We start from the raw sequence: 72,089 nt of genomic DNA on the forward strand, positions 1-72,089 counted from the left end.
TAGTTATGCATTAGGAAAAAAGAAAACTCATTTTGGGACCATGTAAGCTAGTTTCTCATTTTTCTTTGCTCCAAAATCTACAAAAATAAACTGGCATTAAATACTCTTATCATATTCTCTTTAAAGTGAGTGTCGTGTCATCCTCACTCATACTAATAGTAGATTTTCGTGTTAGAATCCCATAATTAACGATTTAAAATCTTTGTTTTTTGAAATTTTAAACCTTCGCATGAAAGATAAACATGAACTTATCGCAATAAATATGGACTTATCGTTGTTGACTTATATAGGTCACAAGATTTTGTGGTCAAAAACTCATAACTAATCTTCAAGAATCTTTGTTTTTAAAATTTTTAAATATCCCCACGAAAGATTAATCACGGTAAGTCCATTGCTAACACTTTGTTTTATAAAAGTTGACAAGGGAAGCAATGGGACAACGTTGCTCAAAAAAATGACAACATGTGACCACGCCATTGAAGAACAATCTAGCAAGAAGAGCCTTTACCACCTTCACATTGATTTAGAAGAAGAGTATGCGGGAAAGTAAAAGAGAGAAGCAAAACAATTGGAAGGGAGAGTGAGAGGAGAGGAGGGAGAAAGGAAGAAAATTAGAAGAGCAAGTGGAGCATGAGTGATTGAAGTTCCTAGGGAAGAGGAAATTTGGAGTATTTCACATAATTAAGATAGCAATACAATTGTATGAGAGCAACATATGTTAGCAACCACATCCCCAAATGCCCTCTATCCGAGACAAGTTCTTAGCCTCCACACTCTTTATACATCTTTGATTTCTTCCACTACTGCACTTGCTTGGCCCAGAATTAGCTACTATATCCCATGTTAGCCGAGCGTATAATACATAAGGCCACCCATCAAGTACAACAAGATTCTGAAAGCATAAAAGAACAGATGCATGTTTGCTCATCGCTGAACTTCAAAGCAAAAGCTACCCTTATTTAGAATTTACACACAAGCATAATTGTGTTCACACAGGTGGTCTCCAGATACGTTTTGCAAAAGAAAACATCCAAACCATACAAGAGGGTAGCATGTGAAGTTCTAACATGTGTATATTGTGACACCAATAATTGCAACAAGAAAACGAAATTGAAGCAAACTAATATCATTGCAAGAGGAGAATTAGTAAGATAAAGATTACTAAGCTTGTCGAATGGATAGAAGACTTGGAAAGACCACGCACAGCTCCATTGGCTTGTGATACACAATTGTCTAATATCGATTAAATCTAGCATATTCAACATTATTCCTCAAAGTCGAGAGCACAAAAAGACCATCCATTCATATGATTGCTCAACTTGCTTGCCTCCTGTGATTGTGCAAAGATTTTGAAACTGGTGACAAAACGCACCATTCCAAGCTGCAAATTGTACAGACTTGTACTAGATTTTTAAATCAGTATTCCACTCTAATATTCAAACAGCACAATCATCTGTCCACGTCACAATATCCAATCTCTGTATATAACCCAGCCATCCTATTTTGTTTCACCCCCCCCGCGACAAATACCTGAAATAGGGTACACAAGAAACATTAGTATACAAGAAAAAAACACAACTCGACAACCTTCATCTCCAAATGAGCATTCTTCACTTCTTGGCAGATCGCAGCCACATGGCGCCAAGCGAAACCGGAATATAGAAACCTTAAAAGAAAAAAAAATTACAACGAGCTCTTCAATCTCCAAAGCTAGCATCCTTCTAGAGATTAGGCTGTTCTGCCAAAGAAAGAGCTCAGCAGACTACTTATAACCTCTCCATCCCCAAAAAATAGCACCTGCTGATTTTATATACCCCATAAATCTTCCCACCTTTGGTTCTCTCCTTCATTACTACAATCTGCTCTACTGCCCTCTTCTTTGCCCTCCTTTTTGTAGGAATTCTCCCCTTGCAAAATGTCTGACCTAGCCTTGATGGATGATCCAATTAGCTTTGTGATTGCTGATATGCTAATCGTTTTATAAAACATATCCAGTCCTTCCCCTAACATGCCAAGTGCTTTTGCCAATCTCTTCATATACGATGCACTGATATTCTGGTGTATTTAGAAAGTGAACCCATTGCAACTACCTCAAAACAATCTATCCCCCACTATCACCCTCCATCTTTTTTTCTTATTTATTTTCATGGCTACTTTCAAGTTTCACTTTCCAACTAAGCTGACCCCTTTTTTATAATTCCCTCAATATACAAAAACAGCCAATGCTAATTCTTCGATAGTCATCATGTTCATCTAACCTTTTACAACCCTCCCTTCACGTATAGGAACTGGGTCTGCATGGGAACTACCTATGCAGAGGCAACACCTAGCCCATCTGAAAAGACCACAGTTTTGTTAAATTGTATTGCAAACCCCTCCCCAACCCTTAAAATCGTGTGCCTTGGTAGCAAACTAGTTTCCCTATAATGAAAAATATCTTTTGGGATAGTCATAATTTTTATAATTAATGGATAAGAATGTCACCTGGACGTGTGAAAACCAGCAAGAAACCAGGCAACTGCAACATCTGACAATCCGGTATTTCGATTTGGATTGGAATTTTCCGTATGAGGTTGGGATTCTGTTGATGAAGAAGGTCCAAAATCAAACACAACATAAGGTTTCCTCCCCTCAAGATCAATAGCAAGATTTAAACAAAAAATGGCACAAGAGTTGAAGGTACCAGACCAGCATGTCAGAGGAGTTAAGATGGATACCTGTTGCTTTCAGAGCCTCTGCAATTGCATCCCTTACCATTTCAGGCAAAGTAGATGTATCTGGCAGATTCTGAGAGCCAGAGGAGAACCACGATGTCCCAGAAGGTTTGCCAGTAGTTTCTTGACAACTGTTTGGGCATGATTCACACGAAGAAGTGCAATGTTGACATTGAGGACCATTTTCCCGAGTTGTTCCATAGTAAGCATTCCAATAATATGGAAGACAATTGTAGCAATAGTCAGACATTGCTGGATATGTCTGATTCAGCACACCAGAACAACTAGGGTATGTAGAATTTGTCGTAGCATCTCCAAAGTTGGTGTATCCTAGACATGTGAGCTCCTGGCTTAATTTTTGTTGCTGCTCTGCTAGTTGCTGTAATTGTGACAGTATACGGTAGTGCTCTTGCTCCTTCCATTCTGCAGAGTATCCAACAGAAGCTGGATCTGTCGAAGACGGATTCCCGTCATCCGCACAAGCCTTGTCGACAGCGCTTTCAAACAAAGGGGCCTCCTGCTTCCCTTGGAAAGCTTCCAGGCTTTCCATCCCAGAAGGTTCAGCCTCTTGCGACACTTGACTCTTTAATTCCCCACTGAAATTCTCACGTCTCAAAAGTTATGCAAATCCAGTAAAAACAAGGGAGGATTTCAAGCTTCTCACAGAATTGTAGCAGGACTCCCTAACTTGACTATCTTCCCACTACAAACAAAATCACTTGAGTAACTTCCTTAATCAGAAGTAAACAATAGAAGCTTTAAGAATTGTAAATTACTGATGTTCATCTATCCATAGAAAGACAGCTCAAATGAATAACTCTCCTAATGAAAGAAACAATATGTTGCTTTAGGAAAGCTACACATGCCACATGTACCACTAAGCCATTAGGTAAGTTACAGATATAGAGGCCAAGACTACCAAACCCTCAGTTTACAAACAGGCAAAGTGTTGCAATAAAAATTTTAAAAGAAAAAACCATTAATAAAAGCAATACAACAACATCAAAAGATAAATTTGGAGTGCGAGAGGTGAACAAGAAAGGAGACTTCGTACAAAATTTTCAAGTGTTGTGATACACAAATCAGAGGATCCTTCATGACCATACGACTTAAGGCCCTCTGCTATATAGTATTGTATAAAAAGAGCGACATATTATACACTAAGGCACTTCCTCGTCCTTTTTCTCCAAACCAAACTCAGCTGGCACTTCCTATCACTCTCTGCACACCAAAGTATGTAGTTGCAGTTACAAGAGGCTGCTATGTTAATCCTGAGCCTAATTAGACAGTGGGACCCCACGCACCTTACCATACTTTTGCAGTGACAACCTTGATTGGATGTGTAGGATAGATGGGAGGTGACACACAATGTCAACACCAATCTTGAAATACCATTCTCTTGTCATTGGATGCCTAACTCATGCTGCCAGAGGTAGAACATTGCAAGGCGGATAGTTTATCAAGGGCGCATGCCTCCCAAAGAGTCCTTCAATCCATCATACTCAAGCATCCTAGAAGAACAATTTAGGTCATATTTGATCCTTTCCGCGATGCTCAGAGACGAATCAACAACAGTATTTCCTTTGCCTCTTCCTCATCTCTTTTAGCATTTGCATCTTGTAGTTGTCTCAGAATAGATTTGAAATGCTTCATATGCTTCCCTAGATCATCATCTGGTTTCATGCAAAGACTATGCATTCTTGTTCTAGATGCAACTTGAAATTTTTTGTGTTGCTCCCAAATAGCAAATCAAGATTTTCCCATAGTTTGTGCACTTTTTAAAGAGTCAACTCGATGCATGTAGCTTCCAAGCCCTTTTCCAATAACTCCCAATGCTTTCTCATTTCTCTCGTCCCACTGTGCCATTTTCTTTGCACCAACCGTTGGCCACTTTCACCATTCACCATGGACAAACAGGAGCGTTCCATTAGACTGAATTGCATTGTCAAGTTAAAAGTTTGAGATTGACATGCAGAATGCAATGTCCCAATGCGAAGAGAATTCTTCGTTGTTGTGGTAGATCACTGACGCTAGTCTATCGACTTTGATTTCTAGACTTCTAAGCTCTCACTTTGCTTTCTCACACCATGCTAGAATATCTATGCATGCAGTTCTGATACCACGCTAGTGGCTCAATGTTCCTAGACGTACCAACACTCAATATCTCACTATTGAAAAAGTTAACTCTATGCGTTTTGCCCTGCTCTATCTTCTAAGGCTCCTTGGCGGTATTTGATGGCACTCAAACTGTAGGCAACACGCCACAGGCTGTAGATGCCAGTGACATCCCCTTCTGCTGAAATTAAAACTGGGTATGAAAAAGGCCTCTCAATATGCTGAAAGAATGGTGGTATTCTCAGCTCGTGAATCCTGATCTGATGAAATTGAATACCTGGTTCATGAATCCTAATCTGACGGAACTGAATCCCGAGCCCCTCCAATGACTTCTCGTAAGGATAGGTGATGGCTCGGAAAGATGCTCAATGTGATGCCCCTCCGGTCATATTGGTGATGGGACAGAGAGAGGCTCATCTTGAGGGAGACATCCTAGTCCTGTTGTAGTACTACTTCCTGTTGGGGGGTCCTGACTCGTGCCCTCAGAACTGCTGAAATCAAAGGTCGAGGCGGAATATCTCTAAACCAAGAGATGAACTTGGACCTACAGCCTCGGATCTTGATATCCAAGCCCTGGTTCGAATGATCAAGTTGAACTTCTTAGTAGTACCACCAGCATGTCCTCAAGATGATATATGCTACCTAAGTTGGTGCGACCCTAAGTGGCCAACTATCTACCCACCCTCAGATCTTCGTAGTGGCTGAGTGACTTCGTAGTCGATCACTTGAGGGCATTTTGGCATATTGCAGAGGATCTTCTCTGTACATACACTCCATAGAGTGCAGAGTACAACAAAAAACTGTGAATGTTTTCATGCAGATGTGGGCACATGCAATGGAGTATGCGGGCCCGTTGACATGTCCCCAGCACTCCTTAAACCTCTGATCTGCAAGCAACACAAGAACACACCAAACGTGAGGAATCTGAGCAGGCCGCTCACCACCTAACCATGACATCTACGGGATGCCATCCCGAATCAGCAGATCTCTCCTCCGAGCCACGAGCTGAACTATTGGCACGAACTCCCAACCAGATCCTAACCATCGTGGTGTCCCATACCACCAAATGGTGCCTGGAGGCCTGTGGCTGCTGGGCCTTGGGCTACACTATGATGCAGACGCACGTCCGCGACTCAATCTAGGATCAGACCTAGCACTTGGGAACGAGACTTGCTCCCATCGGCTCTCTGAGAACTGAACCTCTGGAACCCTTTTATAGACTCGGGCCCAATGCGCCAAAAATAGCGAAGACCTCTAGCTAGTTCGTACCCTTGCCACTTAACCCGAGAATCAAGCTTGCCTAGCCCTCAACCTCCCTAGGCTACCTGAGCTAGTCTTGTGTACCCCAGTACACGTCAGATACCAATCCGTGCACATGACATACTCCCCTCCTCTAAGAACTCACTCCTGAGTTCGCTAAAAAACCCGGGAATGTCCTTTGGAGGTTCGGTAATGTCTCCCATGTTGCATCCTCCTCAACATGATCCTTCCACTTGATCTTGAATTCGGTGATAGTTCGATTACAAATCTGTCTTTCACGAAATTCAAGAATACTCTCAGGTTCGTGTGGAATAAAAGTCAAATCTGTAACTTCAACTATTTCTTGAGGAGAAACAAGTGAATCATCCGCACCTAGTAACTCTTTCAGTCTACTGACATGAAATACTGGATGTACTTTAACATCATGAGGCAATTCTAGTTTGTATACAACTAGTCCAATTCTTTTAATAATCTTGAACGGACCACGGTATCTAGAGATAATTTCGGAACCAAACCAGTACTTAGGCTCTTGGATTCCTTGGGAATACGTAAATATACCATCGTCCCTTCAGAGAACTCTCTGTGTGAGCGATGTCTATTAGCATAAAATCTGTCCCACTTGGGTACTTCTAATAGACTCCTTGGCAAACTGCAACATTTCTTGCATGTCTTGCAAGAATGTCTTTGCAGCATCATTTTGAATTCCCTTAAACCCAACCATAACTGGTGACTTAGGTTAAAACCCGTACATAAGCATAAAAGGATTGTAACCAGTACTTGAATGCTTTGCACTATTATAAGCAAATTCTATCATGGGAAGATAATCTTTCCATGAAGACTATCTCTTAGAAACATATGCCCGAAGCATATCTTCAACCAATTGGTTGACCTTCTCTGTACTGCCATCGGATTGTGCATGATTTGAGGAACTCATACTTAAAGTAGTTTCCAACTTCTCCAAAACAAGTGTCCAAAAGTTACTTGTAAACTTCGAGTCCATGTCGTCGTTGACTATGTCAAAAGAAAAACCATATAGCTTAAACAAGTGGTCCACAAACTTGTGAGCCATCTAAACAACTGATATGGTCATTCTAATAGTTAAGAATCTAGCCATTTTTGTCAAACGATCCACTGTGACTCAAATGGAGTCATGACCCTTGCGCGTTCTAGGCAACTAATAAAATCCATGGAAATACTTTTCCATTTATTATCCGAGATTTGCGATGGTTGTAATAAACCCGCGCTTCTAAGGCATTTTGCCTTAGTAACTTGACAAACCCGGCAACCTACCACATAGTTTTTAATAAATGCACACATTTTAGGCCAAAAAAAGATATGTTTCACAAGAGACAGAGTCCGACGTATACATGGATGTCCAGCACTAGGAGCATCATGACACTCCCAGAGAATCTTGCATCGAAGATCCGAAACATCTGGCACACATATCTTTCCATTCCGGAACAACAAGCCGTTCCTAATCATCCACTGACCTCACGCCCCCTGTACCATAGGTGGCACAATCTCTGAGTCCTGGTCAACCATGGAGCTTCCATCTTGGACTTTCTGCCAATAAGAACTGAAATAACTATCAATTGCACAAAGCCCTCTCGAGGATTGAAATAGATCTAAGGATATTTCTGTAAATGACATTGCATTTACAAACTTGACTCGACTTAAGGCATCCGCCACACTATTCATTGAACCCTTTCGATAACGTATTTTAAAATCAAAATCTTGCATTAACTCTGTCCATCTAGCCTTTCTTTCCCTCAATTCAAACACATCACACATACTTGATTGACTAATGATCTGTCAATACAAGAAACTTCGAATCATACAAGTAGTGTCTCCAAACCTTTAGAGCATACACAACTGCATAAAGTTCTTTTTCTAGTGTGGGCCAACGATATTGGGTGTCGTCTAGCTTTTTACTCTCAAAAGCTCCTCTTGGAATAAAGCTGCCCCAATCGCAAAATCACTCGCATCAACCTCTAGAACATAAGGCCGGGTAAGATCTGGTAATGCAACAGGAGCTTCCTTGATAGTTAGCTTCAAGGTTTCAAAAGCCTTCTTCAATGCATCATTCCAAGAGATCAGCTAGGTAGACCTGCGTCCATGACCTTTCAATATGTTGGTCAAAGGTGCCGTGATGTTGAAATAATCACGATCAGAATTCTATAGAAAAACCATGAATCCTGGGAAAGAACGAAGTTGTTTCACTCACAAAAAGGAATGGGCCATTCCAAAACCTTCTGGATATGATCTACATTCCAAAACCTTCTGGATACAATCTAGATCAATGCTCATACCTTCAAAAGAAATCTCGTGTCCTAAGTAAATGATCTCCCTCATAAAGAAGTCACATTTACTCATCTTGGTATAGAGCTTATGCTGTCTTAAGATAATCTCGAGGTGTCGAATGTGATTCTCTAGCGTTCGGCTATATACCAAGATGTCATCTAAGAACACGACAACTAATTTGCCCAAAAAATCTTGAAACAAATCATTCATCATTTGCTGGAAGGTAGCAGGAGCATTGGTCAAACCAAAAGGTAATACGAGAAACTTGTAGTAGCCATATCTAGTTCGGAATGCAGTTCTATCTATGTGTTTAGCATAGATAGAAATTTGGTGATCAATCTTAGTGAAGTACTTTGCTCCGGGCAAACAATCTATCAAATCATCAGAACGAGGAAGAGGGTATCGATTCTTAATTGTCACTTTATTCAATCGTTTATAATCTACACACGCTTCATTCTTAAGAGAAAAGGTGCTCCCCAAGGTGATTTACTTCGGCGAATATAGCCCATATTCAGATAATCTTGTAGCTGTGAAGCTAACTCATCCTCCTCAAGCTGGCTCATCCTATAAGGTGGAATACTAATAGGTTAAGCCATAGCTACTAAATCTATGCGATGATCTACTACCCGTTCTAGAGGTAAACCTTCCGACAGTTGAGCAAGGAATACATCCATGAAATCATCCAACAAGGTTCTCAATTCATGGTGTTCAAACACGCTTAAATCATTTTTATTATTAACAGGGACAACAAATGAAGAAAGCGGAATCAAAACACACTGATACACATCATAATGAGAAGTGTTTATTATAGTCCGAAGTTGCATCGCAGATACAATAGGTCCCTGAGAAGAGGTAATATTATCACATTGAATACAAAACTGAGTGTCTTTATCCAAAAAAGAGAGTGTATGCTCTTTCCATCCAATCCGAATATCATGGGTTTTAAACCACTTTATTCCGATTAACAAGTCCACATGTTCCAAGTGCATGATATAGCACGTAAGAGCAACTGTGTAGTCGAATCCATATCAACCTTGCGATCCCAAAATTGCTTCCCAGCTAGAAGATGCACCTCATAGGTGTGATCGCTAGGTATCGTGGACAGTCCCATCCTCTGCACAAGTTTGTAATTAACAAAATTGTGAGAGCAGCCCAGCAACCCCATCCTCTGCATAAGTTTGTAATTAACAAAATTGTGAGAGCTACCCTAGTCAAAGAGAATGTGAATTCTTTGATCCCTTACTTCTCCATAAACTCAGAAAATGTCAATGGGACCAAATAACGAATTATTAAAAGTGCAATTACAAGAAAGTGGGCAAGTAACGACATTTACAGAAATACCTGTCATCGAAACTTAGTTAGCTCCCTTAGCTTTGGTACCTTGTCCCACATGCCGACACTTGCTTCTAGTTCTTGTGCTTAGGACAATCATTCCGGGTGTGGCCCCACTCCTCGCATATGAAGCAACGTCCTTCTTTCTTTAACCTCAGGGTGCGTAGAAAATGGGCACGATCATTCTTCGTTTGAGTCGAGTTCTTCTTGGAGGCGTTGTCAATTGACTTCAATTCCCCCGTACCAGTTGTAGACTTGAAGAACTTCCTCTTGTTCTTCCCACTTGTGTCGGCAATGGTGATTCCCTTTGCGCTGGCCATGGTATCATCATAGATGCGCGCATAGTTCATGGCCTCTTGCAAAGTGATACACTTGTTATTCTTGATCTGTAGCTTGTATGAGTCAGGCAAACCATCCACAAAGAAACCTAACAAGGTAACTGGATACATCTTTGTAGCTCTGGTCTGCAAATCACGAAACCTCTAAAGATAGACCTCAAAAGTCAAATTCAGCTTGGACATATCAAGGGCCGGAGGTGGTGCTTTTCTTAGCCTCCACGCCCCCCCCCGAATAGCACCTCGTCCAGATTGCGATCTGGCTCCAGCCTGTTGCGCACCTCCTTGCACTCCTCTTCCGCTTGCCAATGCGTTCCTTGAGCAGCTAGCCCGTTTGCGGGATCCTCTCAGTTCGCCTCAACACTATGCTTGCCTCACGACTTCCTTCGCACTTCTCTACCCGAACCTCATTGCTCCCTCCTAACTACACTTCTCTCTCTCTCTCAGCCCTTCAAATCTTGCAACGAATTCACCCTTCATTCACTCTCTCTCCTTCCTTCTTTCTCAATCCAAAACCACAACCCTTAACGATGAACCAACAAGCACTTGCACAGCATGAACATGAATTTCGAAATAGAGGAGAGAAAATCACGTCCAAAATTTCTCGTAACAGAGATTCCTACCTTAGGAGTTGGCTCTGATACCAATTGACACATCCCCAGCAGTCCTGAAACCTCTGATCTACAAGCAACACAAAAAACATACCAAATGTGTGGAATCTGAGCAGGCTACTCACCATCCAACCATGACATCTACGGGATGCGATCCCGAATCAAAAGATGTCCCCTCCGAGCCACGAGCTGAACTATTGGCACGAACTCCCAACCAGATCCTCACCAGCCTGAAGTCCCATACCACCAGGTGGCACCTAGAGGCCTAGGATTTGTTGTTGGGCCTTGGGCTACGCTATGATGCAAGCGTGCATCCGCAACTCAATCTAGAATCAGACCTAGCACCTGGGAACGAGACTTGCTCCCATTGGCTCTCTGAGAACTAAACCTTTGGGCCCCTTTTATAGACTCGGGCACAATGCGCCAAAAATAACGAAGACCTCTAACTAGTTCGTACCCTTGCCACTCAACCCGAGAATCAAGCCTGCCTAGCCCTAAGCCTCACCAGGCTACCTGAGCTAGTCTTGTGTACCCCAATACACGTCAGATACCAATCCGTGCACATGATACCCATCTAATGTTGTGCAGTTGGTTTCAGATGGCGAAAATACCAATAAGGCTGCAGGTGCATTATTGGAACAAAGGTACCCCCATATTCAATGGAGTTCTTGTGTTGCCTATTGTTTGAATAATTTGTTGAAAGACATTGGCAAATTACCTTGGGTAGAAACTGTAATTGATAATGGAAGAGAGATAGTTGGCTTCATCACATGCCATCATTTTTCTCTCTCTTTGTATCGCACCTATGCAAGCAAGGAGCTTTTGAAGTATGCAAAGACAAGGTTGGCATACAACTATCTGATGCTTCACAAGCTCATCGAAATGAGACCTGCTCTTAAGCAGGTTGTGGCAAGCCCACAGTGGGATGCATGGCCCACTTCAACGCAGGCTCTTGGATATTAGTCTACAATTTGTGCATAGGCAGCAATGACTTTTGGGCTAATGCATCACACTTGTATGACTTGTGTAAGCCGACTGTCTTGCTACTGAAAAAGCTTGATGGAGACAAGCCTTTTATTGGCAAGGTATATGAAGGACCAGCTCGCCAATTACTGCAATAAGGAGGGCATATTTGGATGGCCATATGCACAGCATGACAGGTAATCTTAACTCATTTAAACTCTTAAACTTTACTATTTTTTCAGATTTTATGAGCTTTGCCATATATCTGAATTTTACGAGCTTTAAAATTTCAATTTGGATTCTCAGCTAGGGTTGTAGCTTCTCCTCTTGTAAGCGCATGTGGAGCAGCTTTGCCCACATCCATACAAAGAAGAGGAACAGTCTCAAAGCACAAGGCGAACGATCTTGTCTTTGTTAATGCAAACTTGCGTTTGCTTAACAAGATGAGATAGGAGTACACTCATGAAAAGTTCATTGGTTGTCATAAGCTTGATGACACCCTCACTGATGATGAGGAGGGGGAGGACGACGACGACGATCAAGAGATGGCAGTGGAGGAGGAGGAGGAGGAGGTTGACTCTTGAGCAGCTGAGCTTTCTAGATTTTGATCATATCATCAGTGATGTAGCGGCTGGCCTTAAGGCTTAGAGCCTAGGCTTTTGGGAATCTGAATTTTGTACTTTTGACTCTTGAGTCTTGAGTCTTGACTCTTGACAATGAGACATATATGAATCATATATTATATTGCCTTTAACATTTTGTAACTTGTCAATCTTCAGCTTTTCTCATCGATTTCAGATTTGTCATTTATATTTGTATTGCTCACTGCTAAGTTAACTTCTAAGTTCTAATTTGTAACTTGTTTCAAGTTCTAACTTCTAAGTGCCATTGTGGTAAGTATTATGCACTACATTTTAAGTTACATGTAGGCTGTAGCATTCTAAATGTGTGTGTTCTCATCCCAAAACGTCCTTTTCTAAAACCCCCCCCCCCTTGCTGACGTGGCGTTTTCCCGTTTCAGCCGTCCCAGAAATCCCAAAACGTTTCCGTTTCCCCTAACTATGGTAGATATGCTACTGCATGTGGTTGCAAACTGCAACCCTAAAGACTTTTGTAGTGCGCTTGCGCAAGATGTGCAGAGAGAGAGGTATCAACTTTTATGTAAGGGAGACAATCCAAAAGTGATGGAAAGAAAGTTTCTATTTCTTAAATTTTTGTTGTACTGGGTCAAATTCAAGTAGAGACTTGAATCCCACTAATTTAGAAGAGACAAGAACCCCAAGAGAATAATCATTCCGCTTTTACTTAGGGAAGTAAAAAGCTGATGACACGTGGTGGCTGACATCATCTGTACAGCACATGTGGCAGCCATGCCATAATGGAACATTGAGGATAGGTCCCTAGCCAATGGCTCTCCAAAGTAGCCCCAACCAACTACTGTTCCTGGCCTTTAACGAGGCCCTAAATAGGCCGAAACTCTTCAGCCTACTTGCTTTGGCATTGCCCCCAACTATTGCATATGTTACAGGAGGATTCTACCACATCTTTGGCAGGCACACCCACCTCACTCACTATAATACAGATAGGAGATACCCAGAACTCTAACATCCCCTCTCAGTTCTTGGATGTCTAACCAATCCCAGGGAGCTGGAGTATATATGGAGCACCTGAAGAAGCTTCATGTCCTTCATCAAACACGCCTGCTTGCCAGGTACCCTTAATGGCCATACCATCTCGTACGCACATTCACAAGCAACCTGGTTCTCAGCCTCACTTGGTGACAAGGCTAGCCGCGTCTCACTACTCCATGAGATAGATCCGGTTCAAGGGTACAACTGTCGGCTGACCGAGTCACTCCAAATTTCAGGCTTCAATCCTGCCCACCATCTTGGGAATGGCACAGTTGACTAGGATGAGTACCTGTAAGAGCGAGAGAACAGAGTTTGTAGATCCTATCTTCAACTACTCTTTCCCAAGCTACCCGACCTGTCACTTTGTCCCTGATAGCCACTCAAATTCCATGTGCTTGCTAGTCTTGCGCAATTCATGCACTAAGAACAGGTAGGTATGCTTCCCCCTTGTGCCATTGGGAATGATGGCCTCACTTGAACTGGTATAGTGTACCTATCACCAATGTGGATATCAGCTAACTGCAACCAAAGGCCCTAGAACTGCTCTTGAGAATGTGTCATGTACTTGGAAGCATCACTATCCACGATCCACTCTCGAGACTCCCAACAGTGTGACCTGCCGCTCACTACTTTAAGAACATGGAACTCTTGTGTCCATGATCTCCCTCGTTTACAAAGTTTGGGGTTTTGTGGGTGCAGCTGAAAAATCAGTACCCTTCTTGTGGCTGCACCAAGGGTACCTCCTCCAATAGCGACCCTTCTCGCCATATTGGTGGTTATAGCTCCAATTTGCTTTCAAGGCGTCCGAAGCGGATTGGGACTTCTTTTCTGAAGACTTTCCTTTGCCTTTGTTGTTGTTGCTCTTCTTGGTCGACTGCGGGGCAGCCAAGGCTTCCGATCCTTTGCCCTGTGGAGGGGTTGTCGAACCGCTCCTCTTGGTCCAGATTCATAGGGACCAAGCCCTCCCACGTGAGAGAGTTGATGTAAGAAAAGTGGTACTTTGGTAGCTTTTTAACTGGCTTTATACTTTGTACTTTGTGCCTTAGTCTTTTAAATGATGCCATGTTGCGGCAGTTTGGGGTACAATCCCATGGTAAATCAGCCTGTAGTTTCTGTAAGAAGCATGGCCCCACCATTTGTACTCAGCTTACGATATATGCACTGCTACTCTGCCAAATTGGATTCTCACAGCATGAGCTCTTAGCTCTAGCTCTGTCCTTGTGCAGCCCCTCACAAGTCCTGTTGTAAGTCCAGCCCATGACTTACTCGTCCTCTCCCTCTCTTCCCCAATTCTAAAAGGTATTTTCCTGCTCATTACTGCATTGTACTTTCTGCCTACTTCAGCAAGTGAATTTAAATGGATTGAATCTAGCCTAGGCATGTGAAAAGCGATCATTTCTATCCTTGGTCTTTGAAAGGGTTAGTCTAGGGCTGTCTAACTAGGCTATTCTAGGGGGGAGTTAGTCAAAGTTAGAGGCAGTCCTGTTGCCTTGGTATCAAAATTCAAGCATTCTATCTTGAGCCCAAGGGCTACCTCTGTCCAAAATTTCACCTTATCACAAGCCCTAAGCTACTGAAATGTAATTCTAAGTTTGGGGACAGAATTGCATCCATTTGTTTGATGCAGGTAGAACTGCAAATCTGCATCTATCTGGAAAATTACAGCTTTGATTCTGGATTTTCCATTCTATTCCATTTATACTTAATCTTAACATTTGATCTAAGACGTGGACAGTGTATCTGCTGATTCTAGTCTTCTTTGATGATATATTCATCTACATCAAATCTAAAGAGGAGCACCTAATGCGAGCAAAGCAGGCCTCGAAGTCTTGAGAAACCACGAAAGGCAAGCAAGTGCACATTCATGGCAATGAGGTGGAGCAACGAGGTGGAGCAACTTGGTCATATAGTCAGCAGCAAGGGCAGGTCAAGTGTGTGAAAGAATGGCCACATCCTCAGAACACCACTCAATTAAGGGGATATCTTGGATTAGCATCCTTCTATAGAAGATTCATTAAACACTTTGCAAAAATAGCAGCACCCCTTACTGACCAGATTAAGAAGGCAGCTTTTTCTGGACAGCTACAAAGTTTCTGGGAACCGAAGGATGTTTTGACCTCAGCTCCCATGCTTGTGTGTCCAGATTTCTCTCAACCATTCACCATTGAAGGTGATGCTAGTGGTAGGGGCCTTGGGGCAGTGCTCAAGCAAAGCAATGGGGTTATAGCTTATGGGAGCTGAAAATTGGATGACAAAGAGCTGACCTACCATATTTATGACCAGGAAATGCTAGCTATATTGCATGCTATTAAGAAATGGCATCACTACATATATGGGAATCATTTTAAGGTAAGGACTGATCATAGGACTCTCAGATATTTCATCTCCGTCCAACTTATCTCTCAAACAGAAAATGTGACTTTCCATTGTACAAAATTATGATTTTGACATTGAATACAAGATGGGGAAGGAGAATGTGGTGGCTGATTCTCTCTCTAGGATGTGGGCATGCACTCTATCCTCTATTACAGAAGTTTACAAGGATAGGATCCATGGACTTTAGGAGGAATACCTTTCCGACCCAACCGCTGCAACTCCATTTCATGACCTGCAGGACCCCAACTACCTTGATCATCACATTACAAGCTAAATAATGGGCTGATTTGGTTCCATGATAGGATTTACCTCATTGGAAACTCAGTGTACAAGCTCCTGGTGCTTCAGGAGATGCATTCATCTCCAATGGCTGGTCACACAAGGTTATTCAAAACCTATGTGAGAGTGAAACAGAGTTTGTATTGGAAGGAGCTTTGGAAAGATGTGTACAATTTATGTACAGTGGTGTAAGCCTTGCCAGCAAAAAAGAGAATTAAATCTCAGCTTAGCTGGTCTGCTCCAACCTCTGCCTATTCTTGGAGGTAAGTTGACACATATCTCCACGGACTTTATCACAGATCTACCTTTGACTCCTAGAGGTTGGAAAATCATTTTTGTTGTGGTTGATAGGCTCCCAAAGGCTGCACATTTCATTCCTACCAAATTTCAATATCCAACTTTCATGATTGCTTCCCAATTTATGGAGAATGTCTTCAAGTTACATGGGTTGCCACAGGAGATTGGGAGTGACCGTGATGCCAAATTCCTGTGGCATTTTTGGCAAGAGTTGTTTTAGTCTATGGGCACTCTTCTAACCCCTAGCAACACTTATCATCCTCAAACTGATGGCTAAACCAAGAGGATAAACAGGTGGCTGGAAGAATACCTCAGACATTTTTGCTTTGACACTCAAACAACATGGGACTGCTATAATAACACTAAGCACACCTCCATCGGTATGAGTCCATTCAAAGCTATGTTTGGCTGTAAAGTCCATGTGCCTTCCACAGTTGTTGATAATGCTATGGCCAACCAACAAGCTAGGGATGATCTAGCCCGCATGACTGCTTTACTACAGCAATGCAAGGACAACATGACTAAGGCCCAAGCTCGTATGAAATAGTATGCAGATCAGCATAGAAGAGAACTTCGCTATGAGGAGGGGGGGACTATGTGTTTCTCAGGCTCCACAAGACCAGATATACTTCCCTTAAGGGAAACTCTAATACCAAGCTTGCACGTAAATGTTATGGCCCATACAAAGTGCTAAAGAGTGTTGGTGAAGTGGCTTACCAACTGGTATTGCCTCCATCTTCAAGGATTCATGATGTATTCCATGTCTCACTCTTGAAGAAGTACTTGGGCCATCTGAACAAGCACCCGAGGAGTTACCTCCTATGCAGCCTCCTATGGAGGAGGGACAGATTCAGTACATTCTAGAGAGAATCATTGGTTTTAGAGACAATATCTATAGGGGAACAGTATCAAATCTACTCAGTTGAGACTCAGGATTTGGGGAGCCTTTGAGTAGCAATATTGCTACATGGATATGATCCCATACCATCAACCCTTTTCACTTGTTATCTTTTCCTGTAACAGTGACTCTTCAGAATTTGAAGACAAATCGTTTCTTGGGTTGGGAGGACTGTAACAAAAGTGGTACTTTAGTGGCCTTTTTAACTAGCTTCATACTTTGTACTTTGTACCTTAGTCTTTTAAATTGATGCCATGTGGCAGTTTGGGGATACAATCCCATAACTAAAGTGGTAAATCAGCCTGCCTTAGTTTCTATAAGAGGCATACCCCCCCCCATTTGTACTCAGCTTATGCCCTCTCTGCTCTTGGATGTCAAACCAAACCGGGGGAGCTGGAGTAATTATGGAGCATCTAACGAAGCTTCATTCCTTCGTTGAACTCGCTAGAAGGGACTTATTCATTCATTCCAACTGTTGCGCCTCACAATAGGCTGTCCAGGAGTTCAGCAAGGAGGTCAACATCCATAGTTGGTGAGCCAAAGAATGCGCAGCAGTCTGCCGCAGCAAGAAAGGATACGGAAGGATCACGAATTCAGACTGGAAGCAGTCCTTACCTTTAGGAGCAGTTCTTGGCACATACCTCTAGCCAGTAGGATAGCACAAGTTTGTGGGAGGGCACTGTCTAAGGAACCAGCACTGCACCAGGTCACTGAAGCTCACTAAGGAGCACACAACCGAAAGAGTGCCAGGACAGAAGTACGAGCAAAGTTTGTGCTCACCACAGAGCATCTAGGGCAGCAGATTGCTGCAGTTTTTTGGGATCTTTGGCAAAGCATGTTTGACTCAAATTTCTGCAATAGCTCTGCCATTGTCTCTCTCTTGAGTTTGGTGTTTTGAGAGTTCTATAATGTGGACACATAAAGTCAAAAATTTTGAATTACAACATTCCTATTCCCTTCTCCTCTGTAGATTCTTCTGTTGCAAATACCATAATTGTCACGGACAGGAGGTTTAGTGATATACCTAGATGAATCCAGGAACATTCCCAAACTCATCCTCTAAAAACACAACATAGTGCAGTTTCAATCTCACGATAGTCACTCATAAGATTGAAAACCATAAACTCCATCAGCATAGCAGGGACTAGCTACTATGACATCCCCACTGACGTCATCAGCACCCAACAATGGGTGTAGACCATAGTATAAAAGTATGCTCTCACACATACAAATCCACACACCCACACATACTTGAGCGTCCGTTTATACAAAGTCTTCGTACTGAGTTTTTGTCGGCACTCCGAAGGTGAAGGGCAAACTCAGCCATGATGAAGGCTAGCACTAAAGGAGAAGACTAATCAAAAAGTAGTCCAAATCTCTTCATTCAAGCTACAACTGCTTGTGAAGTCTAAACGATTTCATTTTAGTCTCTCCCAAATGAGTATCTAAATCTAAATCTAGCTGATAGGGCAACGCACCATTAAGATAGAAAGAATTATCGCAATACCAACAGGCCGCAACTTGGACGAAAACTTCACAAGGTGAAATTTGCATGTCCACTAATACGGCAGAAGCATATACCTAGATGAATCCAGGAACATTCCCAAACTCACCCTCTAAAAACACAACATAGTGCAGTTTCAATTTCACGATAATCACTCATAAGATTAAAAACCATAAACTCCATCACGAATAGCAGGGACTAACTACTATGACATCCCCACTAACGTCATCAGCACCCAACAATGGGTGTAGACCATAGTATAAAAGTATGCTCTCACACATACAAATCCACAAACCTGCACATACTTCAGCATCCATTTATACAAAGTCTTCGTACTGAGTTGCTGTCGGTCTCCGAACGTTTAGTGATCTTTGGATTGGGTGTAGGGTTGGGAAGATAGACTTTTTGCTGTGGAAAATTCTGCATCATTGGCTTCTAGTTAGGGCCAAGCTAGCTAAAAGATTTCAGGTTTCCCCCTTGTGCTCCTTCTATGAGAGTTCGCTGGAAACTGTATTGCATCTGTTCTGGCGATGCCCGGTCACAAAGGGGCTATGGTTGTTTGTTGAGAAAGCAGTTCGTGCTCCAGGTATGATGTCCAGTTTCCCCGTGGGTTCCAATTGGAGACTGACTTTGTTGGGCGACTCTGCAGGACTGCCCTCTACTCTAAAAGCCTGCTGGCCATACATCAGGGGTGCCATCTGTTGTTGTATTTGGTTGATCATAAACCAGCTTGTGTTCAAGGATAGGCAAGCAATTGGATCGTATGATAAATGGTTGTATAACTATGCCAAAGTCTGTATCTCCAATCTCGCGTGTCTAGTTGGTAAGTCAGAGAGTCTAGTCGGAAGTTCCCTTCGAGGTCTTTGTGCTCTCATGCCTTCAGCCTGCATGCAGGTGGTTTTGGTTTGCTTTATAGCGTAGGCCTATGAGTCACTAGGTCTGTTTGGGTCTGAAAGCCCCCCCCCCTTTTTATAAATAAAAGCCGGCTAGTTTTTTTTTTAATAACCAGTAAAGGAAAACAGTGAGAAGAGTAGATGATATTGGATCATATCCCTGCAGCAATGATGATGCCCAAACCCTCCCCAATTAATGCATCAGCTGAGTAGATATGGGTACTTCTCCACAATAGATGAGAGCTGCCAAGAGGATTTGTCATCCAGAAGGCCTCTTCATTTGAGGTAGTATTCCACTATAGGATTTATTCATAAGTACATGGTCCTTCAAAAAAATGATTCTCTTTAAGAAGTATTGAACCTTTCCCTCCTAAGGTAATTCCTCGAGTGCTTGTTCAAAAGGACTCAAGTACTTCTTCAAAAGTGAAACATGCGAACTCTAGAAAATGGGGGCAGTTCCAATTGTAGGCCACTTCACCAACTCTCTTTAGCACTTTGTATGGGCCACAATATCTAGGCAAGCTTAGTACTAGTGTTTCCCTTCACAGAGGCATATCTAGTCTTGTGGAGCCTAAAAAACACATAATTCCCCTCCTCAAAGCAGAGTTCTCTTCGATGTTGTTTTGCATACAATTTCATATGGGCTTAGGCCTTCATCATATTATCCTTGCATTGCTGTAGTAATGCAATCATGTGGGCCACATCATCCTTTGCTTGTTGGTTGGCCAATTGCACTATCAACAACTGTGGAAGGCACATGAACTTTGCAACCATACATAGCTTCAAAAGGGCTCATCCCAATGAAGGTAACTATTACAGCAGAATTGAGCCAGATGAAGCCACGTATCCCACATTGTCTGAGGGTCAAAACAAAAATGTATGAGGTATTCTTCTAGCCATCTATTTAGCTTTCTCTTTGACAGATAATCGGTAGTACTAGGGTGAGAAGTGTGCCCATAGAAGTTAACAACTCCTATCAAATATGCCCATGAATTTGGCACCACAGTCACTCACAATCTCCTGTGGCAATCCATGTAATTTGAAGAAATTTTCCATAAATTAAGAAGCAATCATGGAGGCTAAGTATTGAGTTTTGGTGGGTATGAAGTGTGCAGCATTTGCGAGCCCATCAACCACAATACGAATGTTGTTCGAGCCTTTAGGTGTCACACGTAGACCTATGATAAAGTCCATGTTTGTGTGTGTCCATTTACCTTATGGAATAGGTAGAGGTTGGAGCAAACCAGCTAGGCTAAGGTTTCATTCTCTACTCTACTGGCATGGCTTACACACTGTACATAATTGTACACATCTTTCCAAAGACCCTTTCAATAAAAACTCTGCTTCACTGTCTCATAGTGTCACATGCACCCCTGCACTTGGGTGCAAGGTGACACACTGGCTACATCGACAAGTGCATTATAGTTCCCAGATAGGAGATTTTGTCGTATGCTGTGACCCCTTTGTGAGCCCTTGTCCAGGGACAGAGTCAAGCTACGTAGGTCAGTCTCTCAGCCTTGGGTCAAGTCAGTAGTTAGTTCTTGTTCACTAGCACCCACTAGAGAATAGTAGGTTAAGTGTTTCCATCTTACAGTTTAGGTCTTAGCCTAGGTTAGGAGTCCCTTTAGGGTCCCCAAAGGCTGGATAGGTAAGCAGGGAAGGCAGCCTGCAAAGGCTGCCCAAAAACTCCCCTGGCAAATGAGCCAAGGAGGGCTTTTTATAGGCTGGTTGTAGGCCAGCCAGTCTGTAAAACAGACTGAGTCTGTAATACAAACTGAGTCTATAAAACAGACTAGTTCCCAGATAGGAGATTTTGTCGTATGCTGTGACCCCTTTGTGAGCCCTTGTCCAGGGACAGTCAGGCACAAGCTACGTAGGTCAGTCTCTCAGCCTTGGGTCAAGTCAGTAGTTAGTTCTTGTTCACTAGCACCCACTAGAGAATAGTAGGTTAAGTGTTTCCATCTTATAGTTTAGGTCTTAGCCTAGGTTAGGAGTCCCTTTAGGGTCCCCAAAGGCTGGACAGGTAAGCAAGGAAGGCAGCCTGCAAAGGCTGCCCAAAAACTCCCCTGGCAAATGAGCCAAGGAGGGCTTTTTATAGGCTGGTTGTAGGCCAGCCAGTCTGTAAAACAGACTGAGTCTATAAAACAGAGAGTCAGTCTGTTTACAGACTGAAATGGCTCAGTCCAGCGCTAAAAAGGGCCCCTTGGCTGCCCTGTTTTCTCATTCAGTTTGCTCCTGCCTTCAGTCCTCCTACAGCTCCACTTCAGCCTCCTGTGCAGCCCCTGAGATCCTCAGATCTGGCCCTGCTCTAGCCTCACTCCCTTGGCCATCAGTTCAGCCTGATTTGAAGGTGACCACGCAGCACAATAGTTGGAGGTTTGGACCAGCAAACGGAGAGAGGTTTGGACACTGTTTCCTCAGCTTTCTCAGCTCTCTTTTACAGTTTACACAGCTCACTCTCAGCTCTATATTTCCGTCATCTCTCAGTTCTCTCGTAAGATCTATCACTTCTAGCTTTTCACTCTCTCACTCACGCAGTAACCCTGCATTCCGCTAGACAACACAAGCCTCTTCCTTGCCTTGCAGAAGCGTCCTACATCCTAAGTGTGGACAGCATCAAGGTCTCGGTATTGGTCGGCGTTGCCTCTCAAGTCTTTGGGTCTGCTATACGTGTGCACAGTGAGCTCTTCAGAAGCGTGTTCCGTGCTCTCTTGAAGAGTGTTCTTTGTATTTCTCAGTTCTCCAAGTATAAAGCAAATTCTCCCCTGATTGGGGGAGGGGGCCCTCAGTGGATACAGGGACCCAATCGGTTGTCGACTCTACTCTCTCTGTACCCTCATCTCCTTCCTCTCTCTATGGTAAACAACGCTCATTCCTCGCTAAAGGTTTAAAGAAGGTCTTGCTGTGAATTACACGATCAGATAACCGTTGCATGTTACATTGGTATCAGAGCTTCGATCTGTATCCAGCTTGACTACCGCGAGTGTATGGTTGTGCTGAGATCCGGAAAGGACACACAATCAAGCACCATGGAAGGGTCAGGAAAAGATTTCAACCGTGAAGACTTTGAAGAGGAGAAAGACTACCAACAAGATACGCTTCCGCCAAATGCTCAAGAAGTGATGGCGAACCTTCTAGAGCAGAATCGGGTCCTGCTGCAGCAACTCGAAGAACATTCATCCAAGCTGAAAGAAAGCAGAGACAGCTGGACCAGACAAAACAACGTCTGAAGGAAAAAGAAGCAGAAAAGCTGCTGGAAGAAAGAAGAACCACAGATTTTGAAAAACTGCTCTTGTTGATGCGTGAGGAACGCAAAAATGAGGAGGCACTGCGACGCGCAGAGCTCGCCCAGGCAAAGAGGCAACAAAAGCTAGACCGAGAGGCGATGCTTCTCCAACACAAACAGATGTTAGCCACTATGCAGGCAAGTTTGAGCGCAGCGGCCGTCTCCGCCACAGCTTTGCCATCGACAAAGGTAACACCACTCACTCAGTCCACTCCAAATTTTGTTAAGTATGATGGTAAGTGTGATCATTCATCAATTTTGCAATTTATTCATCAGTTTGTAGCTCATTTTCCGTTAGTGCGGATTCAAGATGAGCAAGATAAAGTCCACCTTGCAGCCCCTCATCTTACAGGTGAGGCGGTGACTTGGTGGTAGCATTGGGCTAGTAAGCATACTAACCCAAAAACGTTTAAGACGAATTTCATTTGGGCAACGTTTGTGGCCGACCTCAAAGCCCGTTTTCTCCCACCCCAATATATGCTTAACCTGGAGGATGAGTTCGCTCGTCTCTCCCAGAATGGTTTGCCTGTGTTGACATACAGTAATAAGGTCATCACACTGGCGCAACAGTTGGGCGTGACGGAGAGCGCCAAGATGAAGCAATTCATTCAAGGTTTGGACACGAACATACGTTTTACCATTCGGAACTTCGACCCGCCGGATTACGAGCGGGCGCTGACTCTCGCACAAAATCAGGAGATGATGCTGAACGGGGGAAAGCCCAAGCAAGTCCAGAAAGATTCCAAAGCCCCGCAGCAATCAAACAACACAGCGGGTAAGGATCATCAGAAGGACAACCAGTTCCAAAAGAAAGACGGCCAGGCATCTGGTCAAAAGAGGGAATCCAAGCCAAAGATGACTCCGGATGAGAAGGCTAAAGCGGGTATTACAAGAGGCTATCTACAACCCGACGAGCAGAAGCGGTACCGGCTTGCCGAAAAGGATGCGAAAGCACCTACTTCGCCCGTCGGTAATGTATTGGCTCTTCTAGCTCCGCCTCCATCCTCAGCTACGAATGCCGTCTTCCCTACTTTAAACGCCGTTCCCACGGTGGTCTTTCAAGGTAAGAAGGAGAGCGACTTCTCAGATCAAAAGAAGGCACTCATTTGAGCATATGGCACAACTAACGGGCATCAGTTTATTGTCCTGTTCAATATGGGGAGTTCAGAAGATGCCATCTCCCCTCAGCTTGCCAAGACAGTGGGGTGCACCTTGGTGCCTCACGAGCTTGCAGTGGACGGGTTCACGCCCGGCTTGCGCACACACATCACGCATAAGGCCATCCAGTTCACTTTTTCAGTTCAGAAGACCATGTTTACACGAGATTTTATATTGACTCCTTTGATGGGGTGCGACATGATCATCGGGATTCAATGGTTCCGTGAGCATGTTCCGACGCCTGATTGGCGGCAGGACACCTTCACAATTGTGGAAGGTTTACTTGAGCCCGCCGCGATATGCGGTGATCAGAGCATACTAGGGATTCCATTAATCTCTCATATTCAAGCAGGTCGCGCCGTCCGCAAGGGTGCCATGTGTGCACTTGTCTATGTCTAGTGCCAGATCACTGCAGTTCAAGCCGCTCCTCTGATGGGGCACGCAATGGAAAAGTATAATGGTATGGCATTTGATATTTTGAAATCATATTGTCATGATGCTCTGGGAAAGTGGGAGCAGTTTCTTCCGCTTGTGCAGGCCATTTTGAACGATACCTATTCTTCGAATATTGGTCGCACACCTTATGAAGCAACGTTTGGACGGTGATTTACCTCACTCCTCAATGGGATGGTGGATCCTTCTTCATAAATTCAAGCATGGGTCAGGACGCAAGATCCAGGAGTTTTACACCAAGTTCCGTGATCGAGGTACCCATGAAGCAGTGTGATTGGACAAAGATTTTTTCCAGGAGTTTCCCCAGATATTGGCGGACTACTTGGAAGCAATGAACCTACCGCCAAGTTAAGGAGGGAATGTCACATGCACCCCTGCACTTGGGTGCAAGGTGACACACTGGCTACATCGACAAGTGCATTATAGTCCCCAGATAGGAGATTTTGTCGTATGCTGTGACCCCTTTGTGAGCCCTTGTCCAGGGACAGTCAGGCACAAGCTATGTAGGTCAGTCTCTCAGCCTTAGGTCAAGTCAGTAGTCAGTTCTTGTTCACTAGTACCCACTGGAGAATAGTAGGTTAAGTGTTTCCATCTTATAGTTTAGGTCTTAGCCTAGGTTAGGAGTCCCTTCAGGGTCCCCAAAGGCTGGACAGGTAAGCAGGGAAGGCAGCCTGCAAAGGCTGCCCAAAAACTCCCCTGGCAAATGAGCCAGGGAGGGCTTTTTATAGGCTGGTTGTAGGCCAGCCAGTCTGTAAAACAGACTGAGTCTGTAATACATAGGTCTTGAATAACCTTGTGTGACCAGCCATTGGTAATGAATGCAGCTCCTCGGTACCAGTAGCTTATACCATAGGTTTTCAATAAGGAAAATCCTGTCATAGAACCAAAGCAGCCCATTATGTAGCTTGTAATCTGGATGATCAAGGCTGTTAGGGTCCTGCAGGTCCTAAAATAGAGTTGTAGCCACTCGATCTTATAGGTATTCCTCTTGAATTTCATAAAAACAATCCTTGTAGATTTTTGTAATAGAGGATAAAGTGCATGCCCACATCCTAGAGAGTGAATCAGGCACTATATTCTCCCTCCCCACCTTGTATTCAAAAATGGAAAGCCACCTTCTCTCTTTGGGAGCTAAGTTGGATTGAGATAAGAAATATGACAGCTCTATGATCAATCTTTATCTTAAAATGACTACCATATATGTAGTGATGCCATTTCTTGATAGCTGGGTGTCTTACATGTCTAACACCTAAGACTACCCTTAGTGTAGCAAGGGTACCACGTGTCCTAATTATCCCAAGGTTAAAACAAGAGACCATACGTTAACCTGACCTCCGAACACTAGCCATGTCATGTCATGTCCATACGTTAACCTGATCTTCACGTGGATGCATGTAACAAATGTTATCTAACAGATACAATTGGCCTCTGATTTTTGGAGGTTTTTGTATAGTGGTATTCATTTGCATTGAAAGCTAAACTTGTCTGACTTATATTCGTCAGTAGTGCCTGGCTGTTCCTTGCACAAGCTTTAATATGCTTTCCTTAACAAACACTGTCGCATGACAGAAAAAGATATAAAATTTTTCATTGCTTTTAATCCCCCCAGTCGTTTTTTACTGGCAGCTAGGCGTCAACGTTTGAACATACCAATCCGCTGAGTGAAGCGTAGGATTTTTTGATTCCAAGCTCACAACTTCGGTCTCTCCATCAATAACTTCTTTGCTGGGACGTTTATTCTTGCCTGGTAAACCATGCATATCCTGTAAAAGCAATTAGAAATTTCAATACCTTATATATAGTACCGATATATTTCCTTCTTTAGCTTCAATTATTTCCCTTCACATAGGACAAAGCTATCCAAAACGGCAAAGCCCACAAGTTTACATAGCTATACTGCACACCCAAAGGTTTTTCTTCATAATGTTTTAATCCCACATTATACACTCGATAAGACCATGTATGCTTGACACGTATTACACCATCACAAATTTGATTCCTTTATCTTGCAAGTTGCTGGTGTAAGCGCAGACAAGCAAGGAAACTGGCCTCTGAATGAAACAGACACCAAATGCCCTTGCTGCACAAGCAAAATATTTCAGACTGTCTTTAAGCTTTCATGTCTCCTGCCAGTAAAATAGAGCTTTTGTAAGCCTGGCTCGCTTTGCAACCCTTGATACTTATGTCTCGTAAGAGACAGTTAAAGGATGATGAGCTGCCTGGTTAGGTATATCCTGTCTTATGTATCCATGGATAAGTTTCTTTCTCAACCAAGTCTGCATTGCAAAGGGATTTCAAGACAATAAATCGAGTAGACAAGCAATCTAGGTGATCTTTTTCTATCTTTCAGAGACACTGTTTTTGCCTAACAAAGGACAAGCAGATATGACAGCACCCAACTCCACCCAATAAGTACAATGAATTTGGACTTCTGTCCAGAAAGTTTACTCCAAATAGTATGTGATGCAGCTGCAAGAGGCCCAATTTTACCTTATATTTAGTCATCGCTGAGTTGAAAGCGGTGATGAGAACAGAATCATCCCACAGGTCCGACATTGTGTAGGGCGAAAGCTTCAACCGCGAACCGTTGAACTTTGGCACTTGTGTATGGGGTTTTTCTAATTTAAGGTTAGCACGGCCTCCTTAGAGCCTGTTCACACGGACGGGCGGGTTGCAATTGCAATTTGCAAACACGTCAGATTTCAAATTGGGTTCACGCATCGAGGTTTTGGAGGGAAATGCTGGATGCCGCTTGGGCCCGTACTCTAGAGTAGGGCCTAGTTTAGTTAGCCTTGATAGGGACAGGAGTGGTTTGCAAACCACCCCTCCCAAGAGGAGTGTTATAGTGAAGAATTGGATTCTCCTTTGAGAATTTCTACTTGAACAATGTTTTTTGCCTTGCCCCATGTGGGTAGCCTTAGCAATGGTGGTAATTTTGGAAAGCAAAAATTAGATGTTTTTTAACTTTGGGGGCCTATTAATATGTGTCTTCTTCTTATTGGTTTTCGAATTCCTCCTTCATGCACTTAAGTGCTCGCATTCTTTGTTCGTTGTCATTTTCTGTAGGAAATTCTGCTGTGGCGGTGGTGATCCTCCTCTGGCTGCGCTGTGGACAGTGATGATTCTCCTTCGCGACACTGTGGATTAATGAGAGTCGAAGGAGAGGTCCATCCTCATGCACAAGGAGATTAGCATCTCCTAAGCCCATTAATTGATGCATGCATTTGTCGGCGTTTGCAAGGTAAGCTCTCTGAAACTAATATTTGCAAAGATTTCACTTTAATTGCTCGAGGCTTTCAACATGCAATTTGTTCACCAGGTCGAGGCTTTCAGCGTGCAATTCGTTCACCTATAAAATCTAACGTGGAGAGGCTTGAGAGCAACTTTGATTCTGATTTGAGCAGGAGACTAGGTAGCCATGGACACTTCCAATGACTTCATGGACACGGACAGTGGGGCTTTCATGAAGGGTGCAAACTTGTTCTTCACTCTGTCTTTGCTTCGTCCAAATTCATCCTTCCTTATTTGATTTCATTTTTTGTACATCGTCGTTCATTTTCTTTACATGTTAATATGTTTCTTAGTATAGTTGTCTTGTATGTGCAGGACTTTCCAAGGTTTGCCCATAGATATTGCGGTCTCCTGTCACCCCAAGTTCAGAGAACGAAGTTGGTTTAAAGCATTGTGACAACGAATTCAAGAAAAACAGTGATGGCATCGGGCGGTAATAATAAATCCTTCATTATTGTGTTTCGTACCTTACCGTTGGTAGTGTGGACACATTTGCTTGCATGCAACAATTCGACACCCAAATACAGTCCGCCTTTTCTCTATGAAATCCTTTTTATCTCTGCCGCTGGCTTCACTGGCCTCTACATCCTCATAGGACAATGGTACTACCACTTACAGCTACTTTTACATTCCAAAATATTGTGTGCACACAGATTGAACTGTATTGCAGGCGGCCATTGAGTCTTGGTACTGCACTGAGGTTGCTCTAATCGAGAGTTGCATGCATAATTTGTTTGCATTGGGTTGTCGTGTTTTCGATACAAAGTACCCTGAAGTCTGCTTTTGGCTGACTCTCAAGCAAACTCGATTGTGGACACCCAATAGTTCCTCTGTCTTTTCTATGCAAAGTTCTTCAGAGAGAATAGAGGCATCACTCTATTCTTCCTCCTTTCCTTCTTGGTTCACACAAGCGTTGTTTTCTCATAGCTTCTATAATCCATAAACACGATCGACTTTGTGGCGTGACCTTTTCTTTGTAAGTATATGGTACGTTGTCTTAAAAATTCACTTTCTTTGTGAGCGACAGTAGGAGACTCTCGTCTGTGGGACTTTGCTGTTTTCTTTTCCAGAAGACTGCACAGGCTCTATAAGCATTTCAGAATTCCAATAGATTGTTTGACAATAACGAAGAATACGTCTCCTTATTAGACAGTTAACTTCTTTTGAAGCGAACTAACTGCAGTTGTAGAATTGTGCATGCAACTTTGTTTTAATTCGCCTCTCGTCTTACAAACTTCTTCTTTTGTCCATTGAATTATAGTATGTCTATGTTGTGTACTATGGCATCAAAGACTTTGTAAAAGGTTTATATGCAACTCTCCAATATTGTGTGAAGGTTGTGCAGCAATTGATGATGGCTAGAGGCAAGCTTAAAGCAACTAAACCTAGTGGAAGCTTTACTATTAACAGCACTAGCTCTGTAATTATATTTGAGGCTAATGCATGATAGCCTTCCTTTTTGTAATAAAATATTGTTTATTTAAGCTTTTCATTCTAAGAGTGAACAAGTGATTTTTCCCTTCTTCAATACATTTGCAAACATTAAGAAATTCCCCTCTTCTTGAATAATTTGCAAACATTGGCATATTGAGCAACTTCTACTTTCTAAAACCCATATAAGAAAATGAGTATAAACACATTGTTGAGAGAGAAACAACTAACGGAGGACCCAACCTTCCTTGTGGCAAATCCATCGAACTCAAATGTTCTCATTTGTTTGCAACATTTTTTCCCAAGTATTACGTACCAACTAATTCTCCAAACTATTTTCCAAAACATTATTTCCACATCGAGCACCACAAACACTCCGTGGCATATATTTTGTTTAATCAACAAGGAATACACACTAACAATAGAGAAGGTTCAAACATTTGCTCTAAACTCTGCATCTTTTTGCACTAATTGTGGATGTCCTTCAATGCTTCAACTCAATATTTGGACCTTCGCTCGCTCTGCTTTATTACGACAGTTTCAAACTTCTAAAGAAAATCACTATAGGCAAAAACAATAAGGTTCCCGCATACAATTTGAGGTTAGATGAATCAAACAATGTTTACACAATCAACCCATTAATTCATTCAGATGGAAAATGTTCGTACAAGGTTTGGTCAAAAGAAAATGATTTGCTTCTACGTGAACTGGTAGCACAAAATCCCAAACTTGCAGTAAAAGACATTGCAACTTTATACAAAAATATTTATTTGGAAGATCACCGCACAATAGCAGCTGTTATAAACAAAGTCTACAAAGTACGTAGAATAGTTCTTCAACCACTCCTTTCCATAGCAACACCAACTCCACAAATGGAAAGTTTTACACTTCACAACAAAAAACATCATCAAAAGAGAAAAAGAAACAGTATGCTTTTCAAGAAACAATACTTAAAAAAATTTCTCGACACTCCAAGTTATCCATGCGCATGCTGTGGCTCCTTGAAATTTCAATATAAGATGAAAAAACTTAACATTGACATGGCTATATTTTTGCAATCTAATGAAATCAACCTTGCAACAACCCAATCATCGAATAAGGTAATATGTATGCTTTGTTATAAAGATGTCATAAAATTAAAAATACCTTTATTCTCCTCAAAGAACATGTGTATGGCTAACAAATTAAACTTTACAAGTGCACTCAATGACATTGAGGCTCGGTTGGGTTTCAATTAGAATACCATTTGCTCAAATCCGTACAACAAGTACTACCCAGATTCTTGGATGAACATGACACTATCCTTGTAGCATTAAAATGAAAATTCTCATATAAGCATAAATACATGAGCGGAGTTGTGAGACCAACATCTATGATGCTTGCATTGAAAGAATTTTTGTCGTCACCCTTATATGAAGACAACAATGTTCTTATAAACCATCTTTGGGAAGAACACATTAAAATTATAGAAGCAAAAAATAAAACATATGATAACAATGAACAACACTTGCAAGAAACACAAGAAGAAGAACTTCTCACAATTACTTTAGTTCATGGAATTTATATAAGCCAGCAAGTGTTAGACTTCGAAGGTCAAACTATTGTAGCTGCACCCTTCAAAGGATTTTTCCCTTTAAGCATCTTCAAAGACAAATTTTGCAAGGAACTATCTTTTCCTAAGCTTTTCTTTGGAAGCCCACATAAATCTGACATTCCAAAACACACCTCCTACCAAGACATAGCAAAGTGGGAACTAACGAGGAACTAACAAATGTGGACCGTCGATTTGCACTTTCCATAGAAAATCTATTCCTCAAAACAATGAAAATTTTAGTGAGACAAGTTCTTTCACCTTCTTGTGTTCACATGTGGAAAGCTCAAACCAAAGGAACAAGACTTCAAGCCAAAGATGCTCTTTTAGACACAAATATCGAAAAACTTCTACATTCAAACATAGGCTATCGAGACTTCTCTCACCTACGAACGTCTACTAACTATAAGCACTACCTTAAGAAAAACCTCTTCTCAATGTTGAGACAGTTGAGACCACTGACGTTCTTCGTAACGCTATCTGTTGTCTGCGGGAAAATTATGGGAGCCTTTGATAGCTGCACTTGAGAAGCTCAACCCAAAAACTAACTTAGAGATTCCTATCGATAAACGAGAGGAGGAAAGATGACTTCTTCATTTAGATCTTGTCGCTATAGCCCAATACTATGTCCACAAATTCCAAGCACTAAAGACCTTCCTAAGGAAAGGTGACAATGTGCTTGGAAGAATTCTTGATTTCTTCTTCATAATAGAATTTCAAAACAGAGGGAGCCAACATGATCATGGGCTTCTATGGGTGGAGAATATGCCCACGTTCGGTATGTCGAGCACTTATGAGATCAAGTCTTTTATAGATCATTACATAACCATGAACATATCAAAATTTGATAATGTGAAAAAAGAAATCCAAACACATAAACATTGCAAAACATGTTTCAAGAGGGAAAAAAACTGCCGCTTTGGCTTCCCTCGACCACCAATGCGACAAACAAAAATTTTGATGAGGTCATGCTAAGTAACAACAATAATGGTTCATCATAACATTATCTACAAGGATAAGGAAAAAAATTACCTCTTACTATATTATAACATTGATGGTTTCACACTCTTTCACCTCAAACATTTCGAGTATGAGTCCTTTCATCCATTTCTCTCAACCTCTCTTAGCTATGTTTGCATGCAAAGAGGAAAGTTTTTAAAAACCCTATGATTCAATACCTCATACAAATATCTACACTTGCAAACCTTATCAAATCATACATTATGAGAGAACCCAATTAAACTATGTAAACTTGGATATTATTCATTGCAGTCATTGCATCCACTGTCTTTACGCCTTACTTTCTTTTTTCCTTTTAATTTGCCCTAATGCATGCCCAACATCCATAGCGAATTTGCCCCAATGCATGCCCAAGCTGCAGCCTCTCGCTCCCCCCGCCTCCGCTTCCACCTCCACCTCCTTGCCTCCATCCGCCTCGCCCCCCTCCCTATGCCTCTACCTCCCTCCCCACTCCCTCCGCCTCCCCCTTCCCTCAACCACCCTCCCTATGCCTCCACCTCCCTCCCTACACCCTCTGCCTCCCCCTTCCCTCAGCCACCCTCCCTATCACCTGCCTCGTCCCCCTCCCTATGCTTCAACCTCCCTCTCCATTTCCTCCGCCTCCCCCTTCCCTCAACCACCCTCCCTATGCCTCCACCTCCCTCCCCACACCCTTCGCCTCCCTTTTCCCTCAGCCACCCTCCCTATGCCATCACCTCCCTCCCCACTTCCTCTGCCTCCCCCTTCCCTTAGCCACCCTGGGTTTCGAAACAAATCGGAAGGGTCTTGCGGCTCTACCCTGCACCCTTCGTCTTGCAGCTCTCTACACTCAACCACCTTCCCTATGCCTCCACCTCGGCCAACATGCTTCCTCTGCCTCGCCCCCCCCAAAACAAAATATTGAAACGCATTATACATGATGCCAACTTGGAATCTTCGGGTGTCCCTCCCCTCATCGTGTTGCCCCTCCCCTCGTCATGCTGCCTTGCATCTAAGATGTACATCCAAGACGTCCATCACTGATTTCCATCAAAAACTTACATTTGCCACCTCGATCCTAGTTTTGGACTAAACTCTAGACACGTGTTAGCATCCTCGTGGTAATGACAATGGCTTATCATAGTCAATTACCTCGATCGTGGTAATTAATAGGGCAAATCAGCATACCATATAATCAATACCTTGATAGTAGATTTGATGTGACATCCATTCATGCAAGGGATGTATGAACATACCGTAATCGAGGTTTCTTTCACACATGTATGCATGTGAGGATGAAGAACCATACCTTGATTGAGGTTTTCATGCAACACCTATGCATGTGAAGGATCCATGAAACGACCACGATCAAGGTTTTTTCCACCAACTCAGCATGCCAACTCACCTCGATCGATGTACTTCTATGACAAATCAATTTTTGAAAAAACCAAGCTTGCATACCACGTAGGATTTGCCTCGCCAAAAGTAGACCATATGCCACGTCAACATACCTTGTTCAAGGTAATTGGAATGCTAACTCACTACCATGGGTGCAAGATGTGTCATCGATGCATACCACGATCGAGATATAAAATACCATGATTGAGGTAGAAGTACCACGATCGAGCTATTTGGCTTGCTAGTTCACTACCATGGGTGCTCAGAGTGTCGTGCCTAAATACCACGATTGAGGTATTTGGCTTGCTAGTTCATTGCCACGGGTGCTCAGAGTGTCATGCCCAAATACCATGATCAAGGTTTTCGGATGCGCACGTAGGCTGCCACACACCTCAAATGAGGTAGGCATGCTGGATGACACATAATCATGTTCGAGGTTTGTTTGCTGAGCTGTGATTTCTGCACAATACCACGATCGAGCTTTTTGCTCCTCCCGAACCTCCACTCGTCAGCTCCTGAACCTCCACGTATTGAAGTTTGATTGCATGTAGTACCACAATTGAGGTAGTGCAATCCTTTGTATTTGCGAGTTGGGGGTGTCACACTTTGCCTAAAATGGTAAAAAAGTGGACACTCTTAGCTAGCTACCACTCGCAAATGATTTTTTTGATGCATTCAGCTATTAAACAGGAGTTTAGCTTGAAAGTAAAAGCTTTGTAGATAAAAATCAATCCCTAAAAAAAGAAGGAGCAATCCAATTCAATTAAAATTGTTAAAAAAATTAGTACAAACAATAGGAAAAAGACCAAGTACAAAAGGAAGGCCAACAATGTGGGCGTGTGACCTTCATGATACACTCATTGGCCAAGGGATCTTTAGCTACTACTACCAACACCCCTAGATCTATCAGGTTTCATTTAGAAGCCAAGGGAGTGTCTTGACCCAAATCGCCAAAGGCAGAGCAACACAAAGAAAGAACCAGCAAGCTGCCACAACTAACGACACCCAGATAGTAACCCAAGTAGAGCCAACTACCAACTTACTGCTTTTTCAGTCCCACTCAAACCTACAGCAAATAACGCACATGCTAGCCTTCTCCATACCGGTCTCACTAGAGAACACTCCCAAAACAGATGACTAACCTTTTCCTGGGATAGACCATAGAGTGCACATAAGGGGTTAACTTGCATCCAATCTTTTCCTAATCGGTAACCAACCCTATTTGTGCATGATTCTCCTCATAGGGTGGCACTAGATCTACTTTTTTGGGATGGTTAGACGACGTCCGAGCAACCTCATTCAAGACAGCCTTTTCATATATTGTAGCATATGCACCCCATGATGGCAGCGCATATCTATCTAAGGTATCTCGCTACCAATGGTGGTTGGTTGCCTCACAACTGCTAGATCCCTCGCTCATTTGCGATGCAGCTATATGCTAAGTTTCATCCTCGAGCATAGGGTGGGCTATCTCAGTGCACGTCTTGGATCAGGAGTCAGATGTGGCAAGATGGGATGCTAGCAGTAGACAACAGGTGTGCGACATCAGCACGAGGCACCAGAGCTTCATACTATCCTACAATAGCATAACAATCCATTAGAGGATGACTACATTTGGACGTTCATTCTGTAGCCATGTCCTTGCACGACATGGTCTCTGCCGTATCGAGATCTGTACAGGTAGAGATCATTGTTCTTGATCTAGAAAATTTGCCACGTTTTTTTTCTTTGCAAAGTCACGTTAGAATGATTTTTGCATGTGCACACTACAGATTCCACCTCTCGTAGATGAGTGTGATGCATATATTGCTGATTTGGAGGCATGGTGGGTAGAGTCTACCAACGAGGTTAGTTGTTCATCATCTTTTACTATATTTTGGTGCCGCATGAGTTACTCATGTGCTATGCCCCTTTCTCACCTCATGATGTGTGTTTGTTTGGAAGATGGAGACTCGAGTACGACAACTATAGGCATATCTGTAGGAGCAGAGGGTCTCGGCACACATTGCATACCATCGACTTGAGCACTATTTGTATCAAGCTGAGGCACATCTCACGTGATGAGAGTTGCCATAGGATAAACCCTAGTGTGGCTCTGTATCTCGCCCCTCCTATAGATGTTCCCACCAGACGTCCCATCCCAACAGTACTCTTTAGGATCCCCATGTCTACATGCATCCTTTGCCAGGAGGATTTCGATAGCATAGGAATTTTTTGGCCTAGGATGCGGCCACCTCGCTCATCTCCACTACCTAACCCACCATATAGTTTCGTGGGCATGCTGCCCAGTTTGTTTTGCTGATATTGTAGTGCCTACCTATCGTGGTCTAGGCATGGATAACCTATTACCTAGATGTGGGTAGGCTATTGACCCCATTGCCTGCACGATCTTGACAGAGCATTATAGGGCAGAGGCATAGAGGGATTTGCTTGAGTAGGAGGGATTTGATGCTGCAGTGATTGTTGCATGTATACCTCGATAGTTCTCATATGCAGACTTCATGGCTGGCGATGAGGCATGAGCAGAGGAGGCACGACGCATCGAGCGAGAGGCACACCTAGAGATATCCTTGTGCAAGATTGGGTGTAGCAGAATATTGGGGAGGATATGGACCAGCAACTCAAATGTGAGTAGCTTACTCGTGCTAGATTTGAGGCACGAATCCATGCAAATCAGTGACTCTAGGAGCTCAGGACGCATGTGTGGAGGATGCGAGGATTATGGAGATAGAGGCAGTGGCTTAGCGTAATGCCGCATCCCATGGAGATGAGGCCGACCTTTCTACATAGTGGATGATCGGGTAGCGTGTCATGCGGGAGCCACATCAGAGGGTGATTAGAAGCACCTATGTCAAGTTTTCTTATTCCTCTGATGATTTAGCTGATGTAGGTGGCACACACTTTTGCAATCATGTATGTGTACTTTGATGTACATGGCATACTTTGATGACCATGCATGTACTATGAGTTATCTACTTTGATGGTGATGATGTACGTACATTGATGATGATGATTAATGACTCTAGCTGACATGCGTGTTGTGCGATATGTGATGATTATGGTGGTTATGTTATTTTCAGCTTAATCGGGCAGCATGTCATGCAAGAGCCACATTAGAGGGTGATTAGTGGCACTTATGTAGAGTTGTCTGATTCCTTCAATGATAGCTGATGTAGGTGGCACATACTTTAGCGAACATGTATGTGTACTTTGATGACCATGCATGTACTATGAGTTATCTACTTTGATGATGATGTACGTACATTGATGATGATGATTGATGGCTATAGATGACATGTGTGTTGTGTGATATGTGATGATTATGGTGGTTATGTTATTTTCAGCATGTGATTCTATTGTATCTTTGTTTATCATGATACTCTCTCTCTCTCTCTCTCTCTCTCTCTCTCTCTCTCTCTCTCTCTCTCTCCCTCTCTCTCTCTCTGCAATCTTATCTTGCAGAAAATGTGAATAATGCAACGGATTTAATTCAAAATGTGAATAATGCAATGGATTTAATTCAAACTAGGTGTATCACAACATGTATACATGCCTTATGAAGTTAAATATTTAAATTTGAAACAAAGGTAATTTATATATATATGTTTGCTCTCAAGTGCCAGAAGATATTTTAGCGTGATTTTAATCTCACATCATTCCATTGCTAAACTTCACCTAAGAAAACATGTCACTCTAAATTTTTAATAAATGAATAAGTTTGCCTTCAACAATCATATGCTGGGTCCTAACATGGTGGCAATTGTATCTACACCATCAACACTTATGGCACAAGGACCACCATGACTAGAACTCTCATTAAAATTAAGTTTTTGACAATAAGCTAGATGATTGGCTTTTGATACACAAACTACTCCAATATATTGATATGTTTATCTTGTGAGACAACTATTAATAAACACCATATCAACTTGAGTTTTGAATCTTATGAATAAAAAGTGAAGTTGTGCTTTTTACTAAGGTATTTATCATTCATATACATGGTATTTACAATGATCCATTCCACTCATCCTCTCAATCCCATACAATATCTTAGAAAATAGAAATAAGTAAGAGCCGCTAGGCTATCACTTGATACTCAACCTCTTATCAAACATAGAAGAAAACAATACTAATGCCAAATAAAAATATCAATTTTTGGCGCCACGTCTTTCCTCCCCAAGCAAATTCTCTCTAGTGACAGAGAGGATCTCCTAGCCCTCAAGGTGGTCGATCATAGAAGAATTTAAGGCGATACTCATTGGTGCATCTGGGTATCACCATGCCATCAACATCCTCAAGCTGATAGGTTCCATTCATGAACTTCTTTTTGACTCGATATGGTCCCATCGGTCGATAAACTTTTTATCTAGCCACTTGTCCAAACGGCTATCGAATCTCATGACCAAATCTCCTTCTGCAATATCTTTCTTCTTGCATAATTTGGTGTCAAAATGGGCCTTATGTCTTTTTTGAGAAGATTCCAAGTTTTATAAGGCTTGTAATCTGCATTCATCCAAGGCTTCTAGCTGTATGAAGCATTGAGCATAGGCATCCTCCTGTCTTTTTTTCTTGCAACAGTAGTGCGAAGACTATGTATCTCTAATTCAATGGGCAAAATGGCTTCTATTCCATACACTAGTTGGAATGGTGTAAACCCAATAGCTAGCTTGTGTGTGGTTCTATAAGCCCATAAAACTTCTACCAAGTGCCTATCCCAATGCCTTTTCTTGGTGTCTACAAGCTTTCCCATTGAATTTCACAACAATCCATTTGTTTTCTCAGCCAAGCCATTACATTGGGGATAGTATGGCGTGGACATGCTATGATTTATCTGTAGCTTATGGACCACATCTTCAATTAGTTCATTTCTAAAAGAGGTTCCTCTATCAGTGAGAATTTCCAAAGGACAACCAAAGCATGAACAAATTTGATCAAAGAGAAATTTTGCAACTGTGCTTGCCTTGCTATTGACTGTGGCTTTGGCCTCTACCCACTGAGTCGCATAATCTATGGCCACCAATAAATAATGCTTGCCTTGAGATGAGCGAGGGAGTGGTCCTATGAAGTCCAACCCCCACCTCTCAAATGGTCCATATGCTAGAATAGGCTTCAAGGGCCCAGGAATCAACTATTGCCTTCCAAACTTTTGGCATACTTTACAACTTTGACACCGTTCATATAACTCCTTATGGAGGCGTGGCCAAAAGTAACCTGCATGAAAAATTCTCCTAGTTGTGCTCGCTGAAGCAAAATGACTGGAGCATTCATGACACATTTCTAGGATTCTCTAGTCTCCATGGGATGGACCACTCGAGGGAGCACCTTGTCTTTTCCCAATTTATAAAGAATGTCATCAACAATAGTATATGGACAAGCCTTCCTTACCAATCTCTGCTTCTGTTGTGGAGTTAACACTTGAGGAAACATGCCTTCTTCTACATATTGCTGATCATCTTGCAGTTCTGGCCATCCGGTGTCTACCAAAAAAACCACCCCCTTGTCTTGTACTACAATGGCCTAAGTAGCTAACTCATCTGCCCTTTGATTTTCTTTTCTGTTTATATGAACAAACTTGCAAAAATCAAATCGACTACATAGTGCCATAGCCTTTTGATTAAGCTCCTTCAAACGAGGACTTCTTGTCTTGTAATGCCCTTGCATTTGCTTTATAATAAGCCGAGAATCTCCTCTTACTTCCAATTCTTTAACTTGACTTTGAAGACAGCCCTCCAAACCAAGAATCAAAGCATTATACTCAGTTGCATTGTTAGTTGTGATACCTGGAAGGTCTTGTCCTCTTGCCCACACCTCTTAACCTTCAAAATTCATCAAGACTATCCCCTCAGCTCCTTGTTGGCATGAAGGACTAAAAGCCCCATCAAAATACAAGACAAAAACTGTTGGTGGTGTCTCCCTTTCATCATTAATCTCCTCCTTATATTTCTTTTCTTCTCTTAGATCCTGCCGTCTTGTGAGCAAATCTGCCATAATGGACCTAGTGGTATTTTCAACGACAAAAGAGAGAGAACTCTTGAAGCTCTGACAACCATTTTGCAAATCTCCCCCATGATTAGGCTTGCGAACTAGATATGCTAATACAGACTGAGAGGTAAGGAAGAAAAATGGCCGAGGTAATAAATAGGAGTGAAACTTTCTGACTGAAAACACCAAAGAGAGGGCTTGCTACTCCTTTTCTTCAACCTTGTTTCCACCTCTGTAAGTTGTTGGCTGGCATTATAGATGGAATGCATTCTATCTGCCTCTCCTTTTCATAGCAATACAGCACCAACTGAATGCAAAGATACACTTGGATTTACATAAAAGTCTTGAGACCAATCAGGGGGCTTCAATATCGGGCCCTTACTCATGGCCTCCTTAAGTTGCTGAAAAGACTCTTGTTGCTCCACACCCCATTGGAAAGGAACTCCTTTCCTTGTCAACAAGTTCATGGGATGCACTATCTCTGTGAAATCATCACAAAATCATTGATAATTCTTGCTCTTTCCTAGAATTCTGTGAACACCAGTGACACTCTCAGGACTTGGCAATGCCATGATTGCTTGAACCTTCTCAGGTTCCATTTGCAGGCCTTCTTCAGACACAATATGCCCCAACAAGACTACTTTTGTTTGAGCCAAATGACACTTGCTAGGATTTAGACACCCTTTTGCTTCATCAATCCTAGCTAAGGCCATTTTTAACTTCTCCATGTGATATATGTGCCGAGAATAAATGCAAAAATCATCCAAAAAAACCCTTATAAACTTTCCCAAGTAAGGCTCGAGCACTTAACTCATGAACCTTTGAAATGTAGATGGTGCATTGGTCAACCCAAAAGGCATCACTCTGTAAGCAAAAACTCCCCAAGGTGTGATAAATGATGTTTTCTTTTGATCTTCCTCCCGAATACGTATTTGAAAGTACCCAGAATACCCATCACATACAGAATACATCTCATGCCTTGCTACTTGGTCTAGTATTTCATCTTGGAATGGCAAAGGTAAATGATCCCTCTTAGTGCATGCATTCAAAGGACAAAAGTCCACACAAACCCGCCACTTATATCCTTTCTTTGGTGTGACAACTACAAAGATATCCATTCTGAATCATCTACAGGAAATCAAGTAGTTGTGTTACCTTTTTCTTTAGTGCCTTAGCTTGGATCACCCCCAATCACCTTAAGTGTTGCACAACTGGCTTGCTTTCTGGCTTCAACTCAATCTTGTGCTCCACAAGAGAGACTCGTCTAACTTGTGAATAGCTTGTTGCAACGAGACATGGAAAATCATCTAACATCATATCAAAGTACTGGAGCTTCTCACTACCTACTGATAGAGAATCACCAAGAAGCTCTTCATTGTGTTGGCGTCGTTTAGTGTGCTCCACATCCTCCACATGAAGTGTCTCTACAGGATCTTCTTGCACCACCACCTTGTTCCTCCCTGACTCTCGTCTTGATCAGCACCAAGACAAAGACCAAAGGCCACTCCTTCCACCTCACCCTCTAAGCTGGACTCTTCGGAGCTATGCCCTGTCTCTCCTTCTTCATCGGTTAAGTCAAAGCTCGAACTCTGTGATGTTGAAGACTCCTCCTTGACAACTTCCTTTTTGTGGCTTTTGATGTTTTAGCGCACATTCTTATCATTTCCCTGCAAAATCAATTCTTAGTATCCCACTTTTGAACAACCTTCACCTTGCATAACCAAGGCCTTCCCAAAATCAATGGATAGGCACGTGCATCTGGCTTGGTAGGGATCACTTGAAAAGTAGTCGGCACAGAAATTCCACATACATCCACTTCTAGATTCTTCACAACTCCCAAGGTCTTTACCCTAGTGTTGTCAGCCAATTTGATGCGATAAGGAGAGGTAGTACTCGAGTATTTTAAATCAGCATCTATCATGGTCTTCTCACTCATGACATTAATCGATGCACCTCCATCAATGTACACATTAGAAATCACTTGGCCATCAATGATCACATCAACCATAGGTACATCATCACCAACATCTATATCTACCTTTTGAACAATAGGAATGGCACTTTTCTTCTTTTTCTTCGTTGACACTCTTGTGCTTCCTAGCTTTTGCCCATTCCTTTCATAGTTTTGGAAACAAAGCAAGTAATTGACCAAAGGTGATATGAGCTTCCTTTTCTTTAAGGTCGGACAACAAGTCATAGCTTCCAATGCCTTGTCCTAAAGGAAAGTCTGACTGGCTAATTCTCCTTCAGCCCCAAGAGATACTTGATTTGATCCACACACACAGCACCCTCATGACAAAAAGAGTAAAATGCATTAGCCACTCACAAAAGAAACAGGCACTCTTAGCACATGGAACTATATTGGCACTATCAAACTAGGACCTGATTCATGTGTGCATTGTCACGATGAAGATAGTCCAATAAGATGGGTAAGGGGCCTACAATGCCATTGACAAAGCAACACCATGCCAAATGGCCCAGGCCTCCTCCTCAAATCACCAACCTAAAGAAGGACACGGACCAGAATCACCAACCTAGAGGTCATCACCAAAACGGCCATGGCTAGTGGTTTTGGATAGTGATACTGATGAGCAATTAAATACAACCCACCAAGAAGATATGCCACAAAACCAAAGGATCCTAGAGGTAAGAGAAATTAAGGTAGAGCAATTGACTATGTAGGATGTAGGTGTAGAACACTGTGATGACCAGACCAACAAAGAGCTAGCAACAGATGGAACAATACAACTTGTATGGCCACGAGTCTCAACGTTCGCCATGTCACCCAATGCTTACAACTTCTTGTAGTCAAAGGGATTAGGTAGTCTTTTTGAGAAGCTAAAATCCTTCTTATCAACACCTACTATGATAGAATACATTTGTTAATTCATAGCATCATATAAAAGTAGAGAGTTGGAGAAAGATAAGTATGGCATAGTTACATATAAAGAAAAGCCCTTACAGATCTACCTCAGTAGATCCACTATGCAGGAGGCTTTCTTATTTCTAGAGGCACAAGAAGAATATCCCAAGAAACATTTGGATGCAAGATTCTCTAAAATTCAAGAACTATTCCCACCTAGCACAGTCACAAAGCGGGGGAATATGCCATGATATGATTTTGGATCCCATATGCAAAGAGACAGCTAAGTTTTTCGATGGCATTATCAATCATACAAGAGTGAGAAAAAACTATATGTCAGTAAAGACTCTTACACTCCTTGGTAGAGCAAAACTACAAGGCCATAATAATTGCACTACTACACACGGGTCTTATTTTGATGGTTAAGCATCGACATTTAGCATGCATGGGGTGCTAATCGTCAGTAAGCAAAGCAGGTTAAAAAAAGTGTTGCGATATAGCCACGATTGCTAGACTCATAAAAGTCGTTATATAGCGACTTTGCGGCACTTTTCGATAGCAATGTTTTATAGAGAGTGTTTTTTCCCATACCAACCCTTCAAGATAGTTTTTCCCAATGATTAAAAATTTTTCTTTTCATACATGTTTGATCCTTTGAAAGAATAAAAGTACAAGAGCATGTACATCAAGTTTGAAGCTCATATATTCATGTCCAAGTTTGAGATTAAAAAAATTAATGAAGAGCATTTACATCAACGGCTTCAAGTCTAGCATGCCAAGCAAGTCTATCTCCATCTCTATACTGAGTTGATCTCCTATATCATCATCGTACTCTGGCATCGTACATTCACCTAAGACTTAATCATCTTCTTCAATAAAGTCGGGTGATTCTTGATGATCATCATCTTCTTCCTCAATATCGTGATCTCCATCTTCCTCCTGTATGGCGTCATTATGCACATCTTCCTCTTGGCTCATATTGTGATCTTCATCTTCTTTGCTAGATCCATCTGGATCAATTGGATACGGCATTGGTAGTGGCATCTCCATATCTGCATCTCTATCTTCAAAAATTTGCTTACTTCGTGGTGCAACTTGGATCACGTACCACCATCTTGAATTAGAACGATCCGGATGAAAAACCACCTATATTGAAGATGGGTGCCAAATGCCATCAATTATATGAAATTATGCTTAAGTACATGTACCAATTGATCTTTAAAATAAAAGCTTCGATTAATTAAATCATTAGTATGCACCTGCTCACAATGCTTCGGAAGAACAAAAGTATCACTTTCATCGGTCCAAAGTTTGGTGGAGTCTATTGCAAAGAAACCACCACTGTCTTTCCTATTGCAAAAGAGCATCATTAAAACAATGAGAATGCATCTATTTTATAACGTTTATTGCCACAAATAATTACTCAACTATGTCAATAGGTAAGAAACTTACATGCATCATACATCCAGATGATAAGTCTTGCTCGTGCTCATTTATTGTCTCTCCATCGCATTCGGCTTTATGTAGAACCAGTTGTAGCCAATCAAGTGACATGTGAGTGGGGAGAAGAGTGAGATCCCGTGGATATGGTTGCAATCACCTGTACATTACTCTGAATCTCTTCCTTGCATTTATTCTTTCTACTTTGGCCACTTCATATCTCTTAATCCACTTCTGCATCTCCTTGCTATTGAGGATACAAAACTTATTGAATTTCTCCATTTTCTCTTCGCTCATCTTTATTTCAATCCCTTTTCCTTGGGGAACCTTGCCAACAATGCGATCATCATCTTTGTTATGCCAAGCTTGCGGCATATCGGGATTCATGGATGCAAGAAACTTCATGATACATACTACTGACTCTTGCACAAACCATCCCTCTGCTGTGCTTGCTTCTAGTATTGCTCTCTGCCTTACAAATCCCTTCAAAGTTTTCATCAACTGCTTGAGAAAAAACATCCACTGACTATGAACGGTATGTATAATGGCCACCTCATCAACTATGTGCACAAGCAAGTGCACTTGAGTTGTCATAATGCTGGAGGAAAAGTGCTTCTCAAGCAAGCATACGACTTTGATGGAGCCCACCCTAGCCTTCTCGATGCTCGATATGGAGATCTCTTTTTGAGATATCCACCTATTTCACGTGCCCATGTGTAAGATATATTCATAATCCATCTACAAATTATTCAACTTAAATTGAAAAAAATGCAATCAATGTGAGTTGATAGTAAGCATACCTCACAATACCAGTGATCTTGAATATAGCATTTCTAACATCTTCTTGTAAGCACCCTTTCACTGTAATTGGGAGGATGAACTATCCAAGCAACAAAGAAGTCATGTCAATAATATAACATAATCATAATTACACTAACGCATCACGATTATCGGTACGCTAATCCTACAGCTTATAATACTTGTAAGACCTTGTGCCAATCATGGGAGTTGAGCCCACTAAACTTATTGTCCTTTGAAAATGCTCCTTTCAACACATGTACCCTATCGGTGTTTGAAAAGAGGTAATGTCTGCCTTGACCGCTGCCTCCTCTCTCTTAGAGAGGATCCATGTTGCTTTCAGGAGGACAACTTTACGAACACGCAGTGCACAAGTCTTCTCGCACTCCTCTCGAGTCTTTGGAACCAACCAAATGTGCCCAAGTAGTAGCCCCCATATTCTTGAAGATATGCATGGGATCCAAGAGATGATTGATTTGTAACTGACCCCAATAAGGAAGCTCATGAAAGATGGATACATCTCCATTCGCCCTCCAAGCCTGAATCGAGTCACTTGCCTTCAAATAAGGTGGTGGTGGATCAAGCTGGCCTCCACGCACGAGATGGTCCAGTGGAAGGTATCGAGCATTAACTTCATAAACATTTTTCCTCATATGTTTGAAGTATCATGCAAGCGGTTTCAAACACAGCCCACAAACAGGACAAGCATGGTACCCACTTGTAACAAGTTCTGCATGCATGCATGAATGTCTTAGTATAAGACATGCGCGCGAAAGAGAGTCATAAAAGCATAATCATATATTATACATGTAAAGACACAACCATGTACCTGCGCACTCTCCATATCCTAGGTAGTCATGCATGGTCCACATCAAGATTCCCCTGACCAAAATGTCATTGGTGTGTCTAGGAGCTCTAGAAATATCAAAGACCCACACTCCTCTCCATAAGATCTGTAACTCCTCTATCAAAGGTTCCATGTACACATCTATATTTTTGGCCTTGTGCTTCCTTGGCACAGGCAGTGCAAGCATGAAGTGTCCCCTCTTTACTATTAGCCATGGTGGAATATTGTAATTCACCAAGACTATGGGCCATGTCGACCAAGATGTCGAGCATAACCCAAAAGGGTTCACACCTTCCATGGCAAGCCCAAGATGTAAGCTGTGTGGCTCCCTCATAAAGTCCGGCCACTGATTGTCTATGTGCTTCCAAGCTACACAATCTATGGGAATCCTCAGTGTGTCATCAGTGGATTGATGTGTAGCATGCCAAGTCATCAACTCCACTATGGATTTGCATCGGAACATGTGCTGTATTCTAGTAATGATGGGAAAGTGTCTCAAGACCTTTACGAGGATCTGCTCACCCTGTAAGTCATCTCTATATCGTTGTTTCCCACACTCCGGACAACTAGCCAAATCTCCATGCTCACGACGATGAAAGAGAATACAATCATTATGACAAGCATGGATGGTATCATAATCCATACCCATAGTTGTCAGCATCTTGTTTGCTTCATCTCTTGATGCAGGCATGGTATTTGGTGTAGGCAACATCTTTTGGAGCAACCTAACGCAATTCAAACATACATAGGCTTTGAATAATGAGAAACTATGATGATTCTCAAAACAAACAATATCCAAATAATTAGACAAATTAATGTGGGAGCTAACCTCATTAAGGCCGAGACACTTGTATCTGACCACCCATACTTTGCTTGTAGATTCAAGATTGAGAGACAAGCTCATAGCTTTGACATCCCATCACCCTTGTATAATGTGTTGATTGCAACTCTCGCATATTGGCCTCAAACTCAAACATCATGTGTACATGTGATATAATGTCCCTAAAAATAGAATCCATCATGTCCACCATACCCTTGTCCTTATCTGGCACATCCAGGAGACTATCCTCCTGCTCAGTGTGCAGGTATACATGCACCATCACCACCCTCCTCATCTTGTCTCAAGGCTTTGTGTAAATATAAGATCTTGTCTCAAGGTTTCATGTCATGTACGCATGCAATATTAATCAAATAGCATTGACTTACTGATGGTCCATCACCACGTGCACAACCAACGGTGGATACAAGTGTAGGCTCCTCCCCATACATCCACAAGTGACCCATGACAATATGACATTGATGTCGTACTTCTCACTTGCAATGAGTGCAATGACAATACAAGCTCTTTTTAAGCCACTTTGCGCTCTCGAGCATTGATGCATCATCTGATGAGCTTCCACTTGTCCCTTCCATTTGCACACCTCCAAAGTCACAACACAAAATTCAAGGAAATCCATTAAGATCCAAAAAATAGCCACCCATGAGCTCCTTCCCTCTCTCCTTAGATTAACTACCCTAAACCATTGCTATATAGTGATGTTATGCTTTGTTCCATTGCTATATAGTGACGCTTTTAGGATATATAGCATCACTGGGGGCTAAAACTCGAAACCCCATGTGACCCATCTTTCACAACTCTATTGCAGGAAAATAAAAAATCTCTCCTCCAACCTTATATTCGGCAACCTCGCTTGCCTCCAACCTCTTCTCCACACTCCTCACTCCTACCCAACCCCTCTCCCAACACATGTGCTCCCTCTCCACCCTTCTCCCTCTCTGCTTATGTGAAAGGATTTTTTTCAAGAAGGTGTGTCTCTTTAAGCAATGTAGGTTCATTTTTTGTGAGATTTCATTTTGTGAGTGTTGAAGCATGTTTCTCCTTGCATTGCTAAGCCTATGTGCTAATTTTCATGCTTGATTTTTAGAGTTTAAGGACAAAAACCGAGATTTGATGAATGAAAGAAGACTCACCTCTTCTCTTTTTGGTATTTCTCTTCCTCCTCTTTCCCTTCTTTTCTTTCCCTTCCTTTCATGCTTTCTCCTTGTTTGTAGGCTTATGCTTGTCCCCTCAATCCAATCCCTTTGGAAAGTTGCTTCTCCAAACTCCTCCTTTCTCTAACTAGTTATCTGAACTCTCTTTCATAGGGCCAGTCTACAAAACACCAAGTGGGATCTTTCCAAGTAAGAAAGTGCTTCCTCTCTTTTCCTATTTTTATTTTCGTGATTTGCATTGGCTTGCGGCTAGCGCTTTAGACGCTAGCTGTAGTGATGGGCATAGGAACCCTCTCTTCCCCTCTCTTGTCTTATTCCCTCTCCTTCCCCTCTTCCCCTCTCTTCTCTTATTCCTTCTTCTTCCCATCTTTCCCTCTTTTCCCCCTCTTTCGCTCCCTCTATGATTTCCTCTTCTTCCTCCCCTCTCTTTTCCTCTCTTTTGTGTATGCTTATGCATGAGGTCATAAGCATATGCTTATGCTTATGCATGAGCATATGCTCATATCGTTATGCTTATATATGAGCTCATAAGCATATGCTTTCTCTCTTCCTCTCTTTTCTTTCTACTCTTTCATCCTCTCTTCTCTCTTTTCTCCTCTCTTTTGTTATTTTCCCCTCTCTTTTTCCCTCTCTCTTCCTCTCTTTCATCCTCTTCCTTCTCTTCTTTTCCCCTCTTTTTTATTCTCTCTTTCTCTCTTTCAATCGCATCCTTCTCTTCTTTTTCCCTCTCTTTTCCCCTCTCTTTCATCCCTTTTTCTCTCTTTTCATAAGCATATGCATTTGCTCTCTTTTCCCCTCTCTTTTTTCCTCTCTTTTCTTCACGAGCATATGCTCATGTGCTCATGCATAAGCATAAGCATATGCTTTCTCTCCTTCTCTTCTTTTCCCCTCTCTTTTTTCCTCTCTTTCCTTCTTTTCCCCTGTCTTTTTTCCTTAGGCTCCATCTTCCTTTCACACGCATCCCACATTTGATGTGGTACCCCGTCGCTACTGGTGGGATGCAAATCATCATGATCCAGATAATGCAGATGCTCCTTGCAATTGGCCGTTAATCAAAAGAAACTCTAAAATCAAATAGACAAGCCAGAAAACACTCATCAGAGCCTTGGACAAATATACATCAATGATGCGAGGAAGTTATGACAAAACACTCAAGAAAAGTGCAAAATACAGTGAAGCCTTAGTAGTCATCCTGGAGGTGTCCCTCACCATTGATGACCATTTGCCCAACCTCAGCTTCAATCCAAATCAATAGATAGATGCTCAAACAACAAGTCGCCTCTTTCAAAGAACCATATCTCTTCAAGGTCATTATGTCTATTTGTTCGAAGAAATGGTTGACACCAGCTTCTTAAAAATTGAACAAGCAATCTACGGTGTTCGTGGATTACAATGAAAAGATCAACAACAAGCTCGCTCCATCTATCACCACCGCCATCTTTACCATACTCATTGGGTAAAGACAACCACAGCACATCATTTGCAGACTCAACCATAACCCGAGGATGGGTAATCAAATCGGTCCAGGGGAGTTGTTAACCCTATGGCAATAAGGGCCAGAAGTGTAATCTAGGACAACAACTATGAGAGCATTGTGTGTGTAGAGCAGCGGCAAAGCTCCGCTTGTAATATCTTGAGCATGAAAGATGGTATGATAAATCTGAAAGGATGAGATAGACAAAATCCTCTCTAAAAAAGATCCAATCATACTTGCAAAATCAAGATCTAGAGAGATAAAGACTAAATATAGAGAGAGAAAGACTAAAAGCCTACACTTTATGAGGTCCCTCCACTTTGTGTAGAGACCAAAAAGGTTCTTCCACTTTGTGTAGAGACCCAAAAGGTCCCCCCCAAAAGTGGAGGGACTCTTGTCCAAAAGGTCTCCTACAAAAGAGGTCCCACCACGAAGGTACCTACAGATTGTGTAGAGACCAAAATGTATAAATATCTCTCAATGGAATGAAGCTCCCACTCTTTGGGGTTCAGTGTTCATGTGATTGATCTCCATTGCATCCATGCCCTCTTACACTATCATGTTCTAGCATGCCCTTACCCTTGCACTCTCTACCCTTGTACTCTCTCCTCCTCCTCCTCCTTCCTCTGCCTTCCTCCCTCCTCCTCCTCCTCCCTCATCCTTCTCCTCCATCTCCTCCTCCTCCCTCCTCCTCCTCCTCGCTCCTCCTCCTCCTCTTTCCTCCTCCTCCCATCTCCTTCTCCCTTCTCCTCCTCCTCCCTCCTCCTCCTCCTCCCTTCTTCTCCTCCTCCCTCCTCCCTCCTCCTCCCTCCTCCTCCTCCCTTCTCTTCCTCCTCCTTCCTTGTCCCTCCTCCTCAACCCTTACCCCTTGAATGTATGAAGGAGACTAGCTCTCCATTCCTTAACCTTGGACTCTTCCTAAACCTTGTAACACCCTCTGAACCCTGGAACTCCTAGTTAGCTCTCTCAACCCTATCCCCCTTTTGAACCCTAAAACCCCCTTGAGGCGAGAGCCTCCACTAATCGTTGTGATCAAGCTCTCTTTCTCATTCATGTGCGCATGAGATCTACTTTCCACGCTTTATCCTACACCTCTCATCAAAACACGACCCGAGGACCTATGCTACACTTGTGAACACCTATCCTACAACAAGCAACAACATGACTGTAGGTGACCAGCACCCTCGAAACCTGCAATTAAGAAAATCAGAGACAATAGTTTTCAATTATAGTGGGGCACAATGGGGCTGAAACAAGCCTATCTTGCTCCATAATTTAAAAAAAAACACACAATATTGGGGCCCTATCATGTTTATGCAGATGCTATCAGTTACCATTAAGGCTAGATGACTATACTAATAGGGATTTTCCAATGGACATCCCAATGGCCATACCAACTATTGCAAATGGATTAAGGGGTTGTAAATACTAATTTTCATCAAAATACACATTAGAAATCCATTGATACCTTGTAGTGACTGCCAAGCAAAGTGAATGGATTAAGGGGTTGGATAATGGGCTTGGTGCATAGGAAGAGTGGGTAACATTTTATTCCAAAAGGAAGCCATGATAGCTGTGAGAAAAGTTGAAGCAACAAGGATTTTAGATTTGAAAAATGGCAATAGGGTGATTAAAACATGGATTTGGGGGATGATATTTGGTTTTGGGTCAATAGTTATGGTTAAGGAAAGGTTTTGGATGTTTTTTAAAAAAAAATCCAAATCTCGAGTGGTTGCTGCTATTCAGGACAGATTTTGGGAAAGGGACCCTCCTTTATGGGAATTGGAAAGTTGCACTAATTTTGTGGTGCAATGGGGAGCCCCCATGCCTTGCAAAGTGCACTTTTAGGGGACAATGGGCACCCCCCATGCCCAAGGAAGTGCGCCTTGTAAGAGGGTTGGGACCCATCCTAGGCCTTCTTAGTCTTAATCAATCTTCTCAATCCAATTCTCATGAGATCATTTTTTAGTCCAAATCTTCACTAATGAAAGAACAAAGAGCCTCTTCTCCATATTGCATCGTTATTCTAGTTCATCAAATGTGTGGTTTGGTGCATGAACCTTAATGATTGAGAGTGAGGTCAAGCAAGAACAATTTCAAGGAAGGGAATATATTGACCTCGGGGGGTTTAATTCTTATAAAAGGGCCATGTCACCTGCAGTGCAGAAACCTTATAAAAGCCCGCTATTTAAGGTGTCCTTATGATAATAAATACCCCTATTTAAGCTTATAAGTTTTCCATTGTAAAATTGTTGCTATCCCTATTTAAGGAGTGTATTACCTAGGATAGTAACCATAATACACCCTTTTTTTAATATACAATTTATTTAGGCTTTGACTATATATGCATATGCTACCTCTATTTAATGTGTAAGAAAATATTCAAATGCACTCTTAACACTAGTTTGGTAGCAAAGTTGATGTAGATGCACTTTTTGGCAATTTCCTCTCTTGAGCTTAAGGTAGACTCATAGGACTATTTTCTAAAAATATAAGGAGCACAAGAAACTATTACATGTCATTAAAATATTCTCACAAATGTCTGGTAACACAACATTTCACCTAGAGAATATTCAGATTTGAAACTTTATTTAGCATGCCTAAAAATAAAAATGATTTCAAAGCTCTCATTTTTTACAGAGTATTTATAAGTATATCAAACACCTAAGAGTGACAAAAAGTTATTTAAAAATCATTTTGGTAAGATTGATTTGGCAATTAACAAGAGTGGTTAGCCTAGAGGGCTGCATTATAAGTCGCATTTCATTAAGAAGCATCTTTATATACTACACATAATGGCCACAATGTGTCATATCTTAACTATAACAATATTATATCATCAGGAAAGTCATGACATCAAAATAAAGGCTAAAACTAAACATATTAAGTGCTAATCTCAAATAAAATTTCTTAATTGGTATCACTCATTCATGATTAGAGGAACCCTATAAGTATAATTTAAAGTCTTGAAGGTTCTTATGATACCCTTTAACCCTTGTACCTTAAATTTAGCATGAATTACAGCATAATGAACAATCAAAATATGGTTTGAATTTGGTGTTCTACATGATATTAGGTCCCCTTAAAGCTCACACTACTCCATAATATCCTATAAAAAACATATAAAAGGTATGGTTGATTTTGGAACTTGTCAGATGTGTCCAAGAATTTGCAAAACATCAAATTTTGCCTCACTGTCAACATTCTCTAAAATTACGATCGAGGCCATAAATCATAATAAGTAGAATTATCTAGCTCCAAAGCAATCTAAAAATATGTGTTATAGTTATTTTTAAAGTTTAGAGCTTGAAAAATAGAAAAAAACTCATTCTAATAGAGAAGTATGGCCATTTTATCTAAAACCTAAGAAAACAACTTGAAATTTTCGTGTTAGGTTGACCTTAAAACGTTTGGGAGAATTCAGAGTAATAGGTGCAAGTTCCAATCCTTAATAATTCCAAGTTTTTTTCAGCATATAAGTTATTAGGGTAGATAATCAAAACCCCAAAAGAGCTTATCGATGTTTTTGGATAATTGTAGTAGGTGGCTAAGTTAACTAGACATAAAGTGTCCTAGGGCATTTTTATGTCCTTCTACCAAACTAGTGTTAATATACATATTTGGGTGATTTTTAATATCATATTTTCTTGAAGAGACAAACTAGTATAGATTTTGCTATTGATTAATTCACATGAACAAAATAGAAAATGAAAGATCCAAATGTATTTAAGTATCATTTTAAGCTACAAGCTATCAATAAGTAGTCCAATGATAAAGAAAATCCATTTTAGAGACTTCTTCAAAGACATCCCTTTCCACTCCCCATGTCCATCCCCCTCCTCCTTCAAACTCCCCCTAGACACACACACCCTCGGCCCCCCTCCCTTCCCCAAGCCACAAAGAAACCCCCTTACCTGTGCTAGCTTATAAGCTTAACCCAGTACACCTTCCAAAAACCCCCCTCCCTTACACTCATGTTACACCATAGGGAGTCCTTGTTGTGAATCCCCCTTGATCTTGACTATGAAGATGCATATCCAAGAAGAGTAGTATGATTTAAAAGGCAAATTATATTCTTGAAGTGAAGATGTTTACAATGAGTTATAACACTTAATGTTGAGGACCAGACTATCACCCCTGATCATCTCAAGAGTAGAAATATTAATTGATTAATCCTTTGCAAATCCAAAACCATCCTCTACTTTAGGATAACCTATTCAACCTCTATTAATCTTTGATTAATATACTTTCAAGGGGATGTATCTGGGTGCTTCATTACAAAACTTACTAAAATGTAATCTAGTAGCTTGCAAGATTTGAAGGTTTGCTCTATGATTCCAACACTTTCACGAGATGATGCACTTGGATGTTGGACATCCATGTTTTCTTGCAAAGGTGGTAGAAATCTTCAAGTTGATGAATTAAGGGCAAGTGACCTCCAAGTGACTTCCATTGTTATGTAGTAGTTTAGAACCACCCATGCTAATCCATTAAAATAAAAATACATTTCAAAATTGTGGAAGGCCAAAAAGGAAAATGATAAGAAAAGTTATTAGGTGTGCTTGATCTTGAAGAAATACCCATGCTTGTATTATAAACAAATGATTTATCCCTTGAAAAGAAGACAATAAACATCCTCTTTAAAAAGATTTCATCATATGCCATAAATCTTATTGACTCCTCTTCGATATTGAACTTGCATGCAAATGGAAGCGTCATGATATCTCTGAATTGATAGACACAATACTATTATTGACAAAATTGAGGAGGATAGATCATCTACTTTTTCATATAGTGAAAATAATGATGATCTTGATTGTAATGAACATATCATTGTCAATAAAAATGATGAGGCCCTCATAGAGAAACACAAAGCTCATCTCACATTCTTAGTTGTGAAATAATACCCAAGTAACTCATATATCTTTCAAAAAAAATGTATATAAAAAAATGACAAATTTTCAAATGCTTTGACCGTAAGGAAATTTATATGGGCACTCTATTTGCTTCTAAGAATTACCATGATAATTGATGTTCTTAAAATTGCGATTTAAATCACCCCGAGTTTTTAAAACTGCTAGAAAAAGTCTCAACTTTTTACATTAAAAAGGAATATATCAGTTAGTTCTCATTTTGGGCAAGGGTATCCACTTTATTCGCAATACTAGTGCTTTTATTTATTTCTTACTTGTATGCAATGGTACCATTTTATATGCAATGGTGTTTCCCACCAACATAAGTGAAAATAGGAAGGTGTGATTTGATAATTTAAATTGTTGAATACAAAGAAACACTAAAAATATTGTATGAAAACTACGCATCTATAGTCCTAGAAACTAATGGAGATGGCAAACACTTTTTATAAACGTTTTCATGCCATGAGATGAGTAATTATTGAGCAATAGTCTAATCATTGTTAACTTTTCCAAAATATTTTAATACTTATTTTGTGCTAAAATGTTAAAATATTTAGCTATTGCAAGTGCAACCTTCAAAAACTACTCCCACTTTTTTAAAAAGGGGAAGTAATTAACACTTCAAACGAGCCTTAGAAGCTACTAAGAGCAAAGCTAAGCCATTGAGAACCGATTCATGCATGGGTATTTGCTACACAACTTATAATTATTTTCAAACTAATTACTAGCTATGAAAAAAACTCTTAAGAGCTTGCAAGAACTAGGGGTGTGCACATCTAAAATATACAAAAATAGCAAGCCCTTGTACATTATGGCCAAGTATATATGGTTATATTTCAAAGCTATATATTTCTTGGCTATTTTCCATATGCATAAGTGAAAACGAGTTTAGATACAGGTCACAATCTTAGTACATATGACTTTAATCTATATAACTATTAAAGCTACAAATGTGAGCAACCATCTAGTGAAGCTTTAGCGAGTGAATGAAGGGAAGCTAAAGCCCATCTCTTTCTTATTTGATCTAAAAATCTTGATAATTTAATAGCATATGGCATTTGATAATTGCTTCCACATACATCCCTTTAATTGTCTCCTTAATGTGTTGGAACTAGTGACAAGGTTCCAATTGATTTTACAACTTTTTTAATGAAACCTCTAAAAAATTGTACTACTTATGCTCTAAGAGTGCTCTAAAGAGATATAGCAATTTAAAAATTCATAAGCATAAAATGGGACCATCCAAAGAGCCACCAAAGACATGAGTCATGACTATATATATAAAACATTCTAAAAACGTAAAAATTTCCCAAGCTACATAAATTTTCGTTGAGAGTGATTAGTGGCAACTTGCAAGTGAAAAAATAAAAACGAGAAAAGCTAAGCAAATGATGCTCATTGGGATGACATGTGTCATTATAAACACACAATTTCTTGCAAGCACACAAACTAAGGACCGAGCTGCTCACCCTTCTCCTAAGTTTAGATAATTGAGCACAAAACACGAACAAAAAACCCGTTGAAACCTGTCGTTTAAATGAATCATCCTTCTCTAATTTTCTCCCAAGTTTAGACAATTAAACACAAAACCCGAATGTAAAACTTGTACTTTGAGTTGCTGAAGTAAGCCGATCTTACTAACTTAATTAACACAAAAACCTCTATTTTGAGTGAATCATAGTCGTGTTGTGGCACGTACTTTAATGTGTTTGTGATAATGTAGGTTTATAGAGATGCATTCCATCTTTCGAGTCATTTAAGCTGCAGGGGTTGTTGAACTTGTACTACAGGTTCATGCTGCAAACCCTTCATTTAGAATTTGCATCTGTGGAGGTTTATGCTGCAATCTTCATTTACTATTAAAATCTGCTATTTCTCATTTGCAAACAGTTAAAATATGTTGGCACTGTATCACTTCTTTTCAATTCCCTCGATCTGCATCGAGTTCGATTTCAGAATGGTAGCGCGCGATCACTCCAATATCAGAAGCTTCTCTTTGATCTGTTACCAAATCCAGCTCTAACATCGCCATGCAGATGCTCCGATTATGGGTCTATCTTGCCAGCCCAGTAGCAAACTTCCTCTGTCTTCAACTAGCGTGTATCCGTCGCATGGGTACAGACCCAACAGTAGCTTCGACTGATTCACTGCATTTGCGCTCAACGGCACGTTTTGGAACCCAATTCCTTCCATCATCTTTCTCCATTTCTCCAGCTTCTCGTGTCTTTCCACCCTCTCGGGTCCCTCGCAAGCGACTATGTTGGTAATCTCGTTGGAGAAGACCAGTTGTTCCACTTTTGTTCGTTCGGGACTGGTTTGAGGAAGAGTAGCATCTATAGAGTCGAAAATCGCTGAATAATAGTGGAGTGCTTCCAAGAATCGGCCAAGGAAGAATGGCCCGTTGTGGCTCGCCTCTTGCTCTACCAGCGTGAAGATATTTGGAGCCTGCTCTCTAATCATGTGGAGTATGCCGATAACTGGGCTCATGGGCTCTGAAAGGAGCCGGTGCAACCTGTTGACCGAATTTACAGCCAGTGCTTCCCCGATCCTTCTCTGAACCATATATGACTTTAGATTTTCTAATCTTTCTCCCACAGCGTGGAATTCGAACGGCACGTGCAAAGATTCCGCTAGCTCTGCAAGCCTTTTTCCTGTTTCCTGCACAGACTCGAGCGGCATCCCAACTCCAGTAATTCTAAGATGTGGTGCACCTCCGGGACGAGCCGCCAACGCTTGAATGAAAGCTGGCCACTGGTATCCCTGAATGATATCTAAATCCACGATATGTACCCTCTGCTCCCCCTCAAAAGCTTCGAATATAGCCTGATTCGAAGTGAAGTGAGCAAACTTTACGTAAGGACACGCTTGGTACAGAATTTGGAATGCAGCAAGAACTTCATCAGCTGTTGCCGGATCGAAAGACCTCAGAGCCATGTAAGACCTGCTCCCAGTCCCTGTCAATCTTGAATGAAGAGCATCGGTGAAATAGGCCGCTACCCTTTGCATGGAGTCGCCATTTGTAGAGACAATCTCCTGCAATTGAAGTAAGATTTCTTTTGCGGCGAAATATTCTTCTCTGGCAACAGCTTCAGCACATGCGAGAAGAAGGTGAACCAAACGCAAGCCGCTGTCTTGATTTTCCTGCACAGACACGAAAATTATATTATGCTTTGTTGTTTTGCAACCTGCATGACAGACTTACAAGTAAAGTCGGCGATTGTGGAGTGCCTCTTCCATCGGCAAAAAGCATGCTCAATTTGTGATTAGAAACCGGGGGCAACAGCACAGAGGGCAACAGATTGGACATCATTTGAGAATTTAATCACATCGAAAATGTCGCATTCAGCGATGTGAAACGGCAATCTTTGCATCGTGCATTCAAAATTTCCCGGGAATAGACACCGTACCGATTGAGATCTCCCTGGAAAGCCCATGGAGTGCATCATGCCAAGAGGGTGCCTGGGGTGAAGACCTGCCACCAGCTCTCGCTGACCGTTTTGCGGTAACGAGGCTCCGTGTCGTTGCATAGGCTGCATATTGTTCATCACGGGACTTCTTTGCTGATTCAATTGGTGAGAGAGGTAACCCATGGACGGAAAAGAGCTCGGTAAGTTCGGGGGGGAGTTTGAATACGAGCTCGGGGAACTGTTCCCAGAAACATCGAGGGAGTTTCTTCTTGATACTCTACTGAAGTCGGCTGCCCGGAAGTCCGTGGAAGGGACGGAAGGGGTGCGGTTATGGAATGTTGACTGGGGCCTACTGGAAGAGGTGATGGCTGGGGGAAGGAAGAGAGGGGTAGGAGCCTGCCTCCGAGTAGATTCCAGGCGACTCAATTGAGGTGCACTGAGTACCTTATGGAGGGCACTGGAAACGGGCTGGTAGGGCGATTTTGGGCTAGATGGGATTCTCGGCGGTTGTTGATGATGATGCTGCTGATGCTGCTGCTGCTGTTGGGAATGATAGAAGTGCGCGGTACCAGGAGATCTGGCCTGTTGGTGAGGCGGAAATCGGTACGAGTCGAGATGAGAAAGCAAGCTAGAAGAAGACGATTCCTGCTTCAGGTCAGCGTCGAAAGGCGGCTGGGAGGATTGTTGGTGCGGGTCTGTGTCGAAGTCGTCGCTGAAGGAAGAGTAAGCGGAAGCCAAATCGGGAGGGGAGGAGTCACGAGCGGGGGAGAAGATCATGGGTTCGGGGGGGGGGTCGATGAGTTCGTCGATGAGGTCGATCCAGGAGGAGAGGCTATCGGGGGGGGGGTGCTGCTGCTGCTGCAAGCGGGAGGAGGGACTGGAGGCGGAGGTGTAGTCGAAGCGAGGGAGGAAGGCATCGGGGGGAGGGGGAGGATCATTGATGAGCAAGCTAGAAGGAGGTGAAGAAGAAGAAGGGCTTTGGGGAGCTGGGTGAAGTGAGCGATGGGCAGCCAAAGGCCGCCCCATGCTCCCGCAAAGTGAGTCCTGCATGGCGCCGACTTACGTGAAAACGTACGTCAAAATTTGTACGTGAAAACCTACGTGAAAAACTTTGATAATCTCCTAATCGGCCAACTTTATTACATCAATCCTTCCGTCGCCCTCTTCCCCTCCATAGCCTGTGGTGCTTCCATAGCCTATGGCTATTTCGATGGTGCCCAAGCTCTGTCGGAAGCTTGGCTATGGCGCTCGCTCCACCTCCTCCTTTGCACACTAGCCTTGTCGTCGTCGTCTACTCGCCCATCTGCATACTTTTGCAGCTTCCTCCTCCCGCGCGCAGATAATGCAAGCTTTTCACTCCAGACGTCTACTCGAGAATTATTGGAGCTTCCACGTTCAACACTGAACACAAACTTTGCTCCATAGAATGCTAACTTTGCTCCATAAAGTGCAAACTTTGCTCCATATAGCCTTCTCTGGTGATCGCACATCTACTCGAGAATCATCATGTGTTTGCAGCTTTCACCTTCAACAGAGAATACAAACTCCCGTGCAAACTTCACTCCATAGCTCCTCTCCTCGCCCCTGATCCACCGCATCCAGCAACAGTTGCAGCTGCAAATTACTTTCTGTGCTGGCTACTAATCACTTTCTCTGCTCGCTAATATACAATATGCAAAAGTTCGCAGCTTCGCCAGTCTCTCTCTCTCTCTCTCTCTCTCTCGATCGATCTCGATCTCGCTCGCGCGCTTGGTCTCGCTCTCAGTATTTAGCCCTCTGGCCTGCTATACAATTTGCAAAAACATTCCATCTTTGACACCGCCTCTCTCAAACTCTCTTTCACGTCTTAACCTCACGCCCTACCTTCTGCTGTAGCTTCCTTGCCTGCGCATACTCGAGTCCCCCCGGTATCATGGCTCGCGCACCTTCTCTAGCTCCACCACCACCCGCACCCCCACCGAATCTCCTCCCTCTCAACTAGTGTGCGCACCAAGCGAAGAAACCTCTCTCCCTTCTGTTGTTGTCTTTGTTATTGTTGTTGCTGCCCTTTCTGCTAACGCTCCTGTAATCAGCACCTTTGGCTTTTGTCACGCCCCTGCCCCGCCCTCTGGCAAATCCAAAGACTTTGGCCTCACTTTCCTCCCAGCCTCCCTGCGCCGCCCTGGAGACGGTCTCTCCAAAGAGCCGGCTCCTTCGCTTTATCCTCCCGAGTCTTCTCCTCGATCAGCTACGTGGAACCCCCGGCGTTCCCTTCAATGTGCTCTCCCAACCCAACCTGAATCCTTTTTGAGCTCCCAAACTAAGCCTTAGCACATGGATGGGGCTAGCATGGGTTTAGGATGGGAATATTTTTGTCATCATTACTCCCATCCTACACCAAGTGGTTTGGGAGTAGCCACTTTTTCTCCCATCTTGGACCATGGCCTCTAGACCCTCACAGCCGGGATTCAAAAACATGGAAGGATGACATGTGTTCTTGTCCCCACAAGGTCCCCACCTCTTAAACACATGAAATGATGCCATGTGTCCTCTTCCTCCTAAACCCATCCCTAGTTCTTTTTTTGTTAGCACATGGTGGGATGGGAATAGGATAGAAATATGCATGGGACCACCTTTTCCCATTCCCATCCTATTTCTTCCCATGTGCTAAGCCCCTAACCACCCCTAGACATGCTCAAATTAATTGAACACAGGTAGGCAGAGTATCACTCCCAACTTTTAGAGTGCATTATATATAGTTTCCAATCTTCTCCCCATGGTTTTAGGGACTACCCCTAACATCTGGAAAATTTGGAAGATTAAGTTTGCAAATAGGATTGCCTACGTTTTCGTGGATTGCAACCAATTACACCATCCCGTTTCATTGAAAAGTCACTGCAACCTTTTCAAAAATACGTAGAAAAACATTTCTTCTATTGTGTCTGTTGTTTGAACCTCACCATGTGTAAGAAAATAGTACGCAGCGGAAGATAACAACAAAACGCAAGTACACGATGGAAAGCTGGAGAGAATACAAAAATTCTGATATACCAAACTGCTGATACAACTGATGGTTGGCTGTCCACCCGTGCGCTCTACAGACAGAGCTTCGATGGTGATCTAGACAGATGCTGGACGGAGGACTATGAGCGTGAAGAACTGGTGATCTGATGATAGGGGGTGGCCACTTATATAGTGTAAGTGGTTGACGGTCGGCCCTGTAATAGGCAGTCGGCCTAATAGACAGTCGGCCTGGAAGACCAACCGACCCTTCAGAAAACATGCCGTCGGGCAGATGAAGGATCGCGCATAGGTCATACCGTCGGGCCTGGGGCTACCGGCAGCCCCCGGACCCTGCCGCTGGGGGCTTTGCCCCCAGACCCCCACCGGGGGCCTGCGCCCCCCGGACCCCCTGCTATCGGGGGGGCTATCGCCCCCCCGAACCCCCCCTTTGTGCAGACGGGTATCTACTCTTGGCTCCTAAGCCGTCTCATAACCATCTGGTCTACTCTAAGACCCCTTCCAGTGTCTAAACTGGGGATCCCTCCCAATATCCGATACCCATCATGGCTTCTCCTCATATGGGGGCCTTACAACATTGGGTACACAGAATATTGGTGGGTTACATGAGAGGTGGACATTTGAGCTAACTCTAACACCATGAGCATCGTAGGAATGCCCTCTTAGAGGAAATCATAACACAGTTACTATTTTTGGCCTTGTTGCATGACTATCGTGCTGACTAAAGGGTAAAGGGGCCAATAAAGAGGCAACTACCTTTGAAATGTCACTAGCAACCCCAATAGGTAGGGAGGTGCCATTCAGTACTCATCATACAAAAAATGGTGTCAAGCTCCCCTTTCACCTTTTTTTTGGATAAACAATTCCGTAGTACTGGCCCTCACTTGACCTACGCATTAGCTCTCATAGTTTTCTATGCTCCACAAACTTTTTAAAAATCCTAAAGATAAAAATTAGCTCCCTATTACTACGTGATGACAACAATAACTTCGAATTTGAATTCTAAATTCATTAAGGGCGTTTTTGCCATGGATTAATGCTAAAAAGTTAGCCCTCCATAGTATCGTCCCCCTTACCCTTCCAACCACCTTGAAAATTCACATTCTTAATCGATATGAAGCTCGTGGTAAGCCACAAGCTTCCCATTGCTTACTTGCAAAGGCATTTCTTCGAAGCCATTGCGATTGCTAAGATAGTCTCAAACAAATTGAGAGACTACCAGATAGAAATAGAGAATATTGAAAAGAAACAGAGATTGGGAGGGAGGGGAAGGGTAAAGAGGTGACATGAGACATGAGAAACCATGGCCCATGAGGATGGACATGGTAATTGATTTCAATCTAATGGCCCGCATTGACTAGATTAAATCCAAGGGCCAAGTTCTTCCAATGGTCATAACCTTGCTATTAAATTATAGATTCTCGTCCTAGTCATTTTAAATGGTGTCAATTAGCATGTGACATGCTTACCTTGTTTGCGCCTCCCTCGTGGCATTAAGAATAACTATGAGAATACCACTCTTAAACACCCCCTACATACCATGCACATGCTAAGGCATCAAGAAGGACCACCTTACCATGCTCATGCTAGCAAGGCCTTTGTCAAATTTTGATGTCATATTTGGTCATGTTAAATTCACCTAAATACCTTGATTTGTTTTCACCCTCTCTCATTTTCTTTGTATTGCATTCTCTCTCTTTCTCCTCCTCCTCTTGGAATGTTTGATCATACCCTTGCTAATTAGTAAAAGGTATGGGATTTGCACCTTATACGGGTAACGTAAGGTGCAAACCTTATAAACAATGACATGTAACACAAGGGAACAAGCATGCATAAAAGTACCCTTATGTTAAAAACAATACATTTTTTTCACAAAACTTTTACAACCCTTCAATTGGTACATGTTTGAAGGTCTTCTCTTGTGCATTGACTTAAATTTATTACTTTGGATGAGTATTTTTAAAACCTGATGCAATATGTAAGTCCCCCAATTTGAAAAAATCTTACATTCATTGAATAACGAGCTATTCTACATGTAGCAAGATAACTATTCCCCCCCCGGGGCCCCAACACACCCCTGCCCTACTTCCAACACACACCCAACACCACGGCATGGTTAAGTGATGATAGAAAAACCCCTTACAACCTAAGACCATGATAACAACCACATCAAAATGTCCACTATTCTGCCATGTAGTAAGGTCAAATCACTCTTATGGCATGGTTATTAATGCCATTAAAACATTAGCGAATGTCCATTGTCCTCTAATTGTCTACTTGTCTTCCACTCTAACCTTTGCTATCATAGGATGGTATCAAGAAAGCAAGGGGCAAATGGGAGGGAGGTGGCGGGGCCAGGGAGGAGCACATTATAGTATAGCCACATACCACTTGTATTCATAGAGCATTCATAGGGTATATATCTATGAAAAAAGAATTGAAAATACCCCTCTTGTTGAATGAATGTTTTCCTTCCATGCATGCTTGGTGAGTGGGCCACCACCCACATGACATGGAGATGTTGTCATATGAAGTTTCTCTGTACTTGTAGCTTGCCTACTAGAGTCAATATCATGGAAATAGGCTTCACTCCATACATAAGGATTTCACTAAGAAATATTTAGTACGTTTGTTCAAGAAAAGGGGTTTTTAATTCTTGGAGAGTACTTACATAAATCATACATGATACATATGGGTTTTTTACTTTAAAAAGTGAGAATTTTCATATGGAACAAGTACTTTTATCATCTCAAAATTTACAAAAGGGGTGTATATAGGAAATGAAAATATGTAAGTATGTAATTTTTGAAATCGCCCTTCAAAACATGTGCTATATAGGGTTTAAACATAGTGGAGACCCGAGGGAGACCCTAGAACTTCATATTAAATATGTAAAAGGTTATAAGCAAGCAAAACCCACGAAATTTGTTTACATTGATAAAGTTGTGATTGCATCTACTTAGTCAACAATAACCTCAGTTCATAACTTTGTTTAGTAGGTTTGTATCCACCCTTTTCTTGCTTCTCTCCTTCTTTAAGCATGATACCTTATCTCCAAAGACAATCCTATGTTGATTGGAAAACCATCGTAGGTAGAATCTTGGAACATTTGAAACCCATGCTTCCAATCTTAAGAGAAGGAATACAACCAAATTTGTGCATGCAATGATACAAAATGTTGATTCTTTTGGATTAAAATTGGAAATTACAAAATGTAATTTCCAATCTTCTAATGGGATGTGTAGTGTTTGTCATTGCTGTCTAGAAGTCCAACCTAGCATTTGTGGTTTTTGGGCCTAATGAAATGGAACATCATGCTTTTGCGTCCTTCATTCTTACAAAGCTCACTGCCTTGACTATTTACATATACTCCAATACCACAAACAAACATGTGGAGAGACGAGACAAGCTGAGAGAATTTTTATAAAACATGAACAATACCAAGAAGATAAAGATGACTCATCTGATGTTGAACCAAGGATTGAAATCACATATATCACAAATATCATGTAGCACAACAAGTTATCACACATAGTAGAAAAATGTGGGGCTTGATGACTTAGAGATGATAGATTTTTCATTTTATAGAAATAATCCCACTGAGATACAAATGAAGAGATAGAGAGAGAGAGAGAGAGAGAGAGAGAGAGTCATTCTAGTCTTCTTAATAAAATAGCCTCATGAGATGCAACCATCACACCATGTACCCCAAGGTAAACTCCCAATTGGGTCAACTATATTGGCTCTTGTGTTCCATTTGACCCACACACATGCTTCTTGAAATTCTATTTTTAGTCTAGAGCAAAGGAACTAGTGGCTTGGTCTTCGATTATTGGATTCCACTTTCTAAGTTTTCACATGTCATTGTTATACTCACCAATATTTCAAGAGATCTAGCATTTATTTCTATCCTTCAAATTCAAACTTTTATTTCGACCATCCAATGCATAAGAATGAATATGAACTCATTGAAAGGGAGGCATATCAATTGGGAAATAATGTGCAAAAACTCATTGAAAGTGATATTTCTTTTATTCAAATATTTTTTTGTTAATCATATTGTTGATTTTTTAGGTTGTAAATTTGCTAAGCAAGATGGAAAGCATTTCTCACTTCCACTAAATTAAATACACTATTACACACAATTACCTTGAGGAATGGTTTTTTGTATTTGAGATTCTCTACTCTAACAATTAAATCTGCACATCTCTACAACCTATCCTTTTCATAATGATTTTTTTTAATGTTTTACATGTAATTTTTGCAAAAAGATAAAACAACATAAGGACATTAGAATCCAAAATTTCTAGTTTTTGTTTGATTCCATGAAAAAAGATTTATGCATCACATATCTTAAAGCAATTATGTGAAGAGTTTACTACAAAACTATGTTTTATGATCTTAATTGGATTCTCCCTCTCTCTCTCAGTTGGAGTTATAAGTGGTTGTTTCATTAAGTATCATTTCCAATAAAAATCTCCATTTATAGCAATTGAGGTAGGAATTTTTATTATGCATTTTTGAAAGGCATGGAAGATTAACATTTTATGGACCTAGGTGCATTAGTGTTTTTAAATATTCAACTTGTCATCCAATGTAGCCTCTTAGGTGTCACCAGGGATTTGCTACGGGAGTTTTAAAATGGGAATTTTAAAACACGTCAAATGTTTTTAGATTAGGCTTGGAGCAATATAAAATGATCTAGTAACATTTTGTTATTGGGATTGGCTATAGGCGGGCTTCACGTGGTAATTGAACACACCACATGGTATTGTGTAAATACAATGTGCAATTTTTAGCAGTGCTACATGTATTTTAATATACCAGTATAGTACTCCACTAATACATCATACTAATCATATATATCACGTGGTATACCTAATTACCATGTTTTTTTTTTGTGATTAATTACAGTGTGATAATTATATAATCATTGAAACATACCCATGTTTGTAGATGTTTCTAGGGTTTTTTGGCCTTTTCAACTCCCATATAGTGTCCAAAGTTTCAAATTATGTATGTGTTTTTTTTTTAACAAGGGATTTAGAGTATATGCATATATATTTTTTAAGTACCTTATGCCATCCATGATATCTAAACCATGGTGAACTCACCACAGTTTGAAGAGTGTTTTAGTGACCTCAATGACATGGAGAAGTTAATATATGTAAACATAAATGTATCTAGGATTTATGTAGATAAATTGAATGTCTTAATGTAATCCAAAGATATTGCTAATGCCTATCTATAACTGTGTGAAAAATGTTTGCACACTTTTTTAGGATATCAAATAAGGTGGATTGGGGTCAGACTATTTCCCTAGGTAAAAACAAATCAAGTAATGTAGTCAGTTCTTATGGGTCATTCTCCCACTAGTTGGTGGAGGGAAGCCAAGTATCCATAATCATGGAAAATCCCTTAGACCAATTAAGACCTTAGACCAATTGGTTGGGGATATCTGTAAAGTGTATCAAGTGAAAGTCTCTTGACCAGTTTGTCGAGGATATCAGTACAAAGTATCCAAAGAACATCCTTGATATTCAAATTAAAATTAAAGCTCCAAGTATACAACTAGAACCTCCCTAATAAATTGAGACTTCTCGAATAACAAACATATAGAAAGGGTATGGATCATCTCATACACACACACAGAGAACCAAAGTGTAGTAGGCACCAAGAGACATCGCAAGTAGAACTCGTAGAACCTGTAGCAATAGAAATTTCAGCCATGTCAAAATTTTCGCTCAACTCATCGTGTCCTCTCTCTCCAAAAGACAACCGAGAGCATACAAAACAAATGGTAGTTTCGAGGATGGAGAAACTTGCATACACAGGGAAATCTCAAGTTAATAAACATGCAATCATGCTTTAGTTCTCGTAAATCGGTCTTCATGCATAGGGGAAGAGCTTCCATGGCAACACATCAAGTCAAACTAATAACCAGATGTGAAGAGCTTCAAGTGGCAACTTACCTTAGGTAGCTCCATCGCTCTCGAATAACAAACATCTGAAAAGAGTATGGATCCTCTCGATTACATACCATGGGCAATGTTTCCATCTAAAAACTCTATGTCAGGTCCAAGCATCATTGCCTAGCCACCAAGGGAAGGAGTTGGTCCTATGGTCCCCCTGCCATAAACAGGTCTAAAACTTAAACCAATCAAATCAAGGATAGCCATTAGATGCACGATTTTGGTTATCTTACAATGGGTATACCAATGTGTGTTTGCCTTATCAAAAAATCTAAACTACTACACTACTGGACCATTTTGAAATGTTCAAGTACATCATATGCAATCATATGTCATTGCCCTTTCTGGACCGCAAATGGAAATAATCCATTCTTATTCAACCCCTTTAGATAGAGCATCAATGTGATAATGAACCTAAATACCCAAAATCATATTATTAAAGTATCCAAGTTACACAAAGATAGTTAAGATTTTTCTCCAACAATTAGTTCATTCCTGTTATACAATAGTCAAAGGAAATATGCCTCAAAGTACTTGTCATAATCAAGCCAAAGCCATATCTTAAGTCCATATCTTAAGTCCATCGAAACATGCCAAAGATTTTAAAATGCAAATCCAATGGAGAGGTATGTCGACTCTCCTGGTACCATCACAATAAAAATGAAGTTAGAAAAGCACATGTCACCAAGCTGCAAAACTAGTAAGGGGGCACTTAGGAAAAATTCTAGTGCCTCATAACAGTGACAAAACTACCTTGTCTCAAAGGGAATCATAAGTAGCACCAACGGGCAATATGTATATCCATAGCATCCTCTATAAAATTGTTTGAATTAAGAGACATAGATGTCCATGGCAACTTACCTTATGGATACCCATCCTTAAGAAGCATAAAAGTCGATGGTTACTTGTTCCCCTTAAGAGACATCCTTGGGGACCATAAACATGCTGGGACAAGTATGGTCAAGGGCTTGATCTAAGGTACATGTGTGCATCTAGGGGAGTCACATGTGTGTGTGTGTGTGTGTGTGTGTGTGTGTGTGTGTGTGTGTTGTAGAAGCACATCTAGTGCTATGAGGTACCTAGTGTGTGACTTAAGTGATGATATAAGCACAAAGGCCCCCACATGGGAGGTTCCTTTGATTTAGGCCAATCCCACTGATGTAGGGGCTGATTGCCACTGATGTAGGGAAGGTGCCTTTGATCTAGGCCACCCTCTCCCCATTTCTATAAGAGAGATTCACCTCTCTCACAATCAATAAGAACAACACTTTTGGTTTGCATCTTGTGTTCTCACTCCTCTTCCAAGATGCATCTATTCTATCCCACTAACTTCTACATTTGGTATCAGAGCTTTAGATCTAGCTTATTAGCCTAGCATTAGATGCTCCCTAGTATGAATTCTTAGACTTTTTCAAGTTTCTTCATCATCTCCATTTCTTCCCCTCTTCTTCCCCAAATTTGTGAGAGCTTGTTCTCTGAGTACAATCCACCATTTGCATAATCCTTTGAACTAAAGCTTCTACACCCTGGGGTGCATCTTTGGCTTAGAGCATTCTTCAAGTTTTGATCCTTGTCGCCTGTGCCGACCCGAATTGTGTGCTATTAGTCTAATTCCACCCAATGTCACGACTATTTGTTAATCCCTTCTAGCCATGGGTGGGCGACATTATGACAAATCTGTTGCTAAAATTTGATGACAATTGGTCCACAAAATCAGCCATAATTGTCAAAAACACAGTCAAAATTGAAGGGCTTCTTTATGGTGACCTGGCGTAACATTGCACTCTTTCTTGGTTGAGGATAATCTCTGGTATACGGCCTTCATTTTTGCATAAAAATCCTCTTGGATAGAGCTACGAGCTGTGCGAATTTTGGTCTCCAACTTCCACATTTTCTCTTTGAAGAATTTTGAGAGTTTTTGGTTGAAGAATCCATTGCATTGACTTTGAGCAAGTGTTGGAAGTTGAAGACTTTTAAATTCATCTGCAAGTAATTGACTAGTTTGAAGTGATAGTTGAAGGGAATATGCCCAATTCTTGTACAATTTTGAGAGGTTTCATGCTTGAAATAAGTACAAATGTGTGTTAAGGTTGATGCATTGATAAGAGACTTCAGTTCTAAAAGCATTGAAGCATAGGACATGCCAACATATATGGAGATGAGCAAGTATGGTATGCATATGGTGAGACAAACTTTATTGAATTCTCCTCTACAATCATGAAGTCTATGATCACTCATAGTGGTGAACAAATGGATGCAAATATTGATGACTATGTTTCAAAGTATGTTTCCTTTTGGAAATACTTTGTACTTCTCAAGTACAAAATTCTTGATGATGAGATATTCTTGGTGCTATCATTGAAAAAGGTAGATCTACTCTCTTCACATTTGAATTTCATGTCAACCTCTTTGGCAAATGACAAAATGTATATGGAGGTCAAGATCAACATAGAAGGCTTCCTCAAAGTTTTCAAGATGAAGAATGATACTCATATTTCTTGTGAGTCTTTTCAACAAGAGGCATCACTTTTGGGCACTGGAAAGCTTGAAGATGATCAAGCATTTACACAAAATGCCCAGGCAAATATGATTGAAGAAAGTACTTCAACAAATTCACAATCAAACTTTGTGGCAGAAGACAAGGACTTTGCCTTTCAAGCAATTTGTCTTTGAATTTTTGTTTATCATCACTTGGTTAAATTTTGAGGTTCTTTGCCTGGAGTAGTACTCCAAAAAGAATGTCATGTGTTTTGTCTTTTGTAAATCACCTCTGGAGACCATATGATGTAGGCCATGTGATATGTGTTGGATCTATCCCATTTTTGTAAACCTTGACCCTTGGGCACCTTTGCTAGCATGAGATCCTAGCCATAGATTTATCATTGACCACCATGAGATGGCATGAGAAACTATGTGACTAGATGTATCCTTGACATTGCAAGAGGCAAACCCTTGAGGGGGGGTATGTTGGGATAAGCATGGTCAAGGGCTTGCTCTAAGGTGCATGTGTGCATCTAGGGGAGTCACATGTGTATGTGTGTGTGTGTGTGTGTGTGTTGTAGAAGCACATCTAGTGCTATGAGGTGTCCAGTGTGTGACCTAAGTGATGATGTAAGCACAAAGGCCCCCACATGGGAGGTTCCTTTGATTTGGGCTAGTCCCACTCATGTAGGGGATGATTGCCACTGATGTAGGGAAGGTGCCTTTGATCTAGGCCACCCTCTCCCCATTTCTATAAGAGAGTCTCACCTCTTTCACAATCAATGAGAACAATAGTTTTGGTTTGCATTTTGTGTTCTCACTCCTCTTCCAAGATGCATGTATTCTATCCCACTAACTTTCACAAAACATACATAGAAACTCATCCCTATCCACAGGACATAATAACAATTGTAGCACCAAAGGAAACATCATAAAAGAACATTTTCCTAAAAGAATCCTCTTTCTTTGTTCTCCAAGAGAATCTCTTCAAGAAATTCCTCCAAGAGAATCCTTTTTACCACTTGCATTTGAATACAAGGTATGGCAATCAAAGATTTCAAAATACGTCCCTTTACTAGTTGAACCATAAACATATGAAAATTTTCTTATAGATGAGTTTGGAAACGGTTACTTTTACATAAGGACTCACTATCATGCCAATATCTTACATCCCCAAGAGGAAGCTCAATATATCATCATGGTAATTTTAGATACAGACCAACAACATGACAACAACATATAAGGTTGAAGTAAAAGAGTAATCATGTATCTGCCAAAGCCAATGATGAGTATTAAACGTGATCAAAGTTAGAAAAAAAGCTTCCAACTTGACTGTGGTATCATGTATCCATAGCTGTTGCTTATCTTGTGGGAAAAAATCAACAAGGTCTTATGTCCATCTACAAGGTGAGAAGCACTTCAAGGAGTCAAGAGGAGCCAGGAGATACTAGATTGTGCTTCAAGACCACAAGTATGTAGAACACAAGCACAATTCCATTGTCCACACACTAACACATATACACACACACAGAGGACCTAGTGCGGTAGGCAGCAAGAGACATCATTGGTAGAACCTGTAGCAGCAAAAATTTTGATCCTGTCAAAATTTTTTATCAGCTCATTGTGTTCCTTCTCTCCAGCAGACAACTGAGATCATACAAAACAAATGGTAGTTTTGAGGATGGAGAGACTAATTGATATGGCCCCGTGAGTACACAAGGAAATCTCAAGTTCATAAGCATGCAATCACGCTTTAGTTCTCATAATTAGTTCTTCATGCATAGGGGAAGAGCTTCAAGTGGCAGCACATCGAGCTAATAACAAGATCTGAAGCGCTTCAAGTGGTAGCTTACCTTAGGTAGCTCCATTGTTCAAGTCCTCAGCACCCTGGGTTGCTATAGCCAATATGCCACCAGATGATATGAGTAGGAGTAGAGTATATACTCATCCATATTTGGATGCTTTTTTTCATTGCTTGCTCTACTCTCCTTCAAGTCATTATAGTCCTGTGGAGTGGGCAGCACATGTGCGGGTGGATGCCAATCTCAGTATAATGTTGGAGGAGGGTGAGGTCTGTGCGGTTGGCTTGAGTGCCACTCTTCTTCTACAAATCCTTCACTAAGGGCTTGTTTCATCTCCCAAAGATGGAACTAGGGGTTCCCCATGCAATCAATGGACCACTCATCTCCCTTCAGTGGGACCTGCTGGTCCAAAACTACCACTCCATTACCTCTTCATGAACATAATGGTCCAACTCTTCTATTGAAGTCCTAGTATCCATACTTATCCCTCTCAAAGTCCAACTCTTCTATTGAAGTCCTGGTATCCATACTTATCCCTCTCATAGATTATAGCAATAGGATGGTTAACAAACCACAGTAAAACATTGTTGCCAAATGCATTGAGCATTGTAATGGGTTTAGTGAAACATATAATAATTTAAAGAGTCCCCTCTCATTACATTTAACAATCACAAGGGGAAAATAAATCTATGGTCATCGATAATTAAAAAAAGATGTATACAAAGAATAGATAACATGAAGTTTCACTCTATCACCAATGGTTTTCACTCTATCACTAATGTGGAGATCATAATTGGTTGCTAGCCACTTTCAACCACCCAATTTTGATTTTGTAGTTGATCGATCATGCCAACTAAGCTTAACCAAATGCAAACATATGCCATTGCCCTTTTCATACACCACGTGAAAGTAATCCCTTCATATTCAACCTCTTTCAACAAGGTATCAAAGTGGGAGTCAACACAATTATTCCCATTCATACTAATAAATTTTTAAATTACAAGAAGAATCAAGAGTGGTCCCCAGTAGTTGATGTATTCCTAAATTACAGGAAATAGAGACAATGCACCACCAAGTCCTCCTCAAAGTTACCAATGCCATATTATGAGTCCATTAAATCACTCCAAAGATTTCACAATGCAATTCCGATGGAGAGGTATGCTGACTCACATGACACCATCACAACCAAATGAAAGTCAGAACAATCCATTTCAATTGTGGAAGCCAGGTTTCAATGTCAGGACACAGTTGTCATCCTTGTCACTCTATCTAGATTAGCATCAAATCTCGGCATTCTTATAAAACATAGGTTGGCAAAAATTTTCAAAAAGTCTAGTAAGTTGCAGTAATCAAAAAGGTAGAATATAACAAGTGAAGTTTTCAATAAAGTGAGGGTGAAGAAATACTCTTGAAGTCGGAACCATGGGTGTCAATGCTACAACCCTGACAGTAATTTCAAAAGGTGAGGTCTAAAATAAAAGGCAGGGTATGAGTCATTGTCAAATCATATTAAAATAAAATTTCCAAGGAAGTTCATTTCTCTTTCACTCCAAATGATTTCTCTTGATAAAATCCCAATGGAAATCCCTTAAGGTAAATAAAATCATTATGAAAAGGAACCATGAAATGTTCTTACACTATGTGTGATATATTACTTAACCCACAAGCTCGTAAGTCCAAGAGCTCAGAAATCCTTGCTAACTATTACAGACCAAGGATTCTCCAAATATAGAGTCAAGCTAAGAGTCCCAAATTCTAAAGTCCAATTTGCCTAACTAAGGCTAAAGTATAAAATCCAAAATGTTGAACTAATTCAAAAATCCCTCTCCATCAGCCAATATTTCCAAAACTTTTCTCTAACTATACCATTAGTCAATATTTTCAAATCTTTTCTCTGATCATAAATAACATATGCCATTAAATACATCCTTATCTATGGTCATCTCTTGCCATCTCAACATAAAGGTACAAAAAACTTTAAGAGAGAGTTGATAATATATATCATGTAATTGAAATGATT

General features: G+C 41.5%; 3 protein-coding genes across 3 annotated transcripts; all 3 read right to left on the reverse strand.

Annotated features, from left to right (window-relative positions):
- Positions 1 to 1,204: 1,204 nt before the first annotated feature.
- On the reverse strand, positions 1,205 to 27,265 carry LOC147894469 (uncharacterized). The gene is made up of 5 exons (XM_087385130.1): positions 26,897 to 27,265; positions 26,057 to 26,169; positions 2,718 to 3,310; positions 2,485 to 2,581; positions 1,205 to 1,530 (listed from the first exon to the last, which is right to left on the reverse strand). Exons 1-5 carry the CDS (start codon positions 26,960 to 26,962, stop codon positions 1,509 to 1,511), a joined length of 891 nt encoding a protein of 296 aa, XP_087241256.1. The 5' UTR covers positions 26,963 to 27,265; the 3' UTR covers positions 1,205 to 1,508.
- Positions 27,266 to 44,972: 17,707 nt separating this feature from the next.
- On the reverse strand, positions 44,973 to 45,674 carry LOC147894470 (uncharacterized). The gene has a single exon (XM_087385317.1). The coding sequence runs from the start codon at positions 45,672 to 45,674 to the stop codon at positions 44,973 to 44,975; it is 702 nt and encodes a 233-aa protein (XP_087241443.1).
- A 9,752-nt stretch (positions 45,675 to 55,426) lies between these two features.
- On the reverse strand, positions 55,427 to 58,304 carry LOC147894471 (protein SCARECROW-like). The gene is made up of 3 exons (XM_087385318.1): positions 58,092 to 58,304; positions 56,815 to 57,858; positions 55,427 to 56,548 (listed from the first exon to the last, which is right to left on the reverse strand). The coding sequence occupies exons 1-3, from the start codon at positions 58,302 to 58,304 to the stop codon at positions 55,427 to 55,429; spliced, it is 2,379 nt and encodes a 792-aa protein (XP_087241444.1).
- Positions 58,305 to 72,089: the final 13,785 nt, after the last annotated feature.

Source organism: Dipteris shenzhenensis, chromosome 14 (genome assembly GCF_047967505.1).
Source record: "Dipteris shenzhenensis isolate YYH24624 ecotype China chromosome 14, Dip_SZ_1.0, whole genome shotgun sequence".
Classification (NCBI taxonomy): domain Eukaryota; kingdom Viridiplantae; phylum Streptophyta; class Polypodiopsida; order Gleicheniales; family Dipteridaceae; genus Dipteris; species Dipteris shenzhenensis.

What these genes read in the sequence shown, in the direction of transcription:
- LOC147894471 (XM_087385318.1), bottom strand. Translation starts at nt 58,304, where the DNA reads ATGTGCGATCACCAGAGAAGGCTATATGGAGCAAAGTTTGCACTTTAT. An exon ending in GAGTAGACGACGACGACAAG is followed by an intron (nt 57,859 to 58,091) that starts GCTAGTGTGCAA and finishes GGCGCCATGCAG; the next exon opens with GACTCACTTTGCGGGAGCAT. An exon ending in TTCCAGGGAGATCTCAATCG is followed by an intron (nt 56,549 to 56,814) that starts GTACGGTGTCTA and finishes GTGTCTGTGCAG; the next exon opens with GAAAATCAAGACAGCGGCTT.
- LOC147894470 (XM_087385317.1), bottom strand. Translation starts at nt 45,674, where the DNA reads ATGGGTATGGATTATGATACCATCCATGCTTGTCATAATGATTGTATT.
- LOC147894469 (XM_087385130.1), bottom strand. Translation starts at nt 26,962, where the DNA reads ATGTCGGACCTGTGGGATGATTCTGTTCTCATCACCGCTTTCAACTCA. An exon ending in CAGCGATGACTAAATATAAG is followed by an intron (nt 26,170 to 26,896) that starts GTAAAATTGGGC and finishes TTGCTTTTACAG; the next exon opens with GATATGCATGGTTTACCAGG. An exon ending in GCTGGTTTTCACACGTCCAG is followed by an intron (nt 1,531 to 2,484) that starts GTGACATTCTTA and finishes ACCCTATTTCAG; the next exon opens with GTATTTGTCGCGGGGGGGGT.